At 40.5% G+C, this 72,089-nt stretch overlaps 1 protein-coding gene and 1 long non-coding RNA gene across 2 annotated transcripts; both read left to right on the top strand.

Annotated features, from left to right (window-relative positions):
• Window positions 1-25,835: 25,835 nt before the first annotated feature.
• LOC124606347 lies at window positions 25,836-49,770 on the top strand. The gene is made up of 3 exons (XR_006978699.1): window positions 25,836-25,936; window positions 38,289-38,336; window positions 49,671-49,770. It is a non-coding gene; the product is annotated as an uncharacterized LOC124606347 (long non-coding RNA).
• A 5,849-nt stretch (window positions 49,771-55,619) lies between these two features.
• On the top strand, window positions 55,620-71,433 carry LOC124606336 (interferon-related developmental regulator 2). The gene is made up of 10 exons (XM_047138322.1): window positions 55,620-55,842; window positions 56,065-56,181; window positions 57,426-57,588; window positions 57,707-57,908; window positions 59,969-60,219; window positions 60,869-61,112; window positions 65,563-65,658; window positions 65,744-65,866; window positions 66,074-66,196; window positions 69,297-71,433. Exons 1-9 carry the CDS (start codon window positions 55,812-55,814, stop codon window positions 66,158-66,160), a joined length of 1,314 nt encoding a protein of 437 aa, XP_046994278.1. The 5' UTR covers window positions 55,620-55,811; the 3' UTR covers window positions 66,161-66,196; window positions 69,297-71,433.
• The last annotated feature ends 656 nt before the right edge of the window (window positions 71,434-72,089 follow it).

The following is a 72,089-nucleotide window of genomic DNA, read 5'->3' as shown; positions in this document are numbered from 1 at the left end:
AAGTGATATTGGTACAGCGCTCAGTACTCTTTTTAGTGCAAGGTAGGTACAATAGTACTAACATAAAGCTAATACTAAAACTTGCTTCAGATATCTTGCGCCACTTTACGCACTGTACCTAAATAATACTGATACGAGAACTTGTTATTGCATAAAGTACAACTGAGGGTTACCATTACCCCCACACGGTCACCTCGACCAGGACATCTATGGCGCTAAATAGTTAGGTCTATGCGCAGCTCTGTCCAGCCTAAACGTTGCAAACAATTTAAGGTTAAATCTTCTGAACCAGTATTTAACTTAACGTTAATACTTTTCCATTCTTATAAGGTAATATAATAACACACAGATTACCACCAGACTGGACATCTGCATTAATACATCCACTACATAAAAAAGGGAAGAAAACAGATCCTAGCAATTATAGGGGAATCTCCCTCTTACCAGTGACCTATAAGATCTTGTCTAAGGCGCTTTTAAAAAGAGCAGAAGAGATACTTGACAAACAGCTAGGAGAGTATCAGGCTGGATTTAGGAAGGGAAGGTCATGTGCAGAACAAATACTAAATTTAAAGAACATAATAGAAATGAGGAAAATCAGGAACTTAAATTATGTAATTACTTTTGTGGATTTTAAAAAAGCCTATGATTCAATTGACAGAAATACACTGCTTGATATCTTAAAAGAATTGGGACTCGATGCTAAAACAACTGCAATAATTAAAGGTACTTTGACAAATACAAAATCGAAAGTAAAATTTAGGGGAGAGCTCTCAAAATCATTTGAAATAAAGTCAGGTGTTCGACAGGGAGATGGTCTGTCACCTCTGCTTTTCAATTGTGTCTTGGAGAAGGTAGTTCGAGAATGGAGGAAGGCCATCAATACTAAAGGGATTCAACTAGCGAGAAATCCAAACAAGATCACTGTCGACTGTTTAGCCTTCGCAGATGACATGGCATTGATTACAGATTCACTAGACAATGCCCAAGAACAAATAAGAGAACTACAAAAACAAGCAGCCAAAGTAGGACTACAAATATACTATGAAAAAACAAAGTTTATGACAAACATCTGTGATGCTCCTCAAAATATTGCAGTTGACAACAACACAATACACAAAACAGATTCCTTTAAATACCTAGGAGAGTGGATTATATACAATGCCAAAGAAAAGATAGCTATAGAAACTAGAGTGCACAAAATGGAAAGAGTGTTTCATATGACCAAAAACGTTTATAATAAAAAATCCTTGTCCTGGAACACGAAATTAAGACACTACCAAACAGTGGCCAGACCTGAAGCTCTCTATGCGGCAGAAACACTTAAACTAACAAGAAATGGAGATCTTGAGAAACTAGAGAAGGTCGAAAGAAGAATTTTAAGGAAAATACTGGGAGCTAAAAGAAACGATAATGCTGAATACAGGTTAAGACCAAACAGAGAGCTATATCTGAAAACGGGGAAACTAACTGATGTAATGAGGAAGAGGAGACTACAGCTTTTGGACATATATTCAGAATGGATAACAACAGACTAACCAAGCGGATATTCACATTACTCAATAGCTACAAATCCAAGCCAGCATGATTCATAGAGACTGAAAAGGACATTGAAAATGCTGGAGTTACAATAGACACAATAGAAAGCAGAACACATTTCAGAAAGGCAGTTCAAAAGGCAGAATTTCAGGAGAGAAAGAAAATAACTAGACGAAAGTGGACTCAAGAAGAAAGGGAACAACACTCTAAAAGGATGAAGGAAATTTGGAAACTGAAGAAATCTAATACAATGAAGAGTAGCCAAAGTTGATTCATCGTACCCTCCAAATGGGTTATTCGAAAGAAAATATATATATATATATATATAAGGCATTTTACTGGTGCCTCACTTCATAAACATAAATTGTGGGCAACAGAATTAAAATACTATTGCTTGTACTTTACAACATATACTTTAGCATTAACTCTATAGCAAAATATACTAGACTCTTGCTAATCCTATCATTCGTTACACATACTGGTGCCGGACTATCGGAAGTGCCGGATTACTGAGACTGTCTTAAAATTAGTGTAAACGCATAGGGACAATGCTTTATTAAAGCCAAAGCTATATTCATTTTCACAGAAAACTTAGTCACTGAGTGTGTACATATACATTAGTATCACTCACTATGAAACATGTCCGAAATTTTTAATTGTTGCGATGATCATACGCGACGGCAGTGTGCTTCATCATACAACTTATTTGGAAGCATTACGTCGCTACTGCACGTTTGTGATTGTTCCATAATGCACTCCAGGAAGAGGTCTGCAGCTTCAGCAACAGCAGAGTGAGATATCTTCATGTTCTATATGTAGATGGTGAGAACAGAAACCATTGGTGATCTTGCACCTCTCGAAGAATGAAATAACAGTTAAATCCAGACCATTAGCTGCTTACTGGAATTGTAAATATCAACAGGGACAGTTGAAAATGTGTGCCTCGCCCGGGACTCGAAACAGGGATCTCCTGCTTACTTGGCAGATGCTTTATCCGACTGAGGCCATCGAGGACGCAGAGGATTGTGTGACTGCAAGGACTTATCTCTGGCACGCTCCCCGTGAGACCCACATTTCCACCTTACTGTCCACACACTACATTTGTAGTGTAGATTGACTGTCGCGAGTAATGAGTACAGTCGGCGGGGCCACTACAAATGTAGTGTGTGGACAGTAAGCTGGAAATGTGGGTCTCACGGGGAGCGTGCCAGAGATAAGTCCTTGCAGTCACACAATCCTCTGCGTCCTCGATGGCCTCAGTCGGATAAAGCATCTGCCAAGTAAGCAGGAGATTCCGGTTTCGAGTCCCGGTCGGGGTACACATTTTCAACTGTCCCCGTTGATATTTATCAACGCCTGTAAGCAGCTAATGGTCTAGATTTCATCGTAATTTCAATCTTCGTGTTCTTTCCTCATATATTCTCTCCTTCAACACTTTCATCACGACTTCCTATATGCTTCTGATTATCTTTTCATCTCTTAAAGTTTGGTCTTCAATAGCTGCTCGTCTACTACTGTACTCAGCTGCAAAGGCTTTCTGCAGATAACGTCAGTTCAACTTCTCTCTAATTACGAGTTTTTGCTTGAGATCTATCATAACGTGTTTCCTTTTAGTAACCATGATACTGAACCGTAAAGAAAGCCACACTTTCAAACGTGTGTAGCACTGGCTTACTTCCTGGGTATCCCCAATATATAACAATAGAATAAATGTCAGGAACTATACTGTATAACGTAGTTGCAAATTCAACGAAAAGTGTGAGAGTTTCTCAAAAAGGAGAATATACTGCAGATATACAAATCATATCTGTCTTATTTAACCTAAGAGAAATGGCAGTCATTATTGTAAATTATTGTTATAGGTGAAGTATTGAGGAAACTTAGGTTTTATATGTTCTGAAATAACGTTGAGCATTATATTTCACATCTGATTTTCTTTTTCTGAGGACAGTATTGCTAATTGCATTTCGACCTTGTTTGCCAAAACCATCACAAACACAATTTATTGTTATGTTGTCTGCAGAAACATATTTCTGGTTTTATTTTCCTAAATTATTTTGTCATTTTTTATTATTTACACTGTGTTTCTTAATTTTTTTATTATTTGCAATGTTTTTTCTTAAAAAAGTCGCTGATGTGAAACTTCCGGGCTTATTAAAATCGCATGCTGGAAAGGGACTTGAAGTTTGAAAAGTAAGAAAGAGGTACTAATAAGAGTAAAGCTGTAAGGATGAACCATGATTCATACCTGGATAGCTCATTCCATAGAAAATTTGATTGTGTAAAGCAAAGGTTCCATGTTAAAGTCCCAGTCCTGCACACAAACCTTTCAGAAGGTTTTGATATAATCGTTGTGGTGTGTCATTTCCTGTTTTCATCATTACATGTAACTCGAATAGACACTTGAAGAATCTTTGTTCTACATTGAAAGGGAGATTAAGAGCTAACATTTGAGATTTATTTGGGTTTATAATGTGGAATAGATGTTACTGTTCCTAAGTGACAGGTAGCAACCACTAAACAAAATTGCCACTCCTTGAACAGTCATCACCACCAGCTAACAAAACTTTATCTGTTGAGGTTGCTTTGTCTGTTGGTATCTGCCATTTTTGGCACTTTTTCATTTCCTGTGTACAACTGTGTGTGTTAATCAATGTAACTGTGTTGACATTAGTGATGTAATAGTGAAGCATTTGGAGATACATGGGGAGCAGATGTCACTTGCTTCTTCAATTAAAATTATATTTTATATGCACTGCTCTAAAAATAAAGTGTAATAAATTTACTGACAGTTAAGAATTTTGATGGACATGAGTGTTTCATTATTCTGACTTTTCAGTAGTGGAGACAAACTTATTTTGTAAATACCACTTATGCCCAGGCTTATAAAGTAACTAACTTGTTTGAAGTATTTGTCCACCAAAACACAGTCCCTGACATCGTAGGTGGTGTTTCTTTTATTTCCATTTAATCATAATCATATTTATTGTTGGATTGTGACCAGAAAAGATGGTGGTGCACCTTGCTTACTAATAAAAACATTAACAAAGGTGAGAAAATCAGCAAGTGCTAGTCTTTGTTGCTCCATAGTATTCTGTAAGAAGGTTTTGATGCATTTCAGTGATGAAAAACAATGTTCTTCTTCTGATGTGATCATGGTAATTATAATTATTCTTTCAACAGTTTCACAAGTTCATTCAGTGTATCAGAAATATTATAAGCTGTTACGGAGTCTAGCAAGCACAGAGCTGCACATATACTTTTGAATCCTTTTCTTCCATAAATAAGAGAGCTCCGTTCAAAGTTTCTTTGCTTCCAAAAAAGAATAACATTCAATACCAGCTCTAAAAGAAGTTTCTGGAAAGCTGGAAGATTTAATGGTGAATTTCTTTGTAGAAAGAGAGAGGTTGCAGCTAAGTGTTCTCTAAGCTTGAATCTTTCTTTCACCCTGGAACTTACATCATCACATACGTCTTTTGCCTCCCGTAATAGATCACATTTCACTTCTCCATCTTCTGTTCTCACTCTTTTGTGATACTTATGCAATTCTGTTGAATTTTTCATTTACACGTTCTCTGAAGTTTATAATTTCATGCTCAAAAGCCGTCAATTGATTTTATGCAGAAGTTGGGTCAGTATCCTTTTCTGTAGCTGATTATACAAAATATCAATGTGGATCATAATATTATGAAAAAATGAGAGCCATAAAATGAACCCTTCATCCTCAAAATAGTTACTAAGCCGCAGGCTTGCAGGATGGTATTTTCATCACATATCCCCATTGGTTATATTATTCATGCACTTGATAATATCTTCCCTATATTCGAAAACAGTATTGACACTCTTTGACTGGAAATGCAAAAGAATAAGCACAGAACTTGGCAGCTGTTTTCATAATCATACCTGCCAAGTTTTCCGGTTTTCCCAGAAGATTTCTGGATTTTGGGGTAGTCTTCCAGTTTTCTGGATGAACATAGTTTTTTTCCAGATTTTCAACTCCCGAGATTTTTCCTGCCCACTGTATTCATATCGCATTTTAGTTTTGACTTTCGATAATAGCTGCTATTCTGAGATGCGAGTGTTTGAAATTTGATGGAAAGTCGACCGACAATATTATTATGTGATTTAGGGTTTTCGTTGTGAGTTCAACTAAGAAATGATGTCATCAGTCTTTTAGGGATTTATATTGTGCTGAATTTCTGTGTATTATGCTATCATGGAAAGATGAGACATTAATGTTCTGTTCCATGTGTTTGTGTGATATAAACGTTGCTCACGGAGGAAGAACTGAATTAATAAATCACATTAAATCCGAAGGCAAAGGTCCCGAGTTCAAGTCTCGGTCGGGCACACAGTTTTAATCTGCCAGGAAGTTTCATATCAGCGCACACTCCGCTGCAGAGTGAAAATATCATTCTGGACACATTAAATCAGTTAAACACGTCTCCAGTATGAAAATAAAGGATAGCAGCAGGAAAATTGAGTCATTTTGCAGGTGATGGCTCTGCTACTGTTGAGAGTGAGAACTTGACAGATGATTCCAAATGGGCTTGCTTGATGAGCATTTGTGTTCCTAAGTACTATAGGTTTTTAGGCTAATGCTTTCTATTTTGAATTTACTGCACAGCAGTGCTGAGTTTGAGTGGGTGTTCGGCTTGATGAAGAAGAATCACAATCAGTTTAGGTCCTCTGTGTCAAATGAAACTGTGTGATCCATTTCTGTTTTGAAAACAAGAATCAGTGGTCCATGCTACATGAATAGTTTCTTTCAGAATTTCTGAAGAAAGCGAAGAAAGCTACTCGTCTTCATCTCTCCTCTGCAACCTGTGATGGAATATAGCGTGTTCTGTGAACTTGAGAAAATTTTGTAAATAAGTGTAAATAAATGTTCAGTTTAGTAGTTTTTACGCTGTCATTCGTATTGTGGCTTGCAAGATCAAGAGCAGAAAAGCTCATTTTTGTGTAGTGTGTAAACTGTTCCCAATGTTAAGTGACAAAACATTAACACTCATCAGCAAGTAACTTGTGTAAGTACCTAATTCAGAGTTCGAAAATGGTTATCTTAAAATGTAGCCTACATTATATGTTTTAACATTATCTGTAATCTCTTTCCTCACTATGTTTGAACACCTTGCGATGCATACACATGTTAAATTTTTCGATTTGGGATCTTCTGGATTTCTGTTTTTGAAAGTTGGCAGATATGCATAGTATTTCATTGAGAATTGCTATTCTTTGTGGAGATGCTGAAAATAATCTGCAAAGTCCATGAAGTGTAGTGAAAAATATTCATAAATTTTTATTTATTGAAGCAGCTTGAAGCATAAACAGATGCAACTGGCGGGCACAACATTGAATGTATGAGGCATTGGAAAACTTTTCTTTAACACAAAATCATATCGTGCATCACAAGCTACTCGTGACTGCTGCACCATCATACATCTTTGTTGTTAGTTTGTGTTCACAGTTCTCCAAACGGTGATTTATCTGTTGTGTTATGTATGTTGCCAGAGAATGAGTGTCATGATTTTCTAGTGTTGTGAAGTTCCAAACTCTTTCAATAGTTCGTCCATGACTGATGTACCTGGATATTAGTACTATCTAGAAAACAAAGGCTGCATCACTTGTTTTGTCAGCCGTTACAGAAACAAACTCTGTACCCTTAATTTCTTTTCAAGTTTCGACAGCAGAGGATCAAATAGGTAAAAAGACAAGGCCTAGTAGAAATCCTTGGATAACACAAGAGATATTGCATTTAACTGATGAAAGGGGAAAGTTTAAAAGTACAGCAAATGAAGCAGGCGAAAGGGAATACAAACGGTTAAAAAATGAGATTGTCAGGAAGCGCAAAATCGCTAAGCAGGAATGGCTAGAGGGTAAATGCAAGGATTTATAAGCATATTTCGCTAGAGGAAAGACACTTATCACCTACAGGAAAATTAAAGAGAACTTTCGGGAAAAGAGAAGTAGCTATACGAATATCAAAAGCTCAGGTGGTAAACCAGTCGTAAGCAAATAAGGGAAAGCTGATAGGTGGAAGGAGTATATAGAAGGTCTGTGCAAGAGAGATTAACTTGAAAGCAGTATTACAGAAAGGGAAGTGAATGTAGATGAAGATGAGATGGAGGATATGATACTGCGAGAAGAATTTGACGAAGCTCTGAAATATCTATGTCGAAAAAAGGCCCCCGGAGTAGATAATATTCCGTCAGAACTAATAATAGCCTTGGGAGAGCCAGCCATGACAAAACTCTTCCACATGGTGTGAAGGGGCATGAGACAGCCGAAATACCCTCAGACTTCAAGAAGAATGTAGTAACTCCAATTCTAAATAAAGCACTAGAGGTTGAAAATAGCGCTACAGTTGTAAGTTGTACCTTACAACTAGTGTTATTTTCAACCTCTGGTATAATGTACAGTTGCGGATGTTCCTCCAACAGTATTGTTGTAGCCAAATAAAGCAGTTTCTGACAAGCGTGAAAATTCCAGAGCTATCAGTTTAATAAGTCTGGGTTGCAAAATACTGACATGAATTCTTTACAGGAGAGTGGTGAAACTGATAGAAGCCATCCTCGGCGAGGAGCGGTTTGGATTGTGGAGAAATGTAGAAGCACGCGAGGCAGTACTGGCCCTGAGTCTTATCTTAGAAGATAGGTTAAGAAAAAGCAAACCTATGTGTACAGCATTTGTAGATTTAGAGAAAGCTTTTGACAATGTTGACTGGAATACTCTCTTTCAAATTCTCAAGGTAGCTGGGGTAAAAACCAAATGGCAGTTATAAGATCGAGGGATATGAAACGGAGCCAGTAGTTGAAAATGGAGTGGAACAGGCTTGTAGCCTATCCCCGATGTTATTCAATGTGTACACTGAACAAGCAGTAAAGCAAACCAAAGAAAAATTTGGAGTAGGAATTATAGTACAGGGAGAAGAATTGAAAACGTTGATGTCTGCCGATTACATTGTAATTCTGTCAGAGACAGCAAAGGACTTGGAAGATCAGTTGAACGTAATGGACAGTGTCGCGAAAGGAGGATATAAGATGAACATCAACAAAAGCAAATTAAGGATAATGGAATGTAATCGAATTAAATCAGGTGATGCTAAGGGAATCAGATTAGGAAACGAGATACTGGAAGTGTTGCTATTTGGGCAGCAAAATAACTGATAATGGTTGAAGTAGAGAGGATATAAAATGTAGATTGGCAATGACAAGAAAAAGCATTTCTGACGAAGAAAAATTTGTAAACATCGAATATAGGTTAAAGTGTTAGAAAGTCTTTTCTGAAGGTATTTGTCTGGAGTGTAGCCATGTATGGAAACAAAACATGGATGTTAAACAGTTTAGATAAAAAGAGAATAGAAGCTTTCACAATGTGGTTCTACAGAAGAATACTGAAAATTAGATGTGTAGATCACGTAACTAATGAGGAAATACTGAACAGAATTGGCGAGGCAAGAAATTTTTGACACACCTTGACAAAAAGAAGGGATCGGTTGATATGACACATTTTGAGACGTCAAGGAATCACCAATTTAGCTTTGGAGGGAAGTGTGGGAGGTAAAAATTGTAGAGGGAGACCAAGAGATGAACACAGATTCAGGAAGATATATGTTGCAGTAGTTATTTGGAGATGAAAAGGCTCGCACAAGGTAGAGTAGCATGGAGAGCTGCATCAAACCAGTTTCGGACTGAAGACCACAATAACAACATAGCACTGTTTAAGATTGTGATTAACTATCAATATTGTTGCACACAAGATTTCATTTTGTATGCGTTATTTCTGTTTGAGACTGGATGTGGTCGGATTACTGAGAGGACGGGCTACTTAGGGTCGAATTAGCGAGTCTTTAGTGTGGCAACAGACGAACGTTGCCCATCCCGATAAACACCGAGTTTAAAAAAAGCTACGCTTAATGTGATCGGCGAATGACGTTTCGCTCTCTCTGTAACCTGGTCTTTGAATGGTTGTACGTAAAACGACTCTTTATAAGGTGTAATGATGAAAACTAAATGGGAACGTATGGATGGATATTGGGGCATGAGTCCGGTTTGCTCAGAGTCGCAAGAAAAGGAAAGAAGACAGACCAAAAAGTTAAAAGCGAAGAATTGAAAGATGGCTGTCCTCCCAGACAGAGAACCCAACCCACCCAGCACCCCAGGGCTTTGTGTCCTCAGGGACAGAGATGGTCGTCGATCGTGCAGAGCGGGTTACGTGGATCCCAACTCGGAAAAGTGGTCCCAACCCCACCATTTTACGTAACCAATGTCCGTGCAATTCATTCAAATTCCCGTGAGTGCATAATAAAACGATCAGTACAGCTCTAAATCAAGAATACCTTCTCTAGAGAAAAAGGATTACTATTGTACTATCAGTCTACTAGTCACTAAAGCATTCACAAAAAATAAGAGAAGATTTACTAAAATCACGCTTGTTTGCGTTACATTTAGCGTACTTGATCTACAAAACTGTTTCATACGGTCAGAGCTGTATAATCTTTTAATGAATCCAATAACAGGGTCTTCCAACAATAAGGTTTTAGGATGTGGGCTCTCGCTGATTACTGGATGTCTCAAAATTCCTTGAATATTTTGGTTTACTATTGTCACTTAACTTGCGTGCCAGACCTTACTCTTAGACGCGTCTAGCACTGCTCTTACCATTCTAGTCATATTCTCGAAATAACAGAATATAATTTACTGTTAATGCGTATCAACACACCAAACTATCCGTAGACCTGTCGAACGTAAAGCACCTAGATATTTTACATGTTGTGCACGATCACAGTTCTGAGCGAGTTTCCAAAAATGTTCAAATATGTGTGAATTCCTAAGGGACCAAACTACTCAGGTCATCGGTCCCTAGACTTACACACTACTTACGCTAACTTAAACTAACTTATGCTAAGAACAACACTCACACCCAGGCCCGAGGGAGGACTCCAACCTCCGGCCGGAACTGCCGCGCAATTCGTGACATGGCGGCTCTAACCGCGCGGCCACTCCGCGTGGCTGAGCGAGTTTACATCGATCATCTGGGAATAGGACATTCACTGGTTACCTCATTCCTCATTGCACAAATCTACAAACCAAGTGACACTAACTAAAAAATAACAGAAAATTATTAAATTTGGTTATCGAAAGTATCGAATTTTGACACTAGTGTGCTTCCATGTCATAATACGCACTGTCTTTTATTTCTTTTCTAAAAGTTTTCCGAGTCTGAACAACAATGTTAAACATAGGCCTATTTAGCAAAGTAAAAGAGCCGCTTGCTTTTCATTTTACAGCGCTTTCTTGTAACAGGAAAAAACTTACAAAGATTTTAAGAGCGATAACAGTGTGTGGGTTCCTTTCCAGTCTAAAGCAAGGGGAACGATTTGACAAATGACTGTTACTTTCCAACGGAAATTTCCGTCCCTCTGTCCCTCTGCTCTAGGATCTGTACGAATGAGGCATGCTGAGGCGAGGTAAACTTCAACATGCGCCCGCTTTTCTTGATTCCTGAATCTCTGTTTCTTCTTTATAAGTCCTATGATAGTGTCGACATATGTGGCGTTATGATCTGGTTTCGAACTGGTAACTCGATCGCTCGCAGAACGATTTTTCCCGCGAGGGCGTAAGCCACATTGACCTTCCGGGTTTAGAATAAAGTATATTTCCTTTTAATTGGAGACTCGTTACTTGTAGCCTAATTTGAACCACGGCAAATTTCTATGATCTGGTGCGTGCACTGCAGAGTTTACTCTTTTCTTTTCTCTGAGAAAAAAGTTTTGTTACATTGTGCAAAAATACTCCATGTAGATCTTGAACTACTCGTGAAAATAAATTATTTCTTTTTCCTCTACACTATTCCTTTTCAGCACATCTGCATGATTCCATATTTTCACTTTCCACATAAACCATATTATTTATGTAGTTAGTATTGCCACTGGATAGAAAAAAATTTCGCTATTGATTTATTGTATTAGATACAGATACGTGTATAATACATTGAGCTGACAAAAGTCATGTGCTGGTCCTCCTTTTGCCCGGTCAGTGCAGCATCTCAGTGTGGCATGGACTCAACAAGTCGTTGAAAGTACTCTCCAGAAATACTGAATCTTGCTGCCTCTATAGCCGCCCTTAACTGCGAAAGTGTTGCTGGTGCAGGATTTTATGCAAGGACGGACCTCTCGATCATGTCCCATAAATGTTCGATAGGATTCATGTCGAGCGATCTGGGTGGCCTAATCTTCCATTCGAATTGTCCAGAACGTTCTTCAGTCAATCGCGAACAACTGTGGTCCGGTGACATGCCACATTGCCATTCATAAAAATCCATCTGTTCTCCAAGTAGACGAACATAACCATTTCGGTTCGACCAGAGGACCGACTCCTTTCCATGTAAACACAGACCACAACAATATCGAGCCACCACCACCTTGCAAAGTGCCTTGTTGACAACTTGGCTCTATGGCTGAACAGTGTGTGTATAGTTATTTACTTGTTCAGTTTCTGTATATGTGATGATGTTCAGTCACTTTATATTACAATAAGTATAATGCGAAAAGAGAAAAAAACGGAAATAATTGAAAGAAAAGACGAAAGAGAGGAAAAAAGAGGTGATTTTTTAAAAGACTTACAACAGTAACACATTAAATTGCTATTCCCTGGATGCTATAGAAAGGCGTCTCTAACGTATGGGGAGAAGTCAAGAATATACATTTTACTTATGAGCAATACAGTGGAATAACTTAAATTTGTGAGATGTTGTGATACTACAGTGCTAACTAACTAATTAACATAAACCATTAATTTTATGAGTTTATGAGAAGATACTCTTGTATGGAGGGGAAGGGACTGTCTAACAGAAAGTTCTTGAATTCGGTCTTACAGATGGCATTAATTAATATGCTCTGGCTAGCTATTGAAACCTGCCAGTAACTATGTTCACTTCATTCAAGTCCCTGTAGAGGTTCTTTTAGTGTCATAATATTCATGCTTTCACTATATTTTTTTAGAAAAGAGAACTATTGGTAAGGACAAAATGCATTAACGAATGTATGTGTTGTGGAACAGCTGCCAGAATACCATGTATTTTGAGTTGGGCTCTGTAGGATGTTCTAGAATTATCATGACATAATACTTATAACAAACTTCTGAATTCTAAAAATGCTATCCTCGTGAGTTGAGAAAAGAAGAATGTTTCAAATGTAAATTTGTATTTCATGTTTCATCAGCATCTTAGCCCTCAGTAACCGTTCCCATTTTTTGTATATATAATAGAAGTACTCTCATGTTATCCGCACAATAGGAAAAATTAAAGCAGCTGGCATTTTAGACTCTATTACTAAAACCTTACGGTATCAGATGTTGATAGCGTCACTACAACGCCGTTTCTGTAGTGCAGCTTGTTTTCTTGACAGATTAACAGAATTACTACAGTAACTCTAGCTTAGTTGATTTAATAGTTGAACTCTGATCATTAAACATGGCGGGAAAATCGCGCTCAACAAGACCTCCCGCGGAAAGAATTTGCTTACTTCTGAGTGTTCAGGTTAAGCAATTATCTAGAGCTGGTTTAACCGATAACACCGCTCATTAGCGTAGGGAAAAGTTAAGTGAGACGAACACATTTTCGTGTGTTCGTTGCTGATTGGTAGCCTTTCTACGGCTGTGGTTATACAACTGTGTTTTTTCCGGACGCGTAGTTATCTGTCAATTTTCGCTCGATTCGTCGTTCCGCACCCTGGTCTAACATCGATATCAGGCCTGTTTTTATGTACCTTGTACAGGGTCCAACGAAAAGTCCTTCCATATTTCAAAAAGCGATTACAAACAAACAAACAAAGATATAGAGAAAGTATTTTTACTTATGAAGAAGACACAGTATGCCGTTTTACGTAACCTATTTTTAAAAATTACGTCCGGTAAAAGGCGTCCTCCATCGTTGACGTATTGACAGACTCTTTCCTGGCAATTGCCCTAGTGCCGGTGGAATGGCAGCCACTTCCTGGGTGAAGTGCTTGGAGGGGTGCGGGGCAATGTTTGTACACTTGAGCGTTTAAGTGCTCCGAAAGAAAAAAATTACAAGGTGACAAACTGGGTGACTTTTGAGGCTAGGCGATGTATCCTCGTAAAGAGCGAAACGTCTGGGAAACAACTTTCTCAAAGTTTCTAGATAATGCCGAGCAGTGTTAGCGGTGGCTCTGTCTTGTTGGAACCAGACTTCTCCCTCGTCATGGACCCCAATAATCTGGTTTAACTTAGATCGGAGGATGGTTTCTACAATGTGACAGTAGCGATCTGAAATAACCATTACCAATACGCCATCTTCTTACGAAAAAGTACGGACCCCAATACCAAACTGTCACACGGCTGCGAAGCGTTGTTAGTGAACTTTCCGTGGGTTTTCTGCTGCCCAGTAACAGAAGTTCTGTTATTTACGGTATCTGATAAGTGAAAGTGGTTCTCATCAGAAGAAATCAAAACGGAGCCAGAGGGAATGTTTTGAAGAATTTCCTCATACTCAGCTCTGTGAGTTTCAAAATTTCTCTCACTTCATTCTTGGGTAGCTATGATTTTGTATTTCATGTGTGAATATTCTTCATACACTCCTGTCAGGCAATCCCAGGGCAGCTGAACGCCTTAGAGATATTGCTGGACGGACTCTCTCTCACATGCACCACATTTTCCGACGTTGTTACAATCTGTGATTTTCTTGTTAGTGCGGAACCTTGTGTCTAAAATTTGGTACCCAAACGCGAATCGTTTTTCTGTCAAACGCGAATCGTTTTTCTGTCGGAAACAGAATCATGCCGGCCAAGTTCGAAGCGCATGCGAAATACCCGCTGCATAGTAATCACAGATCCACCGTTATGAATATAGTCTTGCACAAAATTCGCGTGATAGTCGACTGGCAAAGCCGTTGCGCCTGTTGAAAATGGCAGGTATACCGCTATGGATATATACCCCTTCCATATTACTATCCCCATCACAACCCACACAACGACCTCTCCAAACACTTTTGCCGGACCCTGTATAATGAACGCAACAGTGGACATCTTCGAGGGACATCTGATATGCTACTCTTGCATTACATCCTTCGTGTTCCCCGTAGCCTCCTTTTGGATATTCTGGTGAGGTATTCAAGCGTAACTGAACGTCGACGAGACACTGTGCTCCGTGAAAGCTACTGCTTCAATTATTTTTTCTTCGTGATTGGCACTGCCTTAACTTGCAAATGGAAGCAACCCCTCCTTTCTTTGTATTTCAGCACGGCTCTGAACGTGCGTAACAGTATCAGCAGTCTCTAGCGAAGAGGATGCGAGTTATCACTGGAAGTTTGAACTCGGCGTTGCCACGGAGGGAATGCGGTCGCTGAACGTATATGCCCACCATTATTGCTGCAGTCGCGGTAAATTATACTGTCTGATCAAAAGTGTCCAGACACCCGTATGTAACGTGGAATTGACCACTAGATGTCACGAGGTGCGGACCCCCCAGTATAAAACCAGGCGGGGAATATTGTGTTGTCAGTAGGGCAGCAGTAGCAGCAGAATGGGTCAGTCACGAGAGCTCGGTGACTTCGAACGTGGGCTAGTCATGGATGTCAGCAGAGTAACATATCCAACAGGGACATTTCAACCCTTCTAAAGCTGGCCAAGTCGACTGTTGGTGATAGACTGGGAAGTCGAAATGCGAAGGAACAACCACAGCTAAACCAAGCCCAGGTATAACCTTTCCACTACTATTGTAATTTAGTATACTTCTACCTAAATAACAGAAAACCCAGTCTCTATGTTGCCACGTATAACCTTCTTACTAAATTTAGATTAGTTTCCAAATAAAGTACACTATGGGAGGATAGTCTTGTTAATTGGAAAAGGTAATCAATACAGTTAACCTTTTTACAGGATTTAACCCTATGTTGTGTCCAATGGATAAATACATCAGACTATCCAATTCTTTTACTAAGATCTTACCCAGCGGTTAGAAAGAAACCCAGTATGAATAGTATTATATTGAAGCTTGGACAGTTCAGTTCCAAGTCCATTTAGTGGTTTAAAATATGTACTAACAGCCGCCAGCCTATCTAGGCAATGAAACAAGTATGGGAATAGCAGAAGTATGAATTTTGCTACTTTCTTGCTACTGTTTAAGTTGCTTCTTCAAATAAATGTTACTCCGCATAAACAATGTTGGTGCAGACACTCGAATTAATTGACTACTACACCCTTACACATTACGTTTTTAAAAGAGAAAAAGCTCAGTAGGTAACTTCAAGGAAGCTAAAAAAAATTGGCCGTAACAAACCAACTTAAATACAACAACACTTACTTAGTACAGCATACACTTTTTATATTGAACATTTCACTTCAAGAAAACCTGTTTCTTACTGGAATGTATTTTCAACTTTGAACTGACTCTGTACAGTCATTTAACAGATTCTAGTAACTCTGCTTCACTCTGACTGTGTTTTACGATAGCAAACTTTTACTATAACACTTTGCAATAGTTAAGAAAACTATTAAAAGAAGAATACTTTGACTTTATTCCCCTGTGATGTACTAAAGCTTGGACGTGTTATTACTCTAACTAAAATTTTCATTGTGCATTTCAGTGAAACAACTACGATAACTTTTAACTAATGCTAAAGATGAAAATATTTATGAACTCTTTAGCTTTATGATGCAAAATTGCATTTAAATCGACTGTATTCAGTTTAGACTCTTCCGCTACTGAGACGTAATTTCATCACTACAGAATTTAGTCCCTCAAACATATATCTCATTATTTACACAAGAACAATTTAAATGGTGCCTCTTTCTATTAACTTGGCACTTCGTAAGTCTGTAAAACAGTATACTCGGATTAATCTAATACCAGGAAGGAACCATACGTAGGTGTATGATTCGGATGAAATAATAGGGTGAACGAGTTTCTTTAAAGTTCAAGAATGATTATTCACTAATAAAACACAATTTAAATTAATGGCTCACGGTGTACAAAAGTAAAATACGAAAATAAAATCTTATCTGGTGACTGTAGGTTTGCGTGTGGCCAACAGTTATGACGGCTACACTACCCACAGTACGGCCTGCCAGTAATTTGCTATGTGGGCTCAATTTCTGTTCTTGGTGTCGTTCAATTTTTACATGCACTACCCCAACAACTCGCAGCCGTGCCGTTTGCAGTCTTCATCCGAGGCATTTCTGTGCAAATTTACAGGGAAAGCTTTCTCATGCTCCACAACGGCGTTGCCTCAGTCACTGCTTCCTATAGGTTGTGTGACTTACTTCCTGCACTTGCTCTAGGTTGCGCGCCAATTCGCCCTTGCCACCTTTTCCACTCCCCAGAGTCACTTTCGTTTCAAACAAAAGCACACTGGCTTTTACATAACATCTATTTCTTACATTGTTCCTTAGCGTGACCATTTCTTACAATTGTCAAATCTGCATCAACATGAACAGTTTATACACACAAATATTTTGAAATACAAAATGTCATCAGAAAATTATTTAACGTAATAAACAATTTAGGTAGTATTTTACATATATTACTCCCATACAACGCAAAGAACTTCAACCTTTTACTTTACATATACAGAAACTATAGTACCAATATTCGAAATTTTTAAAGCAAAAATTTTTAAAAATTTAGATAAACCATAAACAAATAGTGTTATAGAGGCGTACCTTATGTACTGACGCACAGGGACCGTTGAGCATTGCGTAGAATGGTTGTAAAAAACAGCATGAAATCACCAGAAGGAATCGCTATAGAGAGTTCCAAAGTTCTGCCAGCAGTTCAGCTAGCACAGTGTCTGTGCGTAGGTAATACTGGTCGGCTAGCTCCGCATAAACCACACATTTTTGTAATCAGTGATGAGCGATGCTTGAGGTGACGTAACTATGGACGCCACTGGACAGTTAGAAACGAATGATTTGGAGCGATGGATCACGTTGTACACTGTGTCAGTCTCATCAGAGGATTTGAATTTGGCGAACGCCTGAAGAGCGTTACCTGCTATCTGCATAGTGCCAACACTGAAGTGCCGGCCGAAGTGGCCGCGCGGTTCTGACGCTGCAGTCTGGAACCGCGAGACCGCTACGGTCGCAGGTTCGAATCCTGCCTCGGGCATGGATGTGTGTGATGTCCTTAGGTTAGTTAGGTTTAACTAGTTCTAAGTTCTAGGGGACTAATGACCTCAGCAGTTGAGTCCCATAGTGCTCAGAGCCATTTGAACCATTTGAACACTGAAGTGCAGAGAAGCTGCTGTTACGGTGTAGGGCTGTTTTTCGTGGTTGGGGCATGGTACCATTACTGTGGTTAATGAAACGCTAAATGCAGAAGGATATGAACGTATCTGACAGCACCTGCGTATAGTAGAGAAACTGATTGGAGGCGACGATTATTTATATAAGCACGACAATGCACCCTTTGATGGGGCAACATCTGTGGAGCAATTGTTTGTGGACAATAACGTCCCTGAAGTGCAGTGGCCTGTCCTGAGTGCCGATCTGAAACTAATGGAACGCTTTTGGAATGAGTCAGGACGTCGATGGTTCAAATGGTTCAAATGGCTCTGAGCACTATGGGATTTAACATCTGAGGTCGTCAGTCCCCTAGAACTTAGAACTACTTAAACCCAACTAACCTAAGGACATCACACACATCCATGCCCGAGGCAGGATTCGAACCTGCGACCGTGGCGGTCGCGTGGTTCCAGACTGAAGCGCCTAGAACCACTCGGCCACACCGGCCGGCTAGGACGTCGATTTCACTCCAAATCCCAGCGTCTAACATCACTGTCTTCTCAGGCTTCGGCTCGTGAGGAAGAACGGGCTTTCATTCCTCCACAGACATCGAGACACCTCACTGAAAGTGTCCTCATCCCTCAGCAAGCCGTCATAAAAAGGCGAAGGTTGGGCACGTCCCTTATGAATGTTAACTAATAAGTGTCCGGATACTTTTGATCTGACAGTGTATTAACATGAAATTCCGGGCTCAAGAGACTCAGACAAAGATCGGCTTTAAATATTTCTAAAAGAACGACACTTCAGTTGCATTGAAGATACAAAGTGGTTATTGCTTGTTTTGAAAATAATGTACTGTCCTCCACAATCGCAACGACGTCGAAATGATGACTGGTTTCGGCCATCATCTGCCATCCTCACGCTACGGTCGCAGGTTCGAATCCTGCCTCGGGCATGGATGTGTGTGATGTCCTTAGGTTAGTTAGGTTTAAGTAGTTCTAAGTTCTAGGGGACTGATGACCTCAGAAGTTAAGTCCCATAGTGCTCAGAGCCATTTGAACCATTTTTTTTTCTTTTGCCATCCTCATATCATAGAACAGATGCTATTGTTCAGTGCCACCACTACGGAAATCACGTTTGACATATTTTTCGTGTAAACAAACCATATTTTCCACTTGCAATCCATGTGTTTGTCATGGTGTGGTCCATAAAAAGTCTTTTCTGGCACGTAACCTAAGTTTCAGCGGTGAAAATTTTTATGCGAAAAAATGCTTCGCTTTCTACATTGAAACGCATGCAAGGGAAACTGTTCTCGGGTGGAGGGAGCCAATGGCACGTGACATGACGTTCATCAATGGTCGTTGTTGAAAGACATCTTCCTCTACTGTAATTTTGTGAACGGTGTTACAGTGGATAAACATTGAAAAACAAACAACTGATCACCTTGTAAAATGGACTCTGTAGGCCGTGAAATCCTTCAAAGGCGTGCGCTCGTGAGCCATCAGACAAAAGTTGCCCGCTAGTCGCTTCGGCTGTTTCCATTCAGAACCCAGCACTGCGCAATCACTTTAGCGTAACAGTTGCGTAACTCTCGATGCAGTACGTGCCAGGCTCGGTCCTACTACGCACACAGTGGGGCAGTCCTGTTGCAACTGTTACATCACAGTCTCTCTAAAAGTGTACGGCGGTATGCTTTTGTCTGCAGTTTACTGCTCTGCAAAACGATTACTTCTTGTTCCCCTCATAGTGTATTAGTATTAGCATTTACGACTCGTGGAAGACAGTGTGCTCCACGACCGAGGCACTTTGCCTGACAAAAAAGTAGTGAACGGTTGTATATTGCATTATACGAATTAAAGGTGTTGACGTAAGCGCAAAGTATTCCAAGACAGAATCGTCACAGAATCAAAGACCGACAAGTCTAATCTTTCACTCGTAAAGACAGGGTAGCGAGAGTACCTGAAGTACAACTACTGAGACGATTCAACAGTGGGTTAAAAGATATTATCTGCTACCAAACTGTGTTACTGCGATACGCCATCAGCTACTTTATGCTCTGTAACTACTTGCAAAGCAAATTAACTTTATTCGTGGGGTGTTCCACGTACAAATTACGACGCTGACTGCATTGTGCGTATGCCAAACGTTCATAGAATAAAATTTAAAAAAAATTAATATCATGTTCTCATTGTCGAACACGTGACATTTCAAATTGCTTTTGAGTGCGGTAAAAGAAGTACATGCGATGTGCCTGATCTCAAAAAAGGAAATTCATTTAAATGTGCATTTGAACAAAATCGTTCGGTAACGGAGACTGCAACGTGACAAGCAACATTGCCGTGATGCAACGTCCAGTTTGACCCAACGGCTCATAGACTGCAGAACAGGAAAACAATTTCTAGCAAGAATTCATAGAACAGCGGTGGTCGCATTACAAAGATTCCGCGTGTAGGATGATAGTGGAAAAAATACGGCCATTTATTTCATTCTAAATTGACTGATTCTTGTGTTATATAAGGACTTGCTGATGTAGAACGTTGCTGCCGGTTTTGAAGTTCCACTTGACAGCAGTATTAAAAAGTTCTAGATTCTTCCTCGCTTATATATCTATCCTAGAAGAAGCTGCAATAACTTCAGAGGCGCAACAAAACACAAAAAACAATTTTTCTCTGTTTACTCTCTTTATTTTTAACCTGAAGGCATTTTGCCATATAATCTTTGCACGTAGCGTAGACGTAAGACTACTAATTGCGGAACATTGACAGTAAATGTAATCTGCGTACTAAGAGATAATCATATAATTTTATTATACGAGTGTACCACAATGAAACTTTCATTAAACGGTTAAAAGGGCATGAATTTCAACCTGTGGTAGTGCCACACTCCAGTGAGATATACTTGAACACAGTCGAACAATAAAGGTGACACAGTGGTCACACGCTGGAGCCTCATTTGGGAGGACCGCGTTTCAAATCCCTGCCGGTCCATCGACATTTAAAGTCTCAGGATTTCCATACATCGCTTAAGGCAAATCTGAGATGGTTGCTCTGTGAAGATAACGGCCAATTCCCTTGCACATCTGACACAGACCTATTTTAATACTAACTCCCCGTCTTTTTCTGTCTGTAATGGATAAAATGACTACACCACAGTTGACTCTTGACCACTTACCCAAATTGTTTTTCTTCTCCTATTCTTCAATCCCGAGGTTAGCGAAAAGCATGATGGCATTTCAGACGCTTTCTTTGCAGTTGAATCTTCTTAGGTTGATGGTATGACCGTGTTTCTTTCATGGCGTCCATAAATTGGTCTCGAGGTCTTCCTCTTACTCTTTTTCCTTCAATTTTCCATTCAATAATTTCGGCGCTGCACTCGGAGCGATGCAGAACGTGACTAATGAAGTCATCTTTTGCTTCCTTTAATCTTCCCGAAGAACTTTTTAATTCTTTCCAAAACCTCTTTATTTCCCATGGTGTCCGTTCATGGTATCCGCAATGCTCGCCGCTACTGCATTTCAAAAGCTTCCAATTCAGTTACTTAATATTCCTCCTGGTCCATGACACTGAGCAGTGGCTCAATACACTCCACGCAAAGATTATTACACATGGCTTCCGCACTCCTGTTTAAGTTGCATTGGATGTTAATATGAAAGAGTCCCTTCTTATTAAATCCTTCTATGGCCTTACCAGTTCCTGATGTTATCTCTCGCTTGCATCTTTCGCATGAGGAGATAATGCTCCACAGCGATCTCAAATCCTTTACTTGGGCGAGTTTTATACACTGCAAGACAAAGAAAACGACGCACCATGAAGGAACTATCTGAATAGGACGGAAATAGGTAGACATGATGTACTGTACATGTACAGACACCGTGCGGAGTGGCCGCGCGGTTTTTAGGCGCCATGTCACGCACTGCGCGACTCCTCCCACCGGAGGTTCGAGTCCTCCCTCGGGCATGGGTATGTGTGTTGTTCGTAGCACAAGTTAATTTAAGTTAGCGTAAGTGGTGTGTAAGTCTAGGGGTCGATGACCTCAGCAGTTTCGTCCCTTAGGAATCCACACACACACACACACACACACACACACACACACACACACACACACACGCATTACGTGTACAGACAAACAAATGATTACAATTTCAGAAAAATTGAACATATCGATAATGGACTGGTCCATCTCTGGCCCATATGCAGACAGTTACTCGGCTTGTCATTGATTAATAGCGATATTGGACGTCTCTCTGACGGATATCGGCCAAATTCTGGCCAACTAGCGTGTTAGATCCTCACAATAACGAACTGATGGTGGGCCTTGCCCATAATACTCCAGGTTTTCTCAGATGGGAAGAGATCTGTCAACGCTGCTGACCAAGTTAGGATTTGACAGGCACGAAGACAAGCAGTAGAAACTCTCGCCATATGCGGGCGGGCATTATCTTGCTGAAATTTAAGCATGCGATGGCTAGCGTGAAGGGCAAGAAACGGGGCGTAGAATGTCGTCGACTTACCGCCGTGCTGAATGGGTGCCACGGATGACGACCAAAGGGGTCCTACTATGAATAGAAATACAGCCCAGACCATCATTCCTGGTTGCCAGGCCGTACGGTGGGTACAGCTATGCCGGTGGCCTACCTCTGTCCGGAGCGTCTCAAGAAAGAGCTTTGGCTTGGAATGTCATTGAGTAGAATGGTCTTCAGTGACGAGTACTGCTTCGAAATGAGCCCCGATTACCGGCGAAGACGTGTCTGGAGACGCCCCGACAGCGGTGGGATACCAGCCTGGCTGTCGTCCGTCATACGGCCCGACAACCAGGAGTGATGGTCTGGGGTGTATTTCTATTCATAGCAGGACCCCTTTGGTCGTTATCCGTGGCACTCATTCAACACGGTGGTATGTCGACGACATTCTAGCTCCTGTGTTGTTGCCCTTCATGGCGAGCCATTCTGGTCTTACATTTCAGCAAGATAATGCCCGCCCCCACACGGTGAGAATTTCTCCTGCTTGTCTTCGTGGTTTCCAAACCCTACCTTGGCCATCAAGCTCGATGAATCTGTCCCCAATTGAAAACGTTTGGAGCATTATGGGCAGAGCCCTCCAACCAGTTGGGGATTTTAACTGTCTAACCCGCCAGTTGGACAGAATTTGGCACGGTATCCCTCAGGAGAACATCGCACAGTTCTGTCATTCAATTCCAAGCCGAATAACTGCTTTCGTAAGGGCCATAGGTTGACAACCGCGTTACTGACTTGTTCAGTTCGTGAAGGTCTTTCCCTTCAACAAATTACCAACTTTTCTGAAATTGTAATCACTTGTTTGTCTGTACATGTACAACACATCTACCGATTTCCGTACCATTCGGATAATTTCTTCGTGGTGCGTTGCGGTTTTTTTTTCAATTTTTTTCTTAGTGTGTATATTCCAGAGTGATCTGTAATTTTTTTCAAAATCTGTCTCTAGAGAATCTCATAATGTTCTTTTAGACTCGTTTACTTTCAACTTTAATTTGACTTGTCATAATTCATTAAATTTTTTCAGTGAGCCGTATAATTCTTCATTCGATTGTAATCAGAATGTCATATGCGAATCTGCTAACGTTGTGCAATTTTTTTTCCATAAGTGTGTCGTCTGAGAACTCTTTAATTGCCTATAATATGCAGAATAGGAGTGGTGACAACCTTTGCATTTATTTTTATTTGTCTAAAATTGCTGTTTGGTTTTTTTTATACAAAGGGTAATCAAATAAAAACGAGACAGATGGAAAAAAGTAAATAAACTGCTTATTCCTTTGAAAGTAATCGCCACAGTTGTTAATATATGATCACAGTGTGCGACAAGAGGTCAGTGCCTTCATGGAAAAATGTTACCAGTTGCCTACTCTGACCGTCACCACCCTCCTGTCGCCCAAAGTTGATTTATTAATTTTAAGTTACTACTTTGGGCAGCTGGCCACATTTTCACAGCACTTGCCACGCTGCCACACTGCAGTGAGAATTAATCAGTTTCACAAAGAATAGTCATCTTTTTTGTTGCTCTTCTTTGTTGTGAGATGATGGCTGGATATCCATTTCCTTTCTTTGGTTTAGCTTTTTATGATCGTCTAGAGGATGACTGGGTTTCTTCTACGAAAATTATGTGTACCCTGGTGGACTTTCTGGAGAATTACACATATATTTTCATTCATTTCACTTCACAATACAAATGATTAAAACATACAATACTTGTACTCCATTCTCTCACTTCAAACTCGTACAACCAACTGAACTAAAAACCAGAGATTTACTTCTAACATGTAGCCAAGAAATTAAAATCATATATTGATTACTTATGCAAAATCATCTTTGGAAAATACGTTTCATACATAAAATACAAATAATTGTTTATCTTCTTAAAGAAGACCAAAATCATCGTTATAACTACATTAAATGTTTATTAAAGGTGACATTTAAATATTTTCGCATAGCTATGAAGTAGTGGGCATTTAAACATTTTCGCATGCCTATGTAGTAGCGGCTTTTGGTTTTTTTATGTTTTCAGTACTGTATCAGTCGTTTCACATGATCCGGGATCGGTTAGTACATCTATCTCACCATAACCAGTTTTATTACACTACGAAACCATGATAGCATCCAGTCTTGCATCGTCCGAAGCAAGTCGGCGGCCACAAACGTCTCTTTTTCTGGGTTCCATAAATATCGAAATCGCATGGAGACTCAACGGAGGATGTGTAAGAGCTTCCCAACTAAGCATTGCAGCACAGTCGAAACACTTGGCAGCGTGGGTGCGGGCATAATCCTGGAACAGAATGATGCCGTCTGTGCAGGCCGCTGTGGCCGAGCGGTTCTAGGCGCTTCAGTCTGCCTCGGGCATGGATGTGTGTGATGTCCTTAGGTTAGTTAGGTTTAAGTAGTTCTAAGTTCTAGTGGACTGATGACCTTAGGTGTTAAGTCCCATATCGGTCAGAGCCATTTGAACCATTTTTGATGCCGTCTGTCAGCATTCCTGGGTGTTTGGGCTTGATAGCGCGCTTCAGTCTTTGCACGGTTCCCACTTACTGCGTTAATTGTGGTGGCGTGATCCAGAAAGTCAGTGAGCAGCGGGCCCTTGCAGTCGAAGAAAAAGGTCATCTTGACCTTCCCGGATCTGGCGTGGCCGTTGTTTCGGCTACGCTGCAGAATTCTCTTACAGTGGCATTAACATGTTACCCGTTATGACAATTATTTTTGAAATAATAAGACACTTGATTTACTTTTTCCACCTGTCTCGTTTTCATTTGAATGGCCGTTGTTGCCTTCAGCCCAAAAACTGTTATGTTGCAACTCTCTACGCTAGTCTAGGCCTCTATATCTGAGTAATTATTGCAATCTACACCCACTTCACCCTGCTTACTGTAATCAAGAATTGGTCTCCCTCTAGAACTTTACCCCCACACTTCCCTCCATTACCAGATTCACATTTCCTTGATGCCCCAGGATGTGTCCGGTCAATTGATCACTTCTTTTCGGCGAGTTGTGCCGCATTTTTTTTATTTTCAATACAATTCAGAACCACATCATTACTAATCTGATCTACCCTATTGAATTAGTCTTTGGTCTCTGTTGTTCACTTAAGGTTTTTGAGCACCAGAAGAACGACATTTCGATTTACATTGTCAAACGCGTAATACTTTGTAAAAGTAGGATAACATGATTAAAATGTCCTTCACAGTTTTGTTAAACATTGTTTTGAGGGAGTAATTTTTAAATGACACGTTTGCTGGTACACAGATCAAATACGACTGTTTCCACTGTCTCTGTTGAATGTACGTCCGAAACAAGTAGCCGGAAATGAGGCCTTTGTGCCAAATCCGGAAGTAAATACCGTATAAGTGGGTCAGCGCATAGAAGGTCAATACATTCTGCAGTAGAGGTCACGGCCAAGACTGAGAGACGATGCCCATCAAATTTCGGCGAGTTGCGCAACAGGTTGCGGCGCTCTTGCGGAAAGCATCACCTGAGTCATGCAACTTCTGTCCGGATATATAGATACGGACGCTGCCGGCAACGGTACCCATTCCTCTCTCAGCACTTGGAGAGGAGCCCCAGCGCCGCAGCCCGGTCAGCAATGGGATGGATATACGTGCCCCGTCAACAGCAGCGTCAACGACGCCGCAAGAACCGTAAGTCCGCCAAGCCGGCTCTGCATCCGTAACCTAATTGTAAGGATCGCTCACTCCCACCGGAGGACAGCCGTGTCGCAGCTCTCCACTGCCTAGGCTAGGCGGTTCATGGCGCGACTTGCTGTTATGATTTGTTAGGCCAGACTCGCATAGTCGGAATTGTTACGTATGCCTGCTTCTGCAGTCAGTTTTGCAATATAGCGCGCAGCTAACTTCGACTTCCGCGTTATCTTCTAATATTGATTTCACAGGCTGGCTATGGAGTTTAAGTGCTTTCGCTTTTGTTTACATGTCTCGCTTTTGTGAGTCGTGTTCCCGTTGACAACGACTATCAGTCCACCTATGTTTAAGGACTCTCCTTTGACTACAGCGCTGCCCTGAATTGATTCGAGAACAAATCAAAAGCTTTCTTTTACCTTCCCGTTCCAGTACAGTGTTTTCTTAACAGCTACAGTCACAAACACCACACGCTATCACCGCTTCGGCTGTAGATTGCATCCGTCTTCAGATCTAAAACAGAGAGGAAAATATATTCTAAACTTAATTGAAATATAACTGTCATATATTTTCTTGTTTACACGAAAACAAGGTGTCGGATGACAATTAAATTTTGTTTTGTTTACATGACATTTCCATTTTCTTATTTACATGTCAGTCGCATTTTAATCATGTTTAGATCTGAAGACTGTGACAGTGCATCGCTTAAACTGGTCATAGAAGTTCGCTACCTTGTTATTATTACCGATAAACAAACAACATACAAATATTGCGAAAATTACGCATCTTTCGTTCTTTTTACAACCATATTGTTGTTGTTGTGGTCTTCACTCCTGAGACTGGTTTGATGCAGCTCTCATTGCTACTCTATCCTGTGCAAGCTTCTTCATCTCCCAGTACCTATTGCAACCTACATCCTTCTGAATCTGCTTAGTGCATTCATCTCTTGGTCTCCCTCTACTGTTTTTACCCTCCACGCTGCCCTCAAATACTAAATTGGTGATCTCTTGATGCCTGAGAACATGTCCTACCAACCGATCCCTTCTTCTAGTCAAGTTGTGCCACAAACTCCTCTTCTCCCCAATTCTGTTCAATGCCTCCTCATTAGTTATGTGATCTACCCATTTAATCTTCAGCATTCTTCTGTAGCACCACATTTCTAAAGTTTCTATTCTCTTCTTGTCCGAACTATTTATCGTCCATGTTTCACTTCCATACATGGCTACACTCCACACAAATACGTTCAGAAACGACTTCCTGACACTTAAATCTATGCTCGATGTTAACAAATTTCTCTTCTTCAGAAACGCTTTCCTTGCCGTTGCCAGTTTACATTATATATTCTCTTTACTTCGACCATCATCAGTTATTTTGCTCCCCAAATAGCAAAACTCCTTTACTACTTTAAGTGTCTCATTTCCTAATCTAATTCCCTCAGCATCACCCGATTTAATTCGACTACATTGCATTATCCTCGTTTTGCTTTTGTTGATGTTCATCTTATATCCTCCTTTCAAGACACTGTCCATTCCGTTCAACTAGCCCGCATCTCGTGGTCGTGCGGTAGCGTTCTCGCTTCCCACGCCCGGGTTCCCGGGTTCGATTCCCGGCGGGGTCAGGGATTTCCTCTGCCTCGTGATGGCTGGGTGTTGTGTGATGTCCTTAGGTTAGTTAGGTTTAAGTAGTTCTAAGTTCTAGGGGACTGATGACCATAGATGTTAAGTCCCATAGTGCTCAGAGCCATTTGAACCGTTCAACTGCTCTTCCAAGTCCTTTGCTGTCTCTTCAAATTCGTTTTCAGTAGGAGAAGCCATACGACCTTGGTTTGAATAATAATCAGGCGCTACCTGAAATCAGCTGCAGTGGAACATAATTAAGTTTCACAAATGAGTTAGCGTGACTACTGTTGCAATCCTTTTATGAAAGCATTCATATTTTCATCGCATCACGGAATTCAATGATCCACTTGCTGAAATGAGTTTTTGTTGTTGCTGTCATCAATCTGAAGACTGGTTTGATCTAACTCTCCACGATAGTCTCGTCGAAGTCTACATAAGTACGAGAACACCGAGCGAGGTGGCGCAGTTGTTAGCCCACTCGACCCACATCCGGGAGAACGACGGTTCAATCCTGATTTAGGTTTTCCGTGATTTCCCTAAATCGCTCCAGGCAAATGCCGAGATGGTTGCTTTGAAAGGACACAGCCGAATCCTTCCCCGTCCTTCCCTAATCCGATGAAACCGATGATCTCGCTGTCTGGTCTCCTCCCCCAAACAACTCCAACCCAATTACGAGACTACTGCAACCTTAAAGCAAAATCAAAGTTTTTGCGTTGTTCGTCGTCACACAGAGCTTGTGTAGTGTGTAAAGCACAGGACCTGCATCCGCGAGAAGTTTGATTCGAAATCCTGGCTTAGTCCTTCTGTGTTTCCCTTACCTCAGATTAGTTCAGGCTAGTGTTAATTTGAATATGTAACGTCTCGGCATATTCTTATTAGGCTAAGCAAGTGATCTGTTCTAAAGACACCGAAGTTGACGAGACGTTAGTCTGTAACCCCTTTTCACTATGCCATATATCAGCTACTGGATTCGTATCCATCCTGGTCGCATATCCTATGCAGTTACGATAAAGCTTTTGTGCTATGTTGGCAGTTACCATTAAGGGATATATCATTATGCATGTTGAGCACCTATACCTTCGGTGTCTGCTATGGAGCAAAAAGAGAAAAAAGGAATTCAGTCACCGTAATATGTCACGAATCTTGGCTATTTTGCCAGAACCTTAATTTGCCCTCACTAGTGAATGTACTAGGCCATTGACCGCCCTAGCTCTCGAGGATCAGTAGTCTAACGGTAACCAGCGGTTACGTGGTGCAGTATAGTGTCTGCGATTTTGCAAGTGACTGACGTTGCTCCGCGAGGAAGGAACTACGAGCCAACAAGGCACTTCCTATAGCCGCTGCCCGAAGAACGAGTCAGCAACCAAATCGTCCATTGACTGTACTCTATATAAATTCCTGAGACGTTTGGAATTTAATACTGGAGATTGTTGTACAACCTCGTGTTCATAAAATGGGTTCCAAACCTTCTCTTCGCCTTAGTTCCCAAATTCCGGCAACAGAAATCCCTGCAACAATAGAAGCGTCTCTTCTCGCATAGACGACAGCAGGTTAGCAATTTCGGCCACTTCAACGTCGCTAAAAAATTGTTGCTACAACTCACTTCAGAAATAGCGCCGCGCGCGGCTGCGCCTTGACACGGTTCGCGCGGCTCCCCTTGTCGGAGGTTCGAGTCCTTCCACGGGCATGGGTGTGTGTCTTGTCCTTAGCGTTAAGCTAGTTTAAGGTAGATTAAGTAGTGTGTAAGCCTATGGACCGATGACCTCAGCAGTTTGGTCCCATAGGTACTTACCACAAATTCCCAAAATTTCAGAAATAGCAATGTCAAGTTCTGGTAAATACACGTAAACAAGTCGCAAGGTAACCTCCACTGATACGTGCATTCAGGAACTCCGTGAATGTTATCAACAAAGAGATAGACGAAATCAACGTCACAGAGTACAGTGAGCTTCAGAAACATATTTTGCCTTGCACGTAATGACATCTCAGACAAAGTGCGCGATAAGCAAGCTACGTCCGCTATTCACCGAAAAATTTCTTACGCGAGCTGTTGAGAAACAATGAACTGTGATAAGCGTTGTTCTAAAGACTTGGCGAGATTTGCACACACCCTACTGATAAGCTACGTCACTTTTGAAAAGGTCAGATTGGGATTTACGAAATATCACTTACAACTATGTGCTATATCTTCTTTTTATTGCTGCCACAGATTCTAGCTAAACAAAGAGATTCATAAACTGAACGGCATTTTAAGAATCGCTGATAACGTACATAAAAAATATGAATTGCTAAAACAGTTTGTTTGTAAAACGTTTTTCATGTTCAGTTTGGAATACCATTGCACAGAATTCGAAATTTTCTCACTGATTGTCAGTGATTTATTAATGCAGCTCTACTATGACTCTGCCTGTGTGTTTTGATATTTCAGTATTAAAATCGCGCTTATTGGAAGAATCCTGACGAAACGCCCCGTTCTTTCTTCATCTTTTCCATTAGTCCTGTCGAGTAAGTGTCCCAGAATGAGCAGTAACTCTTAACAACCGGTCAAACGAGTGTTTTCTAAACCACCCGTTTTGTGAATCAGTTACGTCGCTTAGGACTTCGGACTCTTCTAATAAATCTCTGCCTGGAATCTGCTTTTCCAGTCCCTGGTCATTTCGCTTAAGGTCATTCCGGACGCTTCCTACTAGATATTTTACGGCAGGTGATATTCCTTGTGATTTATAGCCAACTGCACAATGGCACATTAATGGATCTCCCTGCTCATTTAAGTGCATTACTATACACTCATTTACGATGAATCTCAACTGCAGGGCCCTGCAGCAAACAGCAATCCTCTGCAGATCATTCTCCATCGCGCTGCAGTCACCTGGCCATGTGACAGCTTCCTGTCAGTTTAGTTGCCTGCATGTTCCATGAGCCGTAACTGCGCTCTAGCGTTATGTTACGCGTAGGGTTTGTGTAGAATTATAGTACATTTTCTTAGTGAAAAAAAAAAACATGCTGAGCATCTAAGTTATTCTCTGAAGCTACTTTTTGGCATCCAGTGTTTTACACACTTAATGTGTTCAACATCTCTCTCTCTCTCTCTCTCTCTCTCTCTCTCTCTCTCTCTCTCTCGTTTACACACACACACACACACACAAACGCGCTCGCGCGCGCACCTACATATACAGATACACACACACACACCATTCCGTTGATATACATTAGAAAGTCCTCTACGGAGTAGCTCCGATTATAATATACACCCAATTCACAAAAAACTGAAAAACAAGATAACAGGTGCCAGTGCTCCCTAAAACCATCACCTATGGAATAAGAACTGTTGTGTTTGCCAAAACTTATCGTATCTGTTGTACATTTCCCCTTAAGACTCGCGGTTCATAATAAAGAGTATCGTTGCTCTTCCTGGTAATGACGTCACACACAACATGGCCGACATTTGTTTACAAGACATTGTATGTGGTAAGAACGTATCTGGCGTTTTTTTATTGTGAGTTTTTAATTAAATTATAGAGTTTGATATATCAGATGAATACTGTGATTGCCGGCCAGTGTGGCCGAGCGGTTGTAGGCGCTTCAGTCTGGAACCGCGCGACCGCTACAGTCGCAGGTTCGAATCCTGCCTCGGGCATGGATGTGTGTGATGTCCTTAGGTTAGTTATGTTTAAGTAGTTCTGAGTTCTCATGATGACCTCAGATGTTAAGTCCCATAGTGCTCAGACCCATTTGAATACTGTGATTCACCAACAGAAACTGAAAGTACATTAGAAAATTGTCGCGAGACAAAATGAGCATGCAAAAAATGCTAGTGTTAGGCCTCAAATTAGTTGTGAACATGACAGTGGTTTCTGCAATGCTGCCCGTTTGTTACCAACTGAATTTCAAGAGAGTTTTAATTTTGCTGAAGATTAGATGGGTAGATCACATAACTAATGAGGAAGTATTGAATAGGATTGGGGAGAAGAGAAGTTTGTGGCACAACTTGACCAGAAGAAGGGATCGGTTGGTAGGACATGTTCTGAGGCATCAAGGGATCACCAATTTAGTATTGGAGGGCAGCGTGGAGGGTAAAAATCGTAGAGGGAGACCAAGAGATGAATACACTAAGCAGATTCAGAAGGATGTAGGTTGCAGTAGGTACTGGGAGATGAAAAAGCTTGCACAGGATAGAGTAGCATGGAGAGCTGCATCAAACCAGTCTCAGGACTGAAGACCACAACAACAACAATATCAATATCTTTCAAAAATTTACACAGGAACGAAAGTCAAAGCATACATGTAGGAAACGGATGTGTGATAATGATAGATGTTCGCGGATTACCTCCTTCTCACCTGCAGACTTTGTTGTAGAGTAGGTCTTTAATATTTTCTGCGTGGTGATGGCATTGCTGCAAAAGTGCAAGGGAATGCCATTTAGTCCATTGTTCAGATTGTTTGTAAGTGAAAATAACGAGTAAAGTATTTTGCGAAATAAATATATACTCATTAATTTGCCTTGCAATATTTCGAAACTTTGAAGTCAGTAACAGTTCAAAGTAAGCCTTGAAGAGTGTAAACTGCAGTACAGAACACTGCAAATTAAATATTCAACTATATTCTACTGTTTGTAGTAATATAAAGTAACTCCAGAACAACAGTTACCATAAGTAACGCAATTTTCTGTCAGAAGGCACCAAATCAATTTAGACTTGGCGTAATGTGTCCCAACATCTGTCTGAATATAACAACAAAGCTACAAAACATATTCTGATGCTACTGTAGTTGTAAAACTTTTTGTCTCTCCTGTTAAGATTTTGTGGATACGGTACCTTTTACCTTTTGCAAATGAACTTCTCATATGTGGTCTGCTCCACAGAAGACTTGCTAATACGCTAGGTGTGCGAGAAAAGTAATGAGATTGACAAAACTCCGAGCGATCTGCCAACACTGTGTTGTTCTGCTTGTGTCGACCGATATGTTCATCTCTTCCAGATGCTCAGTCCGAGTTTCAGATCTGCACAGCCGTCACGTGAGTTTTGAGAGAGCCTTCAGTGAAGTTATGTTTTTGTCGTGTGTTACGAAAATGGAACAGCAGAATTTAAAGCAATGGTATGCAATCAAGCTTTATGTGAAACTTAGGGAATCTGCGAGTGTGACGTTTGAAAAATTGAAACAGGCCAAAGGGGAACATTCCTTATCAAGAGCACAAGTTTCTTTGACGGGGATAATACTATTGTTTGAGAAAAATAAAAACGGTGGTAGATAAAAAATCATTCTCATTACTTTTCTCACGCACCACGTACAAGATAGAGAAATAGAGAGAGAAACTGAACAATTGCCAAATGGATATTGTTTCAGTTTGTGTACAGACAACATCGCCACCGAAGAGCCTTATGGAATGATGATTATTTTTTTGTTATTTTCAGACACGCGTCTAAATGGCTAGAACACATTGAAATTCCCGCTCCACACTACCTCAACACATCGCTAGGGGTGACAAACCAGCAGCTCGTCTCCGCTTAATCAGTTTTCTTCTCCCTTATTGTTTTGGCGCCCCTGACGATGTGTTGCGGTACTATGGAGCGGGAATTTCAATGTGTACTAGTAGTGTAGACGTGTAGTTGCAAACTAAAAACAAATTGATTACGGAGCTTTAGTTTTTCGAGATGATAATTAAAACTTTATGACTATTCCTCGTAGGTAATGAGTGGGACGCTGAAGGGAAAACGGATCAGTCATTTTTGTTCATTTCATTTCCGCAACTATAGTGTATGTAGTCCGTGTAGAGAGCTGTGTTCCTACCGGAACGCCCACGCGCTCGTGCGGTCTGATGCGTGTACACTTGTGACGTAACTGGGGACAGCCGATGACTCACGTTGTGCAATGCGCTGCGTCCCCGTGTGTCAGATACCACGAAAGCGGAAACTGCACGCAACGTCACAGCAGTCAGCTGACTGGCAAAACTTCTCTGGCGCCATTCGCGACGCTGCATTCGTTCACACGTCGTGTTGGTAGTTGCGCCGTCAGTGCGGCGGATTGCTAACCGAAGGGGCACGGGTTCGATTCCCGGCCGGGCCGAAGAGTTTCTCCCTTCGGGGACTGGATGTTGTATTGTCCTTAAGTTCGTATCGACATAAAGCCAATAACTTAATAACAAACAAACAAACAAAAAAAACCACCTTGATGGAGGGTCTTCTGGGATACAGACCGAGACAAATTACACACGAACAGGCAGAAGCAGTCCCGGCAGGCTGCTTCTCTAAAGTATACTATCAAAAAATTCTAATTAGTGCTACCTTGCTACCAAGGATCATTCTGGGAATTACTTCTATATGCATATAATACACATGTTAGGAAGTAAGCAGCTATTTTAAGAAAAGTCATTACTCATCGTAATAAAACACCCGGCTGCTGTTTTTATCTTCTATTTCAAACGACGCTTTTATGCAACAAGACAGAACACTTATCAGTTATGTACTGGGATGGTCAAATTCCGTTTAATGCCAACATTATAGTTACCCGAAATTTCATATCTGAGTCCAAATATTCTAACAAATTACGGAAGGAGCATTGAAATGGTTCTCTTATTCTTTCCGTTTAAATATGTGGAGTTTTCACGTTTAAATATGTGGAGTTTCCACGTCACCTGTCGGATGTCTATCGGTACTGTACCAGAATATAAAATTCAATTTTGAACTCGAGACGATCATACATAGCCTATGTGGAAACTGTAGTAACTGCTAGTGCTGTGATTGTGAATTCCACAATACATACTAAAATCAGCCCTATTATTAACCACAAATAAACAGCGTCACTTTATTGCTGCAATATACTTTCTATATTCATATTACTCGAACTCATAATATCGAGCCCTCAGAGGACCACTGTCCTTTGTCAGGGGAGAGTAGTGTAAGAAATGTAACAGTCTCGTCTTTTAACGGAAAGTGAATTAACAATGCGTGACGTTCTAATAATGTTCTCACTGATGAGACATACCGAGCGATTCGAGCAGATACTAAATAAATTTTTTTAAAGACATCGCATTCGCCGTTGACTGCAGAAATTGTTTATTTCGCAATTGCTGTTTCGGTCTTTCGGCCATTTTCAAGTGGTACAGCAAAAGATTTTACTTCAGCACATATGAGACTTTAAAATTCTCGGACATGTTTATATGTCATCGTCAAAAATAGGGCTTTTCGCCGTAGAAATACAGTAACATCAGACCAGTGCGGAGCTCTGTACATCGTTAAATGTTGCGAATGTTAACATCTTTCACGCAAAACGTTACAAATAAATGTTGTAGCACACTTTTTACAAGTAAACTAAGGCCTTTTGTAAGCAAAATTCCTATTAACGCGAAATTTGTCAATATAAAAATCTCACATCTTATCAAGGCTATTGGTAAACGATCAATTCAAGACACAACGCCTGTATAAGCGTAGAAGATTATTTTAATAGCACAGTCGGGGTTGTACACCCACATTATTCGGTCAGCTAGAGGAGGACCCTTAGTTCGACGTGGACTACGAACTACAGTGTAACGCGCCATTTTTCACAGTAGAAAGTCATTGTCAAGAGTGTAAGAAGTGGTAAAGGACAGGAAACATGCTATGATAGACTGGAAATAGAACTCTAAATATTTGGAATGGCAGTCTGACATTCAATTTTATCGTATTCGTTGCATTCAACTCAATCCTTTGAACGACGCAATCCCATTTTTTTGTATAATTGTACTGTATGAGTGGCTATTCAAACAAGGTTGAATACAGAATAACAAGTAATCGTTTAACCTAACACAATAAGAACAAAATGTGTTTCTAATATTGACAAGACGTACACTATCTTATCACAAATATCCGGACACCCCTATGTCATGGAGAACTGACCACTAGCAATGTGACCCAGCAATATGAAAATAGGCTATTGTGCTGGCAATAGAGAAGCATTAACAACAGGATCGTTCAGTGGTGTCGAACGCGGAGTAGTCATTGGATGTCACGTGAGAAACAAATCCACCGGGGACATTTTTCCACCCTTTCGAAGTTGCCCAAGTCCACTTTTAGTGACGTGACTGTGAAGTGGAAACGCGAAGAAACAACCACTGCGAAACCAAGACCATGCGCATCTCATGTGCTGACGGACATAGTCGGGAATAGTCGAGCTTTGCGAAAGGTGGTAGTAAAAAATCGCATCAAATCGGCAGAAGGTATCACCCCTGAGTTCCAAAGTGCTAACGGCTAACACAGTGACTGTGCGTAAGGAGTAAAGAAGAATTGGGTACGATAGTCGGACAGCTTCTCGTAATCCACACATTCTGTAGTCAACGCTAAACGATGTCTGATGTGGAGTAAAGTGCGACGGTCCTGGACAGTAGAGGACTGGAAACGGATGATTTGTAGTGATGAATCCGATGGAAAATTTGGGTTCGGCGAATGTCTGCAGAACGTTACCTGCCGTCACGTATAGCGACAACATTGAAGTGCGGATGATGTGGTGTTACGGTATGGGGATGTTTTTCGTCGTTACGATACGGTCCCCTTATTGCGCTGATTAAAATGGTTAAGTGCGGAAAGATATAAATACGTTTGACAGTGTTGTGAACTGGTACAGTAGAGGAACAGATCAGAGAAGATGGTTGTTTGTCTCAGGCCGACAACGCATCCTGTCATAAAGCAGCATCTGTGAAGCAGTGGTTGTGGACAGGAAATGGACTGGCCAGGCCTGATTCGCGACCTGAACCCAAAGGAAAAGTTTTGTAATGAGCCACAATGTCGACTTCCCTCCAGACCCCGCCGTCCAACATCATTAACTTCTCTGGTTTTGGGTCTTGGGGAAGATGGAGCTGCCATTCCTCCACAGACCTTCAGTCATGCCGTTGGAAGTATCCCCAATAGAGTTCAAGCGTCATAAGGGTGAAGGGTGGAAACACAGCATATTAATGTCCACTAATAGGTGTCCGAAAGATTGTGAGCACATAATGTATACAATTAGGCTGCTAAATACAATGATCTGCCAAGCGAAACATAAAGTACATGGAAGAAATAAAGACATAGCATACTAACTTGATGATACCTTTTGATACAAACTGTCTTGCCATGTGTACGGCACGAGTTCCGTATTCAAGTGCAGACGTCATTTATCAGATCGCTGTGACCACATTGTTTCTCACGTTTCTTTATGTTTTGAAAACATAGTAATTCGGCAGATTCTTCCATTTTTGAGGAACTGATAGTAATGATGTGACTGAGTATTTTAATATACTCTAAATCAATAAGGATCTTGCCTCTGACGGGTAATGAGATAGCATGTTAATAACAAAAGGTATCAACTGCGTATGATTCAACGAAAATGTAAAATTTACCTGGCCTCCAGTCTATCTGCGAAGCCGGCTCTGCATCAGTAACTATATCTGGCGTAAATATATGGAGGTTTTGAATAACTCATTTGTCACTCTCAAGAAGCTCTTAACGTTAGTTGACATTTCTGGATTCGGTTGCTGGTTGGTAGATCTGGTCCCAATTGAGAAAATCAGTAAGGGATTTCCTGTTTCGCCTTTTGCCTACAACAAAGGGTAAACCTGCTGAAAACCTCTGTCCGAACTGAGTGATTAAAAATAATTTCTGGAAAAATAGTCTCAGACTAAAATATAAAGACGCAGAGCGCCGGGTTTTTGTCTTTTTTTGTCATCAGTTTTGCGACTGGGTTGTTCCGGCCCACCACGAATTCCTGTCCTGTGGCAAACCCTTCATCTCAGCGTAGCATTTGTACACATATATCCTCCATTATTTATTGGATATACTCCAATCTGTCTTCCACAACAGTTTTTGCGCTTGACAGCTCCCTCTAGTACCTGGTGTCTTAACACATGTCCTATCATCCTGTCCTTTCATCTCGTCAATCTTTTCCACATGTTCCATTTCCCGTTGATTCTGCGGAGAACAAACTCGTTTCTTATCTTACCAGTCCACCAAATTTCCAACATACTTCTACAGCACCACCTCTCAAACGTTTCGAGTCTGTTCTTTTCAGATTTTCGCACAGTCCATTTGCATTCAATGCTGTGGTTCTCACGTACATTCTCAGAAATTCCTCTCTCAAAGTAAGGCCGATTTTTGATATTAGTATAATTTCGTTGGTCAGAAAAGACCTCTTTGCCTGTGTCAGTCCGCTTTTTATGTGCCACTTGCTTCGTCCATCATGTATTATTTCGCTTCCAAAGCACCAGAATTCCTTCAATTTGTCTGTTTCGCGGCCTGCCAATTTGAATATTAAATTTATCGCTAATCTCATTTCTGCTAATCCTCATTGCTTTCGTCCGTCTTCGGTTTACTCTCAACCACAATGTGTGCTCATTAGGCTGTTTATTCCATTCGACACGTCCTGCAATAATTTCTCTCTTTCACTGACGACAGCAATGTAATCAGCGACTTTCGTAGTTGACATTCTTTCACCCTGGTTTGTAATGCTACCCCTGACCTTCTCCTTAAATTCCATCATTGCTTTTCGATATATAGATTGAACAGTAGGTATGAAAGATCACATCCCTGTGTTATACCCTTTCTTTGAATATCTGTTTATTCGTGTAAGGGAGTAAAGTCGATGAGTCGCTCTGTGTGTGCAGTGTTCCTCACAGTGAAAATGGGAGGGGTATGAAGTACGATGTAACGACAAATGCTTTTGCGATTTCTCCTTTATTTTTAAGAACTGTGTTCAGCAGAAAAGTTAACAGTATTTTTTCCTTTTATTTTCAGGTGCCTTAGCCATCGGCGAGGGGGAAGGAAAAGGAGCGTTTCACACAGGTTGGTCTCCACACTGAACCCCTGAACTTCTAAGGTTGCATGTCGACGTGTGAAACGAGATACCGGGGAAAGTGGCCTTTTATCGTGTACTGTTTTTAAATTTAAGACTGCCAATAAATTAGCTTTCTTTAAATTAAGGAAAATGTGCTATACTTTTACTAGCGAATATTTAAATACTACCTACGCAAAAAATCTTCTGGATATTTTCTTGTTCTGTAATAACAGAACAAAGAAATAAAATGTGTAATCTTTTCCTCCGGAAAATATGGTTCCTAATTTCGAGATTTTGAGTTTCCTTATTACTGGTGGTAACTAAACACTAAAATTTAACGACGAAATGTTTGTTTCGGAAGTAAATCGTGCTGCATAGTTGTCGGTTGCACCGCAGACGTTTGAGCCACAACAAGAAAAATGTTTAGTCCTTGTACTTTTTGATATACTCGTAGATGATGCGTTTAAAATCTTTCCAAGCATCATCGTCGACACCTGCACAAAGCTCATAACACCAGCGAAAGCAACAGATGCATTTAACCCACGACTCTTTAGATGTACAATTGGTCGCAGTAAAAGCACCCCTCGTCCTCTTCATATTCAGATTGCGAGTCTTTTAGTATAATTTCATCAACGCTTGAATCGGAGTGATCCTGCTGCTTTGTGACCGTCTGGTTCTTTCTTACGAGGAGCTTCCTTTTGATAGTCCCAGATGTCGAACGACTATCAGATGCACCACATGAAGCTCTTGGCGTAAATGATGTTGAAGGTGGTGTACTTGCCTTCTTTTTTCCTTTACCCAGGGACTGCTCGAAAGCGTATTTAAAAGGAGATGACGTCAAACCAGCTTTTTTACCTGCTCTTTATGATGGGTTTGATGGTGGAACAGGGGAGGCGTGTTGATTTCAAAAGTGGAAACTACTGTCTCTTCCATTCCACCAACTGTTGTCGACAGTGGCCCTGCTGCAGCTTCTAAGGTCTCATCACCATATGTTGGAGATTGCTGAGGAGGAAAATCCATAGACGAAAAAAGCAGGGAGTCACAAGGATAGAGCCCACATATTTTGAAACTATTTGCAGCCTCTTCTATTGCTGCAGCTCTGCAATATGCCCAACCCATCAATGGCTCAATGTCTTTGTATCTGAAACACAGGAAAGGTGGCATGTGGAATAAAATTCAGAACTTGAGTTTGTATAAACTCATCCCAAATTTCGTGTAAGCGAAATAGTGCAACCTTTTACTACACGGTATTAGGGACCATCCCTTAAGTCCATTTAGGCACAACCTGGCCCTTAAGCGAACTGCAGACGACACTTTTATAGACTATCTAAGTGAGAGCATGCTTCAAACTACTGTCTCATATGAAATGCTTTGAAAGTACGTCTGGCTGGAGGAAGGACTTCCCACTGAATTCTATGCAAAATTTTTATGTTGACCACTATCCAAAAATAGCTGTGATGAACGAAACGTGAACAGCACCGGCACTAAACTCACAATGGCGTTTCAGAATGACCTTCGATGCTGATTGTCAGAGAGAGCTACAGAGTGCTACGCCAAGCAAGGGGGCTATCCAGACTACCCAGAATTAGGCAACCACCCCGAAAAATGGTTCAAATGCCTCTGAGCACTATGGGACTTAACTTCTAACCACCCCGAAATATGGGTGCTTCACCCTGCTGCGCAGCGCTGTCGAAGTCTTTTGAGAAATTCTGATGATACGTAATAGTAATCTAGTTTATTATTGAGGAATCTGATAACGATAGAGAGCTGACGATTAGCTGCTAGTGTCGTGGACAAACTCTTAGAGTAGGTGGCCCCGTCATTGCTCTGCTCCAAACAGTTAATGATGTGACAATGCGGGAACTCTGCGCCCCCTTGCTGCCTGCTAAATAAAAGCCTGTTACTGGAACATGATTTTCAAAAGGTATCCTGCTGTGTGAGAGGCGATTCCTCCCGACTGTTATCCATAAGCGCGACACACTTTTCCGCCAGAAGCTCGGTGAGAGGGAAACCTGTGCTTATCGGCCTGTGCCGGGAACAGAGAAAGTGCGGGTGGCCACTTCCCAGCTGGCGGTGTGAACAGCGGGCCCCGTGTAGTAACGCCGTCATATCAAGGCCGCGGCAGCACAACGTGGTCCAGAGCTGATCGGAGGCAGGTTGGGCCGGAGCGGATGCAGGCAACCACTGGCAGTTCTAACAACTTCGCCACTGATTCCGTGGCCACAGTGAAGTATCAGTGCTAATGAAACGAAGAAAACCAGTTCACTCTCTTATGAAACTAATAGTTATTTTCCTGCTCTGGAATTCTGAAGTTCCCAGTCATAAAACACATGTAATGGAATATGATTTATATCTTGAACAAAAATCAGTCTGCAACTGTAAGTCGAGAGACACGAAAAGGAGGCGGTAGTCGAGAGTAGATGATGCACGGGTGTAGTCTATTCTCCTCGTTATTCAGTCTGTACAATCAGCAAGCAGAAAAGTAAATTGAGGAGAAATTTGAGAGCCAATTAAAGTTCAGGGAGAAAAAAATGGAAACTTTAACGTTTGCTAATAATTCCACCAAAAAGGACAAAGGACTTTGGGAGATCAACTGACAGAGAAATGGATAGCGTCTAACGGAAGTAAAGGGAATACAGACTGACAACAGCAACAAAATCTTTTTCTAAAACGAGGAGACTGCTGATGTCGAATAAAAATTTAGATGTTAGGAAGTCTTTTCTGGAGGTATTTGTTTGAAGAGAGGCCTTTTTTGGAATCAGAATACGGACGATAAATAGGCGTAATCCGTTGAATTAACAGGTTCACATCGCGAGCGATGCCTTACCTTAGGCCATCCGTGCACCCTTCAAGGCCAGATACAAACTTCCATTTGTCGTCAACCATGTGTCGACAACCTGCACTCGTACATCCATTATGTACATTCCGTAACAGGGGAGATATTTTAATCGAAAGCCGCTTGCCCAGTGTCGGCGTGCAGTGCATGTATCGTTCAGATGTACGATGCAGTGTTCCTTCGAACATATTTGCAAAGTAAGAACAGCGCTTAAGTCCCAGTGGTCGCTCAGTATTAACGTACCCCCTTAGTAGCGAATTGTTCTCCGTGCCTCGTCGTTCGACCGTTCGAGCGCCCTAACACACCATCAGGCACAAGTGCTGCGAGCGCAGAGGGGCAAACAAGCTGTCGCTATGTACCGCATCAAGGTTATGACCGCATGGATTTTTTCTCCCGTAACACTCGGTGCTCCTTTTATCACCACTGAAACCTGTGTTATCTAACAAATAAATTTCTCTTTTAATAATAAGCTGATAGCGTTTAAAAAGGTGTATTTTAAGCCGTATGCACAGTATGTACTGTTTTACTGGATGGCGTTGAAACCAATCCTCAAACGTATTTTCTCGAACGAAGTATATTACTAATAAAAGACCTTTTTACTTCCCTTTCGTATGTCTGCAACGTGACCAACAACGAAAACAAGGATACGTTTCATATTGAAATACACATCAATCAATGCATATCTACTGTTCACGGGGATGAAGATTGCAATAGTAACAGGAGCGATAGATGGAAAAAAAATTTAAAAAAAGTAGCAGTATCTTTACAATAATCTTTACAATAATCTTGCAGTAGCATGTGCCATCGTTGACTCGACTTACAGCCATACGCGAACATTTTTGCCCCTAGCGCCTGGAACATTTCGAACGTGGATGTATGTTTTTGCGCTGAATACTGTGTAAAAGTTGTGCAATACCGGCGCGTATCTGTTAAAGCGCTGAGCTGAACTTCAGCGGCTGACTTTGCGGTATGTTTTACCAGCTTCTGAAGCAATAGCGAAACGTTTAGTGCTTCAAACAGTCCTTCTAATGACGCTAATAGGAACGCAATTACGGCTTCACTTTGGGAGCAGCTTCTGAAGGCCCTTGGAAACTAGTGTAGACAAGCTCAGGAAGCACTGATTAAAGGCAAGGCCTCCGGTCCAGATTGTGTACCAGTCAGGTTTCTTTCAGAGAATGCTGATGCAATAGCTCCATACTAAGCAATCATATACAACCGCCCGCTCGTCGAAAGAACTGCACGTAAGGATTGGAATGTTGTACAAGTCACATCAATAACCAAGAAAGGACGTAGAAGTAATCCGCTGAATTACAGGTCCACATCGCTAGTGTCTTTTTGCAGAAGGATTTTGGAGCATATACTCTGTTCGAACGTTATGAATTACCTCAAAGAAAACGATTTACTGACAAACAGTCACGGATTCAGAAAATATCGTTCTTGCAAATACAACTAGCTCTTTATCCACCCGAAATAATGAGTGCTACCGACATGGGATGTCCAATTAATTCCACATTTTTAGATTTCCAGATGGCTTGTGACACCGTTCCCCACGGGCAACTTAAAACCACAATGCATGCCTATGGAGTGCCGTCTCAGTTTATGCGACTAGATAGATGATTTCCTGTCGGAAATGTCACATTCGTAGTAATTGACAGACAGTCATCAAGCAAAACGGAAGTAATATCTAGCGTTCCTCAAGGAAGTGTTGTTGGCCCTCTGCCATTAATAATCTATATAAACGATTTAGGAGACAATCTGAGCAGCTCTCTTCGATTTTTTGCAGACGATGCTGTCATTTACCGTCCGGTAAAGTCTTCAGATGATCAAAACCAACTGCAAAATGATTTAGGCAAGGTATCTGTATGGTGCCGAAAATGACAAATAACTCTAAATAATGAAAAGTCATCAACATAAGTACTAAATGAAATCCGCTAAATTTCGGTTACACGATAAATCACACAAATCTAATGGCTGTAATTCAACTATATAGTCAGGGATTACAATAATGAATAACTTACATTGGAACGGTCACATAGATAATACTATGGAGAAAGCAAGCCAAAGATTGAAACTTCCTGGCAGATTAAAACTGTGTGCCCGACCGAGACTCGAACTCGGGACCTTTGCCTTTCGCGGGCAAGTGCTCTATCAACTGAGCTACCGAAGCACGACTCACGCCCGGTACTCACAGCTTTACTTCTGCCAGTACCTCGTCTCCTACCTTCCAAACTTTACAGAAGCTCTCCTGCGAACCTTGCAGAACTAGCACTCATGAAAGAGAGTTTCATATCAGCGCACACTCCGCTGCAGAGTGAAAATCTCATTCTGGAAACATCCCCCAGGCTGTGGCTAAGCCATGTCTCCGCAATATCCTCTCTTTCAGGAGTGCTAGTTCTGCAAGGTTCGCTGGAGAGCTTCTGTAAAGTTTGGAAGGCAGGAGACGAGGTACTGGCAGAAGTAAAGCTGTGAGTACCGGGCGTGAGTCGTGCTTCGGTAGCTCAGTTGATAGAGCACTTGCCCGCGAAAGGCAAAGGTCCCGAGTTCGAGTCTCGGTCGGGCACACAGTTTTAATCTGCCAGGAAGTTTCATATCAGCGCACACTCCGCTGCAGAGTGAAAATCTCATTCTGGAAGCCAAAGATTGCTATTTCATGGCAGAACACTTAGAAAATGCAACAAGCCTACAAAAGAGACTGCCTACATTACGCTTCACCGCCCCCTTGCTGTGCGGTGTGGCATCCGCGTCAAAGGCGACTGACAGAGAAAAAGTACAAAGAAGGGTAGCTCATTTCGTATTATCACGATATAAGGGAGGAAGTGCCACAGATGTGATACGCGAATTGGGACTGCAATCATTAAAACAAAGGTTTTTTTTCGTTGCGGCAGGATCTTATCATTAAATTTAAATCAGCGACTTTCTCCTCAAAGCATGAAAATATTTTTTTGATGCCACCTACACGGGGAGAAATGACCATCATCATAAAATATGAAAAATCAGAGCTCGTACGGAAAGATTTAAGTATTCGTTTTTCCCGCGCGCTAGTCGAGAATGGAACGGCAGGGAAATAACTTGAAGGTGGTTCAATGAACATTTAATTATGAATTGCAGAATAATCATATACACATAGATGTAGATGTAGAAGCAAGTTTACGGATAACACTATGACAGTTCTACGTGACATCTTGAATATGATTGTTTCAACTTTATTGCTGGAGAATTTGTAAGCTCAGATCATAACTGTTCCCACGCTAATAATTTAGAAGCCATTATTGGCGTTTATCTTGGGATTTGACGTTATCAAACAGACATAATATTAGTACCTTTATCACTGATCATTAACTCGGAACAGTGTCAAGTCTCAAACTCATATTTCTTTTATCTTCTACCTGCAACAGACCTCAGCCAATGTCACACAGCTAACACAGGAGGACATTGCAATTTTCAAATCCCTCATCCGCCACTTCTCACACTGTGGAGATAAACCAGATGAGCAAAGAAAGGCGTCACATAAATCGTGGAAGATAACAGATAATTGGTATCGACGACACACTGTTTTTTTCCTTTATTGCAATTTCCATTCCCCATCAGGTGCGGGCTTGTAGCAGCATAAGCGCTGCTCTTCAGCCGAGGGATATAAATAGAAAGGAAGACATGCAAAACAATATAAAGAAGAAAACATGGCCGAATATAGAAACAAAAAAGGCGGAACAGAAGAAAAGAAAGCATACAAAGCGGTGACTGTAAATTGGAGAAAAAATTTAAAAAAAAGTATGTTACACAAGAAACACACACTAGATTAAAAGGCACCAGGCAAAGTACGGCCAGAGCATAAAAGTCGTAGAACGATGAAAACAGCCACATGATGGACGGCATAGCATGGAACAGTCATGGACAATAAACAGGTTGTGCACACAATTAAAACAGCATCACTAGATGACACTGTATAACGCCACTGAAACGCAGCACTAACGCAGCACACTGATAACGAATAAAAACCTATGAGGATCTGCCAGGGGGGGGGGGGGGGGACAAGATGAAAGGGAAAAAGGGAAAAAGGAGGCGAGGAGGAGGGGTGAGAAAGGGGGATGAGGTGGGGGCCGTGCCGAAGGAGGGCTAGGAAGGAAAGGGACAGAAGAGGAAAACAACCGACGAGGGGGTGCAAGGACTCAGGGAGGAAAGGAGGAAAATCCGCTCTGGGAGAAGGAGGGGTGAGGAAAAAGGGGCCCTGGAGAGAGGGGGAACAAGGCCAGGTTACATTTGGTGGGAAGGGTATATGCCATGGCGAAGTTCAACATCCGGGAGGGGGAGGTACTGGAAATTGCCCTGATGAAGGAGATGGAGGATGTGGTTTACGGAGGGTGTGACAAGATTGGTCCTCGGTAACGGTGCAGGCACAGAGGGGGCACAAAAACTGACCAGAAAAAAAACGAATACAGAAGGACTCTTAATAATTAAGAGGAAGAGGTATTTTTCTTTTCAACCTACAAAAAGAAGCCTTTTCCTCGGTCAGAGACTGTAAATGCACCCTATTGCCACAGTGCCGTTTCATCCAAGTACCATAATAAAGAAACAATTACTACCGAACAGACGTCTATCGCTAACGTAGCTTATCGTTTACGTGACAACAGTGCGCTTGTTACATACATCTACCTACACTACTCGGTCATAAAGTTCTATCTGCTGTTTCGCTACTGTATAGAAATCTGTAGAGTCGGCGCGTGGGTGTTAAAGCAAACATGCTGTTTGACCGAAGGCTTCCGATTTTAGCCGATTTATGCCGACTGAGGACTGGCGCGAAACTGTTCGAGCTAGTGTGCTTCCAAGTATTTAACAGAGTATCTTATCTAGGAAAATTGTGGGGCTGTTTTTCGTGCCAAATATAGCAGATTATTGATACAGCTGAACTAGTGGACCGAAACAGCTGCTTTCAACTTTCAGGTGAAAGAGCTAATTAAGAGCATTTCCATTTGAATATAATGAACGTTTTTCATTTTGCCTTTTTTTTTTGTAGTATGCTTACCCAGACATCGGAATAACTTTGAGAATATTTACGACGGTATCAGTGAACGCAGCCTTTGCAAATTAAAGAGGATAAAAACTACTTGAGTTCGAGTAGCAGACTGTTACATTTAGCTATCTTGTCGATAGAATATGGCATAGCTGCCAAACTTGACTTCGATCACATAATCAACGAGTTTGCTTCCCCCAGAGCAAGGAAATAAAAATAAAATCATGCAGTAATAAAAACACAGTTCCTAAAAAGGAATGATTTCTCAACTCTTCATTATAACCCTTTTATTTCTAATTAGTAATTTATGTATTGTTAGAAATTTATGAGGAAGAAATGTAGTCTGTTCTTTGTTATATATCAAACTAAAATTTGCAGAAAGGTAGTTTTAAAGTAGAGGAGGAGAAGGAGGAGGGGGGGGGGGGGAGGGGCCGCTTTGGCAGTTCTGTCAAGGGCGCAGGAACACCTCGGTACAAAGATGGAGAATAAATTGGAAATGCAGACCATCCCGTGACACGTAACGCCATCGGTTATCCAAGATCTTTCATTTTTAAGGTAACGCAGCGTATGATAAAGATCTCCGGTAACAAGGTCGTTAAAAGATAACGACTTGACATCAAAAGATCGAACCAGAATTACATAAGATGATACGTTAGTTCTACTGGGTAAAGCAATGGAACGCACGCTCATATTTGGTTTCCATATACCGCGTAAAACAAATACTGGGATGGTTCTGTCGAAAAGGTTATGGCCGACTTCCGTCACCATTCCTGCCTAATAGGAGCATGTACTCCGCTAAGGATTTTGTCGTCGACGGGACTTTAAATTCTGAACTACTTTCTTTCTTCTTTTATGTATTCATGTAATGAAATATAGGGGAAGACGAAGTGCAGAAATTGGAGCCTTCGCCCTTCGTTGTGCTTCGCAATAATTGCAGGTAAAAAAGAAGCTGTTCTGCATGACATATTTGTTAGAAGACAACAGAAACAATCAGACAGCAATATGGAAGACCTGAAGCCACCACAGCATTTACCGAGCGAGACGACAAAGTGGTTAAAGCAAATACTTGCACTCGGATTCCAGTCCAGCAATCTAAATCCAAATCAGGTTCACCGTGATTTTACTAAATCCATTAAGGTGACTGCTAGGATAGTTTCATCGAAAAGGCACTGACAATCTCCTTTCCCATCTTTGCACGATTCCGAGCTTGTGCTCCGTCTCTAATGAGGTCAGTGTAGATGGGGCGTAAGACTCTGGTCTTCGTTGGTTCCTTCCTTCTTTCGTTCGAGAGAGCGGCGTTCAAATTCCCGTCCGCTCAGCCCCGTTCAAGTTTTCCGGTGCTCCCCCAAATGAAATAAGGCGACTGTAGTACAGAAGCTTTGAAGAGGACACGACGGTCCATATACACGCTCCCCAAGCCACGTAATGGTGAGTGGCGGAGAGTCTTTCACTTCCTCCCTTCCCTGTTCCTTTCGCGAATACTGCGTGGAAAGAACGACCCTCGGTAAGCGTCTCTACGAGTTATAATTTCTGATTTTCCTATCACAATTACTTCGAGAGATGTATGCGCAAGAAATTAATAACCTATTGCCATACTCTACTTGGAACTCTAGTGGCTAGCGTTGCTGCCTCAGGGCCCCGGGGTCTTGGCTCGATTCCCGGCCGGGTTGGGGAGTTTCTCTGCCTGGGAACTGAGTGTTTGTGTTGTCCTCATCACTTCATCATCATCATCATTCGTGACAATGTCTATACTGGACTGTGGGAAAAAAGTTGGACTGCGTAAAAATTGGGACTTCGTACGGGCGCTGATGACCGTGCAGTTGAGTGCCCCACAGATCAAACATCATCATCTACTCGGAACTTTCTCTCTCGAAATTGTAGCAGTCTGCTTCTCCGCCAAGCACGGTCTCTGTCTCAGTCTCTGGAGCTCTATGAACGTCTCCATAACATTCTTGTCGTTATTAAACGTATTCGTGAAGAAACGGGCCGTACTTCTCGGGATCGTTTCTTTTAAACCCTTCTGGTAAGAATCCCTCATTAAACAGCAATAATCAAGGAGCGGACGAACGAGTGTTTTGTAAACTACTCCTCTTATGGATGAACTACATTCTCTTAGTATTTTCCCAGTAGATCTCAGCGTGGGATCTCTTTCTCCTGCTATTAGTTTTAGGTGGTCATTGTACTTTAGGTCACTCCGGACGATTATTCGCGCATATTTGGTAGTATTTTGTCACCAATATTGTAATGTAGCTCTCTTCGCCTGTTTACACGCAGTACGTTACATTTATTTACCGTGAGGTTTCAAGAGCCAAACTATCCAACAATCGTTGACCCTGCACAGACCTTCCTGCATTTTTCTAGTTTTCTGGTCTTGTAACTTCTTTACAGACAACAGAATTATCCGTAAACAGCCACACAGATCTTCCGACGTTATCCGCTAGAGTTCATTTACGCTTGTCGTAAACAGCAACATCCCCGTCAGACTCATTTGTGGTGTTTCCGAAGTTGTCTTTACGTCTGACGATATCGTACCATTAAGAACTACGTTGAATCCTACCTGCGAGGAAGTCGTGAATCCAGTCACAAATTTGACGCGGTATTTCGTATTCTCGAATTCTGTTTACTAAGCTGTAAGTACGATTGCTATGCATAACTGGACGCGACTTTATTTTCTGACGGAAAAAAAAAATGGAATTTCAATCGACGCATGGAGGTCAATGTTTTTATCAAACTTCTCAACTCACGAAGGAATTTCATAAAAGCGTCATGAACTGATGACAGGTTTCTCCTTTATAAGCATCGATACTTCAATGTGTCACTGTGTCAAAGACTTGGACAGTCATTGTGACTGTCTTGAAAAGCGATAACTACCAGTGCAAGACTACAGTGTATCAGCGTGTGTTCTGTGAAATAACCTTAGTTTCTAAGCATTATTGTTACTCGAACCGTGGTAGTAGATACGCTCTCTATAGAAAGATGCTAATGCAAAGTGAGATACATGTTCAAAGAGACTGTTGTGTTTGTTCGGTGACTCCTATTCGCTGGTGATGTAGGCCCAAGTATTGAGACTAGCCGCACGTTGACTGCATGATGTTCCTTCTGTATCAATAATAACGCCGCTAAGACTGCTAGCACATATACTCTCTTACTAGAAGTGGCTCTCAAATTATCCTGATAGTGGAAACCCTAATTGCTAATAGTTATTAGACAACTGCGAATACCCAAGCTCGGATGGTGATCAGAATCAGAGAAAGGCTGCTTTCGTCGCATCGGATAATCGATTATTTAGTTTAGTGTGTATCATTCAAATAATGCTGTTACGAATTTGATTATTTCGCATACAGCAGTGTGATTTACACACATCTTGCTCATTTTTTGGACGGGGTTGTGAACTGCTGGTTTACGTTACAACAACAGTTGCGAAATTCGCCATTGTTTATATGTGATGTACAATTTAGTCAGCTGTTGTTGAGGTTTTTGTACTGTCTTATGTTTCAGGAACGGAGGATACCTGGAGTGAGTGTAATATGTCACAAGAAGACTACGCAGAGTACGCCGAAAACTGGGACCGTAAGATGAGGATGGGTGGTTTTATAGGTAAGTGATCGTTAATAAATCTTGGAAATTTGTGGTGAGGTCTTATGGGACCAAACTGCGGAGGTCATCGGTCCCTAAGCTGACACACTACTTAATCTAACTTAAATTAACTTACGCTACGGACGACACACACACCCATGCCCGAGGGAGGACTCGAACCTCCGACGGGGGAAGCCGCGCGTCTCGTGACAGACGCCCCAGACCACGCGGCAACCCCGCGCGGCGATTCGTGGATAACAGAAGTAGATTTTCGATAGTCCGTTTCAGTAACATTAAACATCAATGAGCAGTTAACAGTATTACGACATCTCTTCAGCAAATCCATGGGAAGCAAAAAACGAAAGTAACCGTAATTAATCTGTCGCAGTTTTAGGGCCGATCTAGCCTATGCTAACAGCCCTAAGTAAGCATTCAGATGCTCCGAACAGAACTGTGCCTCCAAAGTCATGTGACATTGATACAATGTAAGGTTCGCCCGTAAATGCGTTACGGATTTCGGACGTCATTCTATCGCTGGCACAGACAGATCCCGTTCAAAAGTACTGTGGATTTTGCACTCACGTTTCATAAATGTCAAAATATTTTGCTTTTACTACACGGAATGGACTTGGCTCAAGAAATAAATGGGCATTCCACTTGTTAAAGAGAAGTGTCACAGTTCAGATGCCGCTATTTCTTGTATTGAGGGACAGCCACCGCTATTTTGTGGGTATTTGTAACACACGTGATTATATTAGCGTCTCTGTTTTAATTAAGTATGCTCCAGCGACATTGCGAAATTCCTTCCCCGTTCGCCAATGTGAAAGTGTCCCAAACAAAGTCGAATTTCCAGCTATAATACGCAGCAAATTAACGATTTGTCAGACAGTGAAATTTTTTTAGCGACAAAATTCTTGCATATTTTTCTGGCACAATGTGTTTAATATTCGTCATCTCCTGGCAAATTTAAAATATTAATTGTACATATTCGTCATGTATGTCTTAGATACTTTACTACACTTTCTTATTGTGACAACAGCAAAATAAGCTGAATGGTATTGTGAGGAAATGTCTCAGATTGTCACATATATAAATCTTATCTGCATATGATAATTGCTTGAAATGTGTATATATTCAACAGACTGACTGGCAGCATACATTCGCTATACTGAACTGACATTGACCAGCCAAAACTTCTTTTTTTTTAATTTGCTGGCTTCGGGACGTGCCCATACAGCCATATCAGCAGTAGAATATCAGTTATGACGCTCCAAACGTAAGGACAATACAACACGCAATCCCTGTGCGGAGAAAAATCTCCGACCAGGCCGGGAACCGAACCCGTGCCCCTTCGGTTAGCAGTCCGACACGCTGGCCGTGCAGCTACCGAGGTGGACGGCCGAACGTTTGATCACCTGTTTAGTATCGTGTTGATACAAGTTTGGAACGCAATGCAGCATCGATTCTGCATGGCGTGGATTCTGTAAGTCTTTGGCTTTCCTTCATTACGCGGCGCCAGATGTCACGCAATTCCTGTAAATTATGGGCTGGTGGTTTGCGGACGCGAAACTAGTACCTGATAGCGTACCAGACGTGTTCCATCAGCGTGAGTTTGCTTTCATGCTGCCCAAACCACTGAAGCACTATTCTGGTCTTGTGACATGGACAATTATGCTCATGTAAGATGCCATCGCCGTCGGAGAAGACCTTCGAGCACGGAGGGATGCAGTTTGTCCACTGTAGTGTTCATGTACACTGAGGAAATAAAAGCCATGGGATACCTCCTAAATTCGTATCGGACCTCCTTTTGCCCGGCATAATGCAGTAACTCGAAGTGGAATGGGCTCAATAAATCGTTGGAACTCCCCAGCAGAAATATTGAGCCATGCTGCCTCTATAGCCGTCCATAACTGCGAAAGTGTTACCGGTGCAGGATTTCGTACCCGAACTTATCTCTCGATTATGTTCCAGAAATGTTCGGTGGGATACATGTCGGGAGAATTGGGTGGACGAATCATTCGCTCGAATTGTCCAGAATGTTCAAGCCAATCGCGAACAACTGTGGCCCGGTGTTGCATTGTCATCCATAAAAATTCCATCGTTGTTTGGGAACATGAATTCCTTCAATGCATGCGGTTGGTCTCCAATTAGCCAAACATAACCATTTCTAGTGAATTATTGGTTCAGCTGGACTAGAAGACCAACCAATTTAACGTATACACAACCTACGCCGTTACAAAGCCACCTCTAGCTTCCATAATGGCTTGTAGACAATTTGGCTCCTTGGCTTCGTGAGGTCTGCACCACACACGAACCCTACCATCAGCTCTTACCAACTGAAATCGGGACTCATGTGACCAGGTCACAGTATTCCAGTCGTCTAGTGTCCCACCCATGTGGTCACAAACTCAGGAGAGGCGCTGCAGGCTGTGTCGTACTGTTAGCAAAGGTACTCGTGTCGGTCGCGTCTGCTGTCATAGCCAATTAACGCGCTGTCCTAACGGATGCATTCGCCGTTCGTCCCACATTGATTTCTGTGATTATTTTTATTTATTTCGTGTCAGAAGCAAACTAAAACATTATTGCATACATTATGGTTTATAAATTAAACCAGTCAAAGAATAAAATAGGTATATATACATGTAGATAATATTAACAAACATTGGTTAATTTAACCATGCAATGGGTGCCCAAAAATTAGCAACGCCCAGTGCACATTGTGTAGCATTTACAAGATCTTCCATAGTGCACACAGTTGGAGGTAATGTGCATTGTAGCAGACGTGATGGTGTCTGCACGGCAGCTCCACAGTCACACTTGGGAGAGTCCCCCTGGAAGCTCCATCTCTGCAGGTTGCTCTTCAGTCTTGTGACACAGGAACGCAGGCGATTAAGTGATTTCCATGTGGACCATTTCTCTGCGTGGCCTGGGGGAAGAGCTTCTTGTGGAATCAGCCATTCCTCCAGATGCTGTTATCTTGCCTGCCATCTTTTCTCTCCGTGTTGGTGTGGAGTCCAGCGAGTGCTGCGAAGAAAGCTCTTTCTAGACAGAAGTCTTTGTTGTGCCGGTTGATGACCATGTAGTGGATGGGCTATAGATGTTAATGCCTTTTTCATTTCATTTTGTGCTGCTGTATCCCGTCGGATGTCCGGAGTGGCTATGCCGGAGAACCAGTGCAGTTTTTCCACGGGTGTGGCTCTCAGACAACCAGTGATGTCGTTCAGCGCAACATTAACTTTCTTGGTATGTGTGGATCTGCATTTTTGGTTATTTCACGCAGTGTTGCTTGTCTGTTAGCAGTGACAACTATATGCAAACACAAACGCTCGGTCGTTCAGTGAAGTCCGTCTGCCACTGCATTGTCCGGGGTGAGACGTAATGCCTGAAATTTGGTATTCTCGGCAGACTCTCGACCCTGTGGATCTCGGAATATTGAATTCCCTAATGATTTTCGAAATTAAATGTCCCATGCCTCTAGCTCCAACTACCATTCTGTTTTGAATGCCTTTTAACTCCAGTCGTGCGGCCATAATCACGTCGGAAACCTTTTCGCATGAATCATCTGAATAGAATTGACAGCTCCGCCAATGCAGTGTCCCTTTATATCTTGTGTATGCGATACTACCGCCATCTGTTTATGTGCATGTCACCATCCCAAGACTTTTCTCACCTCAGTGTACGTTTACGACAGTAACATTTTGACAGTCGATCAGCTCTGTCGTTTCCGAGATGCTCGTTCCTAGGTGCCTGGCCATAACCATCTACCCTTTGTCAAAGCCGTGTATGTCACTGGACGTCCTCGTTTAAGGCCTCTATTGTCGCTGAAATGATTCCCCATACCATGCCATGCGACCGATTTTCACGGCGTTGTGTTTATTTTTAGAGTTCGCAACACAAGTGGGCAATAGTCCTAACGATTTGGCTCATTAGTGTGTATTCAGAGATATGACAGAAACGACCATCCGAAGTAAAAAAAAAAATCTAGTAAACATGGGCTCTAAAATGCACACCTCTAGAGCACTTATTCAGTTTTTCCAGCAACGAAGATGAACAAGTGTTCTTAGCTCTTGAAGTACACAGTTTTGAGCCCAAGTTTACTCGTCATTTTTGTTTCGAATGATCGCTCCTGTCGTATCCCTGAATGTTCACCATTCCTCTGGGGCACCCTCTACAACTCATCTTACAAACATGATAACTGTTATTAGATCTTTGTGGTACGAACATATGAAAAGTAACTTTTCTTCCTTGGACATACTTCAATTTGCATCCATGGGAGCAACAATAGTTCGTTGTTGCTGTAACTAATTATCAAATGTGTAGCGTGCAATAGAATAGGTCATTACATAGATATTCCCACTCTGTGGTTCGTGAACAAACAGGTTGACCTTACAGTCCTGAGAAACAGACAGTCATTCATTGTTGCCAGGTAATAGGCTAAACCATGGGAACCCATTCTGCACATAACGCTGTGGAGTCGAACACTTTGTTGATACGTACCCACGGATCTTTTCATTACAGTATTTTCAAGGACATTTGCAGGTTAGCTTATAACTTCTTGCCTAGCTGGCTGAGAATCTCATTATTTTTTTGCAGTGGGGAACAAGTTGAGGGGTGTATTAAAATTCAGATTGCAGCCCCATGGAGCTCTAGTGAAGAGCATAGGGACACCCACGTACCGAGAAAGATCGCGTCAATGGATGGACTGACACTCAGCAGAAGACTCGCTATACCCACAAAAGAGCTGTCATGAAGTAAGAATGAATTAAGGCTTTTGCATCAGCGCAATAAACGACGCACACTGTGCTTCTTAACAATGATTGACATTAACCGTAGATGAGCCAGGAGGACTTCAAGTTTTTTGGAATGTATTTGTGCAGTACATCTCGCTTTCAGTAAGCTAATGTCATCCCGTTTACACGGGGCTTCCGAAGCCGGATTTCGTAAAGATTTCCCAATACCGCTTCTGGTTGCCGGTTTTCCTATTCCGCAATTGATTCCCCCCCCCCCCCCCCCCCCCATGTAAACTCAATCGGTTTTGAAACGTACTTGGGCTGTCAGGTTTCGACTTTTTTTTATTTTTTTTAATGTATGGCGAATAAGGAAGGAGCGGCTTTTTGTACAGTAAAGGATAACTAGAAATATTAGACTGAAGCAGTTGACGCCTCATCTAATTGAAGGGAAATAGCGAATGTGCTTACTAAATCATAAACTGTGTCAACTGTTTTCAAGGCGCCTTATTTAACCAGGCTAGCAAATCCGCTTCAAACCTTACGAAGTAAACGCGACATCGAAAAACAGTTTCCGAAATTCGATTTTCGTCTTCCGGATGATGTGTTACATGTAAACGTAGCGAATGTTGCTCATACGAGACACAAGCAAGAATGTCATGTAATCGATTTCATGGATGTAATCCATAATTTTAGCTGTGGAAGTTAGAAACAGTCGTATTCAGTTTATTACCAGTACTATCAAAACAATATTTTTATCATAAAAATATATGGCACTTTTACTACTTGTTTTACAGAATCATCGCCAACATATACACAACTATATCCCTACTCGATATAGTTATCAAAACCATAGTGCGGTAAGTATAGTCCTGGCCGTTATGTCTGCACTTGCGTAGGCCGCGGATTAGACTCTCGGTTGTTCTGGCAATATCCAACCTCAGTAAAATATGCCACTGTATTATAAAGTGCAGCATTATGTAAAAGATTAAGCCTACATTTGTTTCCAATTTCTTAAATTATGAATTAACTTGAAATGGACATCATATTTAACCTAAAATTCTAGTTAATAGCATACCATATTTCATTTTAAAACGCAAAGTTGGTGCCCCACGTGTTCCATATCCAAGCTCGGAATTCATTCCCAGCATTCATTGCGAATCACATTGGCCGTGAAGGCTTGCTTCGCATGCACTGAGCTGCATCATGTTCATGGGCTTTTGTCAGATTTTATTTATATGTCAAGTGATAAGTATACGTAAACATAAAGCTATATTGAATTGTTTACCTTCTTGATTAAGTGTAAATTTTAGGCTGGATTATAATTGTTGAAGACATGCCCAAAGGAAAACGAAAGGGGAAGTCAGGTAAGTGTCCCAGCAGCTTGTGAGGTTTTCTGAGCGCGAACGAAATAACCTCGCAAATTGCTGACGTATGAGATATATGTGTGTAACATATGATCGTACCTGTTATTGTTTATTGATCACGAAGTTTCAGGAAACCATTAAGGATGTATTTAGTGATATTAAAGTTTAAATTTAGAAGTTGCGTAATGCTACTTCTGTGATGTTATTAAATTGAAATTTCAGGGTCCACTCCGAAGCTACGGCCAGACGCTGTTGGCGTAACATCAGATGAAGATTCACTAAATGATAATGCAAGTGTCATCAGTCTCGCCTCAGAAAATCGTAGCATAGTCGAAGAAGGTAAGTTGTGTATACACCCCCTTCTAGGTTATGTTACCCAATATCTCGCACATATTGACGACACCTGTTTTCGCTAGCAAGAATCTAACAAATGCAGAAGTTGTTTGAAGACATTGTAGAGCAGTGACGACTTACGTATTTAAGACATTCTGATTTGGCTTTGATGGTTGAACCAAAGTTAGTTCATTCATTTTAAAAAAATTGATGCACTAGATCCTTAAGTCACATACACAAATATCCTCTCACAGTCCGTATCGATGTTGAACTACAATCTGTATATGGTAAAATTTAATATGCTACTCCTGTAAGAGTGACTGAAGGGAGGTACTTTCTGCTGAAGGTGGTAGCCCTCGTTTTAATAAATAGGTTAACAACAATATTTATAATTCTTGGTTGAGAAATAACAAACGCTTATTACAAATATTGTGTTGTACTGACCATAACGCCTATGCAAAGGTAAAGGAATGTATGAAAAAGGTACTGAAACCGGCTCTCTAGTTTGGGACTTGCCATAGACTGTTACTTAGTGGAGGCAATTCTTGCTACAAGTCTCACAAATTTACAATCTCTCATTATCTCTTGTGTTTGTGATTAGTGGGGGGGAAAGTCTTAACAACATGCACCCAAAAGAAATACCTTCTTTTTGTACCCCAGTTCCAGGATAAACACTGCATCAGTGTGTCAGCTTCTTTTCTGTGCAATATATTCATTTGTATAGCTCCTAAGATAGGTTCTTGCATGTCTTTGTAGTGTTGCTGAAATGAAATGTTTCTTTTAAAAGATATAATTTACTATTTCTTGTACCTGAGGTATTTCACTGTAAATAACCTGTTTACTAAACTTCTTACAATACTGACAAAAGGGATCGCCATATACAAATAACCCCAACCACCATAAGTTCTGGAAGGCAGCACATTGAACCTCAAGGGTTGAAATTTCCAAGATGTTATTTACTACTTTTGCTTCCCAGTTGTAAACATTGCATGTTATCGTTGCAGTAATTTGTAACAGACATAGAACTTCTCATTTCTGTTGACACAGGATGCCTAATTGCTACAATATTTTCTGTGCACAATAGACAAAAAAGAAAATTCACAGGTTTGGGAATAACCAAACAAGGATAGTGCTGGAACTGCAAGAAAACAAACAGTCTGAGCAGTGCTTACAGAGTTATATCTAGCAACAGTACTATTTGTTCTGTTTTCAAACATGAAATTGATGAATGTGATATTGATTTATTGCAGGAGATGAAATTGATGAGCAGACACAAGAAGAAATATTTGAAGAAAAATTAGGAGAAGCCATTGATGGTTTAAATCAAAAATCGGCTCAGGGACGAACAGCTTCCCTTGAATCCGTTGCAAAAGCATTCATTAAAAAATGTGTACCTGAATATGTAATTGACAGGTGGGTTTTTCTCCTCTGTGCTTGTTCCTTTTTTCTGGTGTATCAGGTAGTTAATTTTCTTCTTACACTCTTGCTGTGGCTACGGGTTTCTTACACCCTTTTGTTCCGAATAATGTAGGCGCTTCACATTGACTGATGGTGTGGAACGCAGCCTAAAGAAGGGCCGGAGTGCGGAACAGGCAGCTGCAGCACAGTTGGCACCACTTCTTTGTGTACAATTGGGTGCTGGGGAGCATTCGGAAGAAGTTTGTCGAGAGTTATCACCAACGTTAACTGTTGTTGCTCACGACAACTCCGCTTCTCCATTAGCTAGAGCAAAAGTAAGTTAGCAGCTAGTCTATTCTTCAGATGTATCTGTCTCTGTTACACTTTCACTTGTTTTTGAATATTCTGATGTGTTGGATACTTGTCTCCTACCAATAACAAAGGTTTTGGCTGCTGTTAAACTTTCGGCAGTCAGGTTGACCAAATATAGTGTGGTTTACTTTTTCAAGTTACTTTGTTATACATTTATGATTGAGCAGCTGTTGTGCTGAAACTTAATGATGGGGGAAGGTTGTTTTGATTTTTGACGTTGTCAGACTGTGAAGTAACTTAAGATATTCTTTCCCTTATTTGTATATTCTATATACTGTTTTTTATGTCAATAGAAGGGCTTACCCAGATCTTGGGCACTGTTTTGAGCAGTATAAATAAACTGCACATCACAATTAGGAAATATGGAAGTGTCAGATTCTGCCAGTCTGTTTCGATCTGCAATGTAAAAAGTCTGACACCCCCATTTGCATCATACCGCAAGTTGATGACCATAACATCATTAAATACACCTGTGAACAAAGATATAAATGAACTGAAATATTTTACTCCAGCAGTGAAATGAAACTAATGGGACCACCATAGGAAGTAAGGCATTCAGAGTGGGAACAAGCTAAATATACGAGAAGAAGAATGTCAGTATTCCAAAACTGAAAATAATGCACACAAATACCTGTAGAATAAACCACACAAAAAGATACTCCCAATTAGAATTGAATATTTCATTTGACCTGTGCAGCTCAGACGAAGACAGTAATACCAAGAATCGACAACTTGTAGAACTACTTTTTAATTGCCGTCAAATGTGCTTCAGAGCTAGTTCTCCATTTTCGTGGACTGTGTGGCTATACTGGAGAAGTTCCATATTGTTCACTTTTTCACGTAACATTAACAGAATGACACACTCATTATTAGGTTTAATGAGATAGACTATACCTCAGTGATATTAATGAAAAAATGCTATATTGAATTTACTATTATTTAATTTTACAGAATAGTAAATCCAGAACACCATTGTACCACTGTAACATAGATTATATATGCAGCATTTGAGTCGTGTAATACTGTCATAAACATGCTAAATAGAGTTCAAGGGAAATGACAGATTCCAATTTTTGTATTTTTATGTGTAGGTATAGGTGTTTTGGTACTGTCAGCTGTGGTCAAGGGAAATGTCTGATTCCAATTTCCGTTGTTTTTGTGGTAGGCATTGGTGCTTTGGTATCGTCAGCTGCTGTTGACCTATAAAGGTCAAGGGAAGTGTCCGATTCCTGTAGATTTTGTAATTTTTTTTTTGTTCGTCATCTTGTGTGTTTTGGGATCGTGGTGTGTTTTTTTACTGTTATATTTAGTTTGTCGTCGCCCTAAAACCTTCAATCTCCCGCAGTTGTCTCGTTAGTTTGGTTGTATTTTTGGAGGGAGGTGTTATTGTCTTATTTATACGTTTTTTCGTGTTTGTTGCCGTGTGTATGTAGTGATGTAGGCGCCATATTGAAAACGCTTAGAATAGCAATTTCTGCCATATTGGTGATGTCATGGGTCAAAGCAGACGGGTGGAATTGGACACTTCCGTATTCCCCTAAATAGTTTCAGAAAGTAAGTGCAAAATTGGAAGTTTCTCATCAATGCCGGAGACTGAATGATGTGGTCAAATGCAAGTAATATGTTTCTAGACTTTATTTTGCCCATTTCTAGCATTTTTCGTTAATACTGCCTCGGGTATAGTTTATTTTATTAAAGCTAACAACTGTCGTTCTTTTACTATTAGATGATACACTAAAGCAGATGTAACGCAATGCCCATTATAGCCTGTACAGTCCTTGATACACACACACACACACACACACACACACACACACACACACACACACACATATGACTGCTGTCTCTGGCTGCTGAGGCCACACTAACATTCTTAAACAAAGTTAAAACCATGGTTACACTGGGGTTGTAACCTCCTGCTGTAATGAAATATTTACTAACATACACTGCATGCCTGTTTTTCTTTTTTCTCACTTTCCTTTTTCTTTTCACTGAAGTATACAATTTAAGTTTCTATTTGCAGTGCTGCTGGGCTCTTGCCATGTGCAGTTTTCTCTCAGGTGGAGAAATGAATGATATAGTGCAACTGATGCGTTCTATGGAAACAATATACAGTGCTTCCTATCTCAAGGGCAATGGCACAGTACCTGTAGTATCAGCTGAAGTGGCTGCTTTACATGCAGCAGCTATTTCTTCATGGAGCCTTCTTTTGACTTTAATGTCACCAGGAGATGTGTATATGTTGTTATCAGACACTGATACAACATTTTCACCGTAAGTTTTAATATCTTTATTTAAATTAAGAACATTGCCACCTTAAATAAGTTATTAATGCAAAATTAATCAGAATTATTATTAAGACGTTGGATAATGGTGTACAGGTCCACTAAACATTTGTAAATTATTGTACAAATAACTTGCATGTGGGACGTAATAGAAAATTTTGCAACTGTTCTAAGATATTTGATTGCGTGATCTCTGTTGTTAATTATGGTAGGGATGTGGACATAGGGTGAAATCATGGGATTTGTAGTGTTTGATGCAGCATTGTAGTGGCTAGTGTAAAAGTGAATGAGTCATTATCTGCTTTTAATCTCATCTAGTGGACAAATGCATTCTAAGGAATGGCCCAAAATTGGAAAAGTAGTTTAACATCTAGCAAGACAGTTATATTAAAGTTGCAGATTGATCAGCCACATCCTCAGTTTATTTGTCAGTATCAGTTGACCAGAGACAACTGCTCTTTCTGGAGACAGTTGATTCTCAAGAAAGTGATGTATTGATCTGTTTTGTATAGAAAATATTGAATTTTTTTATTGAGATTGTTTAGCTATGAAAGGAGCAGCAAATAAATTATAGTAACTTGTACTTGTTTGTTGTTAGATTTAATTGTAATGTACAAATAATAAACTTTCATATACAGGCAACTTTGGCAGCTAGCTGAACTCTTAGAATCTGCACACTTAGATGTGCGTATGGCGGCAGGTGAAGCAATGGCTCTTGTGTTTGAGATGGGACGCACTCATTCCATAGACTTCCAAGAAGCTGCCACACCTCAGCTTATTGAACGTTTGCGAGAATTGGCAACAGATTCCCATAAATATAGAGCAAAAAAGGATCGTAAGACCCAGCGTTCAAGTTTCAGAGACATTCTGCATTATGTGGAGGTATTTATAATCTGTATTATGTTCTATAATAATTTTGTGTTTCCCTCTTTCAAAAAATGCTGTTGAAACCACAAAGTTGTTAAAAAATCGTAGCAGACAGATCATACAGTATAAGCTTTCATGGCAGGTACTGACATCACTTAAAACTTCTAAGCTGCTAGGTTGTGGTTGGTGTATAAAACTTTCTCCTAATGTTTCCTCTCTGACTGTGGGAAACATCTTCAGAGGTTAAATGGCGAACTGCAACCAGAACTCGAGAGAGAGCTGATCTTGTGGACAGTGTAGAGGGCAGCACAGTATATCGTGTGATATTGGCTAAGAGATTATTGCTGTTAATGCCAACATTCTCCATTGAAAGTAATTGATCGTCATTCTTATGTTGCAATGTTCACATCCAAATTTTATCTGACGTAAGACCTTCATCTTTTCTGTTAAAATTGGTATCATTATTGATAAATCTCAGTCTCTCAGTGCGCATGCACATGATAATGTGATGTTTTTGAGATGACACTCGTCTCACTGAATTTTATTTCATGTTCACCCTCTCGATAAAGACGTTCTGCTATGGATGATTTATCCATATGTCCCAGACAACAATTCCTCTTTCGTGTTCGAGACGGGTATTAACATTTCTTTTTACAGTACCAGTATAAACCAGTTTACAACTACAAGGAATTTTATATACACCTAGTGTAGCCAAAGGATGTCGTATATCTTTTGCTGATATTAAACATTAATAATGTAGGAAAAGACAGAGTGCTACTTACCGTGAAGAAGAAACATCAAGTTCCAGACAGGCACAATTAAGACACTTGCGTGTAGCTTTCGGCCAGTCTTAAAGTCTTCATTAGTAACACACACACAATTCACACAAGCGTGCGCACGTGTGTGTGTTTGTTTTATTAATTAAGACGTGGCCTAAAGCTACATGTGAGTGTCTTTTTAGTTGTGCCTGTCTGCAACTTGATGTGTCTTCTTCACAGTAAGTAGCAATCTGCCTTTTCCTACATTGTTGATATTCCTATCTGGAGTTTTCATTGTTCGATCTTAAACATTCTTTTATCTTTCTGGTGGGTCTGAAGATAGTTTCCACACTACTTGGTCAACATTTTCCCAGTGTGATTTGTGATTGTACCGATCAATTGAAGGAAAACTTTCCCTTCGGGTAGCGGTCATTCCTCTTCAGTCCTGATTCTCTTCCTAGGGTGAAGTACTCTTATCTAGCTCATTGTTAGAGTGACCATTGTTCTTGAATGCCAAATGTAGATGTTCAGGCTCATCTTTTAAATAAGTTGGTTCACAGATGTTGTGTGCCCCATCTACCAAGGTTTCAATCATTCCTCTTTTTTGTCTGGGGTGTTGATTAGAATCTTAATGCTGGTAACAGTCAGTATGCATGGTTTTTCTGTATTTTGTTGGCCGCTATTCTCCATCTCAATAGTAAATTGTATTTTTGAATTGATACCATTGAGATGTATCAAGAAGGCATCAAATTCCTCTGCACCGTATGTCCGTACTATGAAAGTATAATTGACTTAAGAGTACCATCTGGCTGGTCGTTTTCTGGCAACGTGCAACACCTTTTGTTCAGAGCTCTCCATAAACAAATTGGCAATAGCCAGACTAAGAGGACTGCCCATAGCCACACTGCCAATCTGTTCATAAAAAACATCATATTGAAAATAGGTTGTGGTGACGCAGTGTCTGGATAACTTCACCATGTCTGCTGGAAAAATTTCGGCTATACATGAAATAACTTTTACAGAATCACGGTAAAAAACACAGCGTCGAAAATAACAAGGATGTCACTTTGTCCCACGTGCATTTCTTTAAATTTGTTGGTGAAATGATATGAATTTTTAATGTGACTATCAGTTCCACCAACATACGGTTACAGCAATGAGTCAATGTGTCTAGTTAAATCATGGGTGGAAGATGATATAGCACACACAATAGGCCTCAAAGGATTCTGTGGTTTGTGCACCTTGGGTAAATCATAGAACATAGGTGGGTACACTTCCGTAGCTTTGGATATCAACATTGTAACATAAGAATGACATTTGATTACTTTCAATCAAGAATGTTGGCATTACCAACAATATTCTCGTAGTAGAAGTCATGCGATAGTGTGTGGTGCCCCCTAGATTGCCTATAAATTGGTGGCTCTCTAGAGTTCTGGTTGCAGTTCGCCATTTTACCCCTGAAGATGTCTCCCACAGTTGGAGAGGAAATGTTAGGAGAAAGGTTTATACATTGCCCCTAATAGCCTGGAAGTTTTAAGTGATGGCATAGCAAACAGAATTGTAATAACAATCATATTATCACAGTGATCACTGAAGATACTTTATTTTAAAGTGCATATACTCTTATTAAGACTTACATGACAGTCATAAAAGGTGGTATGAACCTGTATAAGTTGTAGAAAAATCTTGCTCACATACAGAGTTATTAAACATTTCATAGTTTGTATCTATAGCACTCCAGTGGGAGCAGGGCTTATTTTTATCTGGAAAAATGAACCACACTGTTGAGGGAACTGGCAGTCGTGTGTGTGTGTGTGTGTGTGTGTGTGTGTGTGTGTGTGTGTGTGTGTGTGTGTAAAAACAAAAACAAAAATTGTGGATCCAAAGGACTGATGGATGAGATGGCATGTGTCACTAAATGTCTGGAAGTATTGAGTAGATTAATTTAAAAATACAGAGTTCTTATAATGTATTTCAGAAATAAAAAATGAAAACTGAATTATATAGAGGGGTCCAAAAAAATGTATCCACTGTTTAAAGGTCCATAACTGGCAAACTAATTGACGGAGTTGTCTCATCTTTGGTAGTGTAATAGTTTGTAGTTCCGGCAATCGCCACACAAGCATTGTATTGCATTGTTTTGTCAGATGACTGTCACCAGATAGTCAGTGTTTTGTTCTTAGTTGCACCTAGTTACTCGAGTAAACATGGCTGGCGCAAGGCTTGCATTCGATGAAAGGAAGTCAGTTTTGAAGTGCTATTTTAAGTACAAAAACGTTAATGAGGTTCAACGACAATGGGGAAATGAGAATCAAACAGAGCCACAGACACGTTTAACGATTCGTCGCATTCAAGACAAATTTGAAGCTGAAGGCTCTGTTAAAGATGTACATAAACAACAATCTGGACGACCTGTAACAGTAAAAAGTCCAGCTAACTCCTGTCATGTATTACAACAGTTCACTCGCTCGCCGCAGAAGTCGCTGAGACAGTGTGCCTCTGAAACTGGAGTGAGTCGCTCAAATGTTCGGTGAATTTTGAAGACAGAAAAGTGGAAGTGCTACATCCCACGATTGCTACATACAATGAACGAGGACGACACAGATCGTAGAATGGAGTACTGTGAGTGGTTTACTAACGTGATGCGCAACAATGAAGTGTTTGAAGAGATGATTGTGTGGTCTGATGAGGCACAATTCAAACTCAGTGGTACCGTAAATTGCCACAACTGCATCTACTGGGCCGCCGAAAATCCGAATGTCCATGTAGACAAAGCTGTGAATTTGCCAGGAGTAAATGTGTGTTGTGGATTGTCTTACCGGGGCTTGATTGGGCCATTCTTCTTTGAGAGCACAGTTACCGGTGAGGTGTACCTTCAGAAGCTTCAGATATCCATTTTACCTCCTATCCGAGACTTGTATGGAGACGGAAGAGTTTACTTTCAACAAGATGGTTCCCCAGCCCACTACCAAAATCGTGTTGGGGAGTATCTTGTCGAAAATCTACCAGGAAGATGGATAGGCCGTAGAGGTGCTGTGGAGTATCCACCACGTTCCCCAAACGTAACTCCTCTGGACTTTTACCTGTGGGGGACACTAAAGGACGTCATTTATCGACAAAAGCCACGCACATTGGATGAACTTCGAGAATCCATCGTACATTCATGTGCAAATATCCAACTGAACACGTAGCAGTCAGTAGTTCGTGCTGCAGTTTGGCGGTATCGTTTGTGTGTGGATGTTAATGGTGACCATTTCAAACACCTACAGTGATATTTTAAGTTGGATTTTAAGCTACACTTTCACCAGAAATGAGAAAACTCCGTCAATCAGTTTGCAATTTACGGGCTTTTTAACAGTGGATACATTTTTTGGACCCCTCTGTATAAATAATGACTAATATGAAAGGCGTTTTTTTTTTTTTTTTTTAATGCATTAGCATTGATCTTTGTTTTGGAATGAAACATTATAATATGTATGAGGAACAAAAAGTACATAAACCTTATGGAACCGCAAGAAAAATTGTGATTTGTCTTAGAGTGGTCTAGTTTATTTCTCTACACACACACACACACACACACACACACACACACACACACACACTGGTACCGGGGTGCGCACACTCTTAGGCTGCTTTGTGATGCTCTTTCATTGTGAAGCCAATCAACGTTTGCTTCAATTTATTCATAGTCTTCTTAATATTTGCAGGATGGTGATCCACCAGATATACAAGTGAGATTTGGTCAAGAGGTGTTAGCATTAGACTCTTGGTGCAGGAAAAAGCAATATGATGCTTTCTGCCAGGTAAACATTCAGCTAATCATTAATATCTCTACAGTTTGACGTTTTGAAATGCTATGTGATGTGCTAATACTTCCGTTCTGTACAGGTTTTAGGGTCTGGCATGAATCTTCATTTGACAGAAAATGATCTTGTTAGAGAGATATTTGAACTTGGAGAGAGGATATCACCTCTTAATGCAGCACTTCACAAACAGACAAAGTTGGAAAGGGTAATATGCTTCTGTATTTTATGTGAAATTTAATACAATGTTGGTGTTCATACACTTGCAGATAATTTGTAACTTTTGTAGCAACTGTTTCCAAATGTAATGATTTCCCAGTGATAAAAGTAACATGTAGTCAGTGTTAATTTCTATTTTCATTATAAGTACAAAATTTTTAGTAGGTTTGAATACTCATGCAATATTATTTTACAGCATTTGATGAATGCAGCAGCGTTTAAAGCTAGGACTATTTCGAGGAGTAAAAACAGAGATAAACGTTCCTCTGTAATGGCATGTTGATGGCTGTAATACGCTTACCAAAATAAATTTTCATAGGTAAGTTGTAAAAAATTTGTTTATCCAGTGTAATGTAACTGGATAGGTGAAAAATCTACTAACCAAGTGGCAGGAGAACATGTACATATAAGGGTTAAGGAAATTTGCAAACTTAACATTCATGTATGTGTGTTCTCCTGCCGCCACTTGGTGAATAGATCTTTTTATCTATCCAGTTACATTACATTTTAAAAAATACAAAATTATTTTCGTTGTTCATCCAGTATGAAATTCATTTCGTTTGATGGAGTTAAGAATGTAACATTATCTGATTATTTATCTTTCTAAGCATTTCAGTGAAAGACTTTTCACATTAAAGATATTTTTAAAAACTGACAAATTAGAAGGAAAAACAATCTCTCACTAAGAGGTGTTTCCAAACACACATCGTCTCTCTTACAAGGGCTAATGTAAAGGGTCACCACAGTGTTGAAGACCAGTGACTGGTGTGTTACTGTTTAACCAATGCTATACAGCTGTCAGTTGGGCCTTAAGACATGTGATATTACTAGCACATAAAACTGAAAAGTATTTAGTAAAATCCTTTTGGACGTTACTATAGTGTTTTGAAATAAAATCGCCATTTTGAGAACCTTTGCAGTGGTCTCTTCTCAACAGTTCAAACAATCAGTTTGAAAATTTTGCAGCCTAATGCCCAGAAGGATTTTACTTGAATTTACACTTGCTGTAAAAGCCTGTGTACTGAAAGCCTATTACTTTTTCTTCTGAGCCTTCGGGGTGTCTTACCTCATGTGGATTAAGGGTGAGGTTGTAGATCCCACTTGAAATTACAGATTTTGTTGTGAGTGGAGCAGTGGAACAGACATTTGTTGTATTTGTGCACTATATTTGTGTTTTTGTCAAAGAGTGTGCTTGTTCTGAACATTTTAGCACTGGAATGTTTGTGATGTAAAAGCGGTGTTCATGACAATGTCTGCTGAAAGTTACTGCTACATGGAGGTCACACTACCCAAAGTTCGAGTGGGAATCTTCTTCTGCATATGAAAATGCCCCAGCACATAAAACTGCCAAAACAATGTACTTCTTGGAGGACGAAAGAAGTGGGCGTGCTATTGCACCAGCTCCGTTCACCTGACCTGGTCACTTGTGATTTGTTCCTGGTCCCAAAGATTAGTGAAAAAAATTGTTGCCATCATTTTTCTTGTGATGAAGAAGTTATCACAGTGTAAAATTGCTGTAAGCGACTTCCTAAAGAAGCTTGGAGTGAGACATTTTTGAAGTGGTTTCAAAGTACGGAAAAATGTATAAGTGCTCATGGAGAGTATTCTGAAAAATTGTAACAATTAAATTGCAAGTAAACTTTTTTAAATTCCTGCTAAAAGCTTTTGGCATAACCACTGAACATTGACTGTGCAGTGTGTCCAAGATTACAGAGGTGAGATGACCCATATTGGTGAAGAAAGTAGTCTCTTCGGGATCGTAATGACACACCAATGTTTTGCCACTTGTGACGATTTGTAATTACCTGTAGATCATCCTTTGTCGGTTTTTTTCAATCGTAAAATAACACCAGTTCATTCTTGCATATTTTTGGACTTGCCAGAGAATGTGGGAGAACATACCTTGGTTAGACTGAAATAATTGTGAACAGTGGTCTATGCTGCATTCGGTGCAATATTTATGGTCCCTTCGATTTCAGAAAATGTGAGGTGATCATTTCAAACATTTTCCTCACAGCAACAGTGTGTCCACAGCTCGTGGTCCAGTGGCTAGTGTTGCTGCCTCTGGATCACTGGGTCCCATACTCGATTCCCGACTGGTTTGGGGATTTTCTCTACCCGGGCACTAGGTGTTTGTGTTGTCATCATTTCATCATCATCATTCGTGGCAGTGGCTAGATTGGATTGTGTAAAAACTGGCTGTCAAAATTGGGACTTTATACAGGCACTGATGGCCGCACAGCTGAGTGCCCAACAAACCAAACATCAAACAGCATCAATGTTTCCTTGAGTGACTTTCGTTGTTGGGTGCCTGGGACAAGATTTATATTCAAGAGACTCCGGACGTCCTTGAAAATTCACAAAACAACTTTTCAGTGGTGGCTCTAAAAGGGGCAATCGCTGAAATGCATACCAGATAGGGTAAATTCTTCTGTATTTAACTCCTCCTTTGCAGCCATAATAACCATTTGATGAAAATGGTGGCTTGACAGATCCACATTGCACTCTGTCTGGCCTAGCACTGCTTGCATCTTCACTTACCATTCACAACATGTAAACCATGCTGCAATTGGGGAACCACTGAATGCATGCTCTGATGTTGAAAAACAATGCTCTTTCCAACTGAAATAATCCCATTGTCATCAGACTTCTGGTTTAAGAGCGGCTAAAGCTTGGTGGCACAGCCCTTCTGTTTAAAGGATGATGCTGTGGAGAGGCTCAGTAATTTGCCTCCAGTCATTATATGTGCTACAGGTATAGGTTGTACAACCTATGTTTTACTAACTTATGCTCTTCATTAAAGTCAGAAAAATTACATTGAGAACTATGAAAATTGCTATATTGCTGTTAAACTAGCCAGCTACAATTTTCTATGAGCATGTTCTGAAATGGTTGCTAGTTGACATCTGTAACTTGTGCTTCTGCTAGCCTGCTTAACTGGAGGAGATTAGCATCAGTGCCTCTGGGTCACATTTCTCAGTACATCACTACATATAGATGAGCAGTGATTTCTGCTCCTGCATGATGGCGCCATGAAAACATTGGTATGTTGTGGGAGCACAGCTGTGAAATTTGGCCACAATTGGGTAGGTCTTACAGGATGTGTTTCATGGCCAGTGTGCATGTGTGATTTAATGTCTCTAGAGTACCACTAAAGCTGAGTTGATTGCCCAGAATCATATCTCAGCATGAAGCAGAATCTTCTGAAGTTCGACAGACAGCCATTGCTGCAAAGATACGAAATTTGGGAGGTACCTTAATATTTACAGGATGTAGGAAGCTTTCAGTCTCCAGTAAGTAACTTATTTTTATTGTTGAAAGAAAATGGTGGGTTACTCGAAGGGTTTACTTCAGAAATGAATGTGTAACACTTCTTTTTAGTGTGTAGCAGATTTAAAATAAAATATCTTTTGTTCCAGGGGATGTACAACCATGTTCTTCCGTAAACACAGCAGAATTACCTTGCATTATGAAGTGGTAAACTACAGGAAATAATTTATTGCTGAACTCGTTTCTTATGATAACACAGATGTTGCATTTTAATAGTTTTGGTATTATACTTTGATGACAGAAATATTAATGGTGCTAGACAATGACTGCTGTAATTCTTTTTCTTTGGGCACGAGTCTTCATTTTAGAAGTGATTTTTACAATTTAAGAATGTTTGAAGTTGTTTTGAAATGTATCCAGAATCATATATGTATAGTAAGCATTAGGAACATTGTCAATGTAGATAAATTGTAAACTTTTTATTGTTGTGGATTGTGGCTGTTCTGTGGTTGTAATTGTCTTGTGAGCTGGTTGATGATTTCCACTGAATTACATTCTCAAGACTAGGCTGTACAGTATGAATTGCTTACATGTTAAGCAACCTGGAATATCTAATACTCTGAACTTTTTTGTAGTGAGATAATTTTATCTTCCTTGTATTATCTTATTGACAAAACATTCATTATTCTTCATTTTGCTGTTGGAGGAGGCAAGACAGGTCCCTGAAACTCTGTGGATATGTCTCAGAAAAAATTCATTCTTTCCATTAACTTCTGTCATAGTATACGTGACAGACTATGAAAATTGGGAGATTAATGCATTCCAAATTGAAATAAATAGTGTACTGTGGGAAGATTGTGAATGTTGAACACAAGTAATTTATTTTGTAGACTGGTTTAGTTGAGGTATTTACAGTATTCACTGTTGAAGTGATAAATATTATGTGCTTAGCAGCTTCGTTTTATGCAAGTGTGTCAATGATCAGTGTATAAAATGCATTTACTTCATCACTGACTTTCCCCCCTTCCCCTATTGAATGATTTACAGAAGCGAAACAATAGATATCATATGAGGAGCATATCACTTCAAACTTGTTTTTTTGTTTTTTTTTTTTTTTAGTAAAAAGCGGAAATGTTTGACAGTAAAGAAACAAATACATTGAAACTGATTGGATTTCTAATGGAATTTTAGGATTAAACAAATTTAAGAAAGGCAAGATATACTGTATTTTCATAACACTTGTTTTCTGCAGTCGGGAGGTTACTGTTCTAGACAAAAACTTTCAGCCAGGTTAATTTTACTAACATTTGTAATGTAAAGAGTATATTTGATGTTTCAAATGGTCTGTTGTGATTTTTATAAATGTAATAACTTAACCACAAAACTTTACAGAAAATAAATTGAAAGATATTTCATTGAAGCAAATCAAGCATATTTGTTTTACCAGTTTCAAGCAATGAACATAATGGTATCACATCTTATGGAAGCTGAAGTCATGTTGGCAGAATGGCTTCATATGCTTGTATTTATTATCACAATGAAAATGAGTCATATTTGTTTTACAAAGAAAGGCAAGGAGCCTGCTTCTCATGTTAGTTGTACTGTGTTGTTATGTTATCAATGCAAAGTAATTGTACTAGTCCATTTATATAAAAACCATTTTTGTACAGGTGGTAGATACTTGGAATAACTTCTCAAAAGAGTCAACAGTTTTGAACCTAAGTCATTGTATTTAACAAAAGTTTGGCTGAATGTTCTTCCACTATTTTGTTTTGGAATTGTGTAGGCTTTGCTTGCCCTTTGTAAACATAATAATTTTATTAGCCCTTTTGATGGTATTTTCAAATTATTAACTTTGTTACAACTCCTTGACAGAAATCTCCTAAGGAAACAACCCACAGATAAATTGTGAGATTCTGCTCTGTCTCAATATCTAAAAAGGTAGTGCCTCTTTCATAAAATGTATATAATAGAAAACGAAACATGGCAACATTGTGTACAGATTCGCTAGAGTTGGGTTGTGTTCATTTTACTTGTTATTGTTCTGTTTTATATAATACCATTAGTTAATGGTAGCACATAATTTATTGTTGGCTTAATTCCACGGAATGTATTGTGTACAGTCAAATTTTAGTTCCTGAAACATGTACTGAATGTTCCACATTTGTTCCAAGCAGACAAATGGAATCTGTTAAGCGTGGTTGTATATTTACATTAAATGCTATTATATTGTACATTTACATTAAATGTTGTACAATCAGTAAATGAATAAATTGTTTCAGGATTCTGGTGTCTTTGAAAATTTATGGATAAGGTCTTGTAGGAGATTAATCAGGTTGAAATTCTACATGGTTACATGCTACATTTGCAGTGCACCTTAGACTGCAAAATAATTGTCCACAGCTGCATATAACAAACAGTTATTTAATTATGTTATTTTTTATTCTGTCACTGGCTATGGTCATTATGTAGTTTGTGATCTTTTTAATTTATGGTAGAGCAGAATGTGTGTTAAACGTGCCCTCTTTCACATATACTGAGTGAGATGGTTCAAACCTGTGTGTGACCATCCAGATTTAGGTTTTCCGTGATTTCTCAAAATCGCTGCAGGCAGATGCCGTGATGGTTCACTTGAAAGGGCACGGCAGATTTTCTTCCCTATCCTCTACACAATCGGAGCTTGTACTCTGTCTCCAGTGATCTCGATGGCAATCTTCCTCCTTTTCTTTTTTCTCATTTCGCATACACACTTTATTTGTTAGCACAGTAAAGTGATTTGCAATTAATGGTTGCTGACAAGTGCAGACAATCGAGATATGAATTGCTACATCACTTCAGATAGATCTAAGAGATAATTGTGTATATTTAGGCAAGAGTTGTCATATTGCGATGCACGCTTGTGCTGAAAGATATTTAACTTTGCCCATAATTCTTCCATGTCC

The sequence above is a fragment of the Schistocerca americana genome, chromosome 1 (assembly GCF_021461395.2).
Source record: "Schistocerca americana isolate TAMUIC-IGC-003095 chromosome 1, iqSchAmer2.1, whole genome shotgun sequence".
Taxonomy (NCBI): domain Eukaryota; kingdom Metazoa; phylum Arthropoda; class Insecta; order Orthoptera; family Acrididae; genus Schistocerca; species Schistocerca americana.
Note: the sequence above shows the minus strand (reverse complement) of the source record. Positions and strands in the feature narration are given on the sequence as shown.

What these genes read in the sequence shown, in the direction of transcription:
- LOC124606336 (XM_047138322.1), top strand. Translation starts at nt 55,812, where the DNA reads ATGCCCAAAGGAAAACGAAAGGGGAAGTCAG. An exon ending in CCTGAATATGTAATTGACAG is followed by an intron (nt 57,589 to 57,706) that starts GTGGGTTTTTCT and finishes CGAATAATGTAG; the next exon opens with GCGCTTCACATTGACTGATG. An exon ending in CTCCATTAGCTAGAGCAAAA is followed by an intron (nt 57,909 to 59,968) that starts GTAAGTTAGCAG and finishes TTCTATTTGCAG; the next exon opens with TGCTGCTGGGCTCTTGCCAT.